General features: G+C 46.3%; 1 protein-coding gene across 3 annotated transcripts; it reads left to right on the forward strand.

The window, feature by feature from the left end:
• The first annotated feature begins 723 nt into the window (after window positions 1-723).
• Window positions 724-48,526, forward strand: WDR37 (WD repeat domain 37). Of its 3 annotated transcripts, none has more exons than XM_060184473.1 (15): window positions 724-997; window positions 7,643-7,775; window positions 9,216-9,393; window positions 14,735-14,831; window positions 16,247-16,342; window positions 16,669-16,733; window positions 21,183-21,318; window positions 25,171-25,242; window positions 26,282-26,326; window positions 27,578-27,654; window positions 31,307-31,544; window positions 32,757-32,898; window positions 43,474-43,608; window positions 43,804-43,918; window positions 46,246-48,526. In XM_060184473.1, exons 3-15 carry the CDS (start codon window positions 9,256-9,258, stop codon window positions 46,375-46,377), a joined length of 1,488 nt encoding a protein of 495 aa, XP_060040456.1. In that variant the 5' UTR covers window positions 724-997; window positions 7,643-7,775; window positions 9,216-9,255; the 3' UTR covers window positions 46,378-48,526. The 3 variants fall into 3 exon arrangements, with proteins under 3 accessions (XP_060040456.1, XP_060040455.1, XP_016044987.2); XM_060184472.1 differs by having other exon boundaries at window positions 727-997; window positions 31,304-31,544; XM_016189501.2 differs by lacking the exon at window positions 7,643-7,775 and having other exon boundaries at window positions 727-997; window positions 31,304-31,544.
• Window positions 48,527-71,017: the final 22,491 nt, after the last annotated feature.

Raw genomic sequence — 71,017 nt, forward strand, 5'->3', positions numbered from 1 at the left:
CACTCGTGAAGCTTCCCCTCTGGGGGCCAGGTGGTGGCACACCTGGTTAAGCACACATGTTACAGTGTGCAAGGACCCAGGTTCAAGCCCCGGCAGGGGAGAAAGCTTCATAAGTTGTGAAACAGGGCTGCATCTGTTTCTTTTTCCTCTCTGTCTTCTCCCACCACCTCAATTTCTCTTCGTCTCTTTCCAGTAATAATTAAAAACAAAACAAAACAAAAAACTTCCCTCTGCAGATGGAGACCAGGAAACCTGGGTCCCTCTGTGCATGGTACTGTGTGCTTTCAGCTGGGTGTACCACTACCTAGCCCCCTCTATACTTTTTTTTTTTAAGAAGCTTAATATATTTTACCCTAAGATCCAGCCAGTGCCACTCCTGCACCCTCATTGCAAGGCAAAGGAAATGTTTGCTTACCCAAAAACCTTTGTATTTTTCACAGCAGTTTTGTAGCAGTGGAAAGCTGAGGAGAGACAGATCTCTCACTGTAGGTGAGCAGAGTCTAATGAACTAGTTCTGTGGAAGTTACTCGGTATGTGGACCATCTTGGATAAATCTCCAGCAGTAGGCTCAGCATCTCAGGATGACACACACTCTACCCTTGCATTTACGTAGTCTCCTCCAGAGGACAGACATGAGAGCCGGTGACCAGTGGTCGTGAGGCCCTGGGTTAACTGGCAGCAGGACTGGATGTTAGAGAGGCACCTTCGGTATCTTCATCCTGATGGTGTTGATGGGAATTCATTTCTTCAGTAAAGCCACAGCTGCACACATAGTGTGCCCGTGTCAGTCGCTGGCTTGCTGGGGTACTGGAGCTGTGTAAGATGCGAGCCTCGAGGCAAACAACTTCATAGGAATGTACTGCTGCTTCAAAACAAAATGCTACAAAGAAAAGATGGTCCTGTGCATCTGTGGTGAAGTACTTCCTCCCTTCCAGCCCTGCTTGGCCTTGGCTTGTGGTGATGTGGGGGAATGAGCCTGGAAATTTTGGATCCCCAGGTATGAGAGTCTCTGCTTCACAATGATGCAGATCTCCCCTGCCCGACCTTAAATGGACTTTCTCCTCTCCTCTCCTCTCCTCTCCTCTCCTCTCCTCTCCTCTCCTCTCCTCTCCTCTCCTCTCCTCTCCTCTTTTCTCTTCTTTTCTTTTCTTTCCTTTTTTAAAAAATTTATTTATTTATTACAGGATAGGACAGAGAAATTGAGAGGGGTGGGGGAGATAGAGGAGAGAGACAGAGACACCTGCAGCCCTGCTTCACCACTCATGAAGCTTTCCTCCTACAAGTGGGGACCAGGGGCTTGAACCTGGGTCCTTGTGCACTGTAATGTGTGCACTCAAACAGGTGCGCCACCACCCGATCCCTTAAATGGACTTTCTAACTAAAGTTAGACTGTTGGTTAAAAGTAATGATGGGGAGCTTCATGAGGAAGTTAAAGCTTACTCAAAACCTTTTATTGTCCTTATCACCAGGGCATCACTGCTCTGGGCTTTTTTTTTTTTTTTTTCCCCAGATTGGGTGGAGAGGGGGAAAGATAGCACAGAACTGAAGCTTCTTGGAGTGTGGTGGGGCCTGTTCTTGAACCCGTGTCATGCCCATGGCAAAGCAGGCACACTCTCCAGGTAAATTATCCTACTGGTCCTTTTCAAAGCTGTCTTAACAGCAGTAACCAGGCATTTTTCACATGTGGTATTTTGGGATCCAGCTTGCCTTATTTGTTTATTAATACGAGGGTGGTGGGGAGAAAGAGCCAGACCCTTTCTCTGGCACAGGGAGTGCTGGGGGATGGAACGCAAGACTCCATGAAGAGAGTCCAGTACCTCAAGCCTTCCTGTCCCCTTCTGGGCTGCTCAACTTGGCTTTTAAAAGTTTTGTGTGCAGCCCCAGAGGCTGCACAGCGGATAACATATTGGCTTCTCCAATCTGGTGCTCTAGTGTTCTCTCTCAGGTCACCAGTCTTTTTAGAAAAACGTTTATTTATTTATTTTGGATAAAGAGAAAGAAATTGAGAGGTAAGGGGGAGAAGAGAGGGAGAGGGTGGGAGAGGAAGGTGTAACACTGTCACTGTGTGAGGAACTTGCCCCTTGCAGGTGGGGACCAGGGGCTTGAACCTTGGGCTTTTTTGTTTGTTGTTATCTTTATTGATTTGATAGAGACAGCCAGAAATAGAGAGGAGGAGAGAGACAGACAGACAGACCCTGCCACTCTGCTTCACCACTCATGAAGCTTCCCCCAGTAGGTGGGGGCTGGGGGCTCAAACCCTGGTCCCTGTGTGTTGTAACACGTGCACTCAACCAGGTGTGCCACCACCCAGCCCCTTATTTATTTATTTATTTATTTATTATTTATTTATTACTTATTTCCAGAGTGCTGCTCAGTTCTGGCTTATAGTGGTGTGGGTGATTGAACCTGGGACTTGGAGCCTCAGGCATGAGAATCTTTTTGCATAACCATTATGCTATCTATGCCCAGCTGGAACCTGGTCTTTACACATTTAATGTGGGTGTTCAACCAGGTGCATCACCAGTTGGCCCCTAGAGAGAGAATGAATTGAGCTTTATAAGTAATTGACAAATATTTTACCATTCAAACAACTTTTCAGCCTCAGTATTTAGGACTATAATTAGAATGCTTAATAAAATGAATATGAAGGAGTCTTACCTTACTAAAGTAAGAAAACTTTATGGAAGACATTTTAATTTAAAAAATTGTGTGTGTGTGTGTGTGTGTGAATACATTCGCATTTGGGCATTTTAAAAAATATTCCCTTTTGGGAGTCAGGCGGTAGCGCAGCGGGTTAAGCGCAGGTGGCGCAAAGCACAAGGACCGGAGGAAGGATCCCGGTTTGAGCCCCTGGCTCCCCACCTGCAGGGAAGTTTCTTCACAGGCAGTGAAGCAGGTCTGCAGGTGTCTATCTTTCTCTTCCCCTCTCTGTCTTCCCCTCCTCTCTCCATTTCTCTCTGTCCTATCCAACAACGACAACAACAATAATAACTACAACAATGAAACAACAAGGACAACAAAAGGGAATAAATAAATATAAAAAAAATTAAAAAAAAATTCCCTTTTGTTGCCCTTGTTTTATTGTTGTTATTGATGTCACTGTTGTTGGATAGGACAGCGAGAAATTGTGAGAGGAGGGGAGACAGAGAGGGGGAGAGAAAAGACAGACACCTGCAGACCTGCTTCACCGCCTGTGAAGTGACTCCCCTGCAGGTGGGGAGCTGGGGGCTTGAACCGGGATCGTTGCGCCGGTCCTTGCGCTTTGCGCCACCTGCACTTAACCTGCTGCGCTACCGCCAGACACCCAATTTGGACATTTTTTTCCCCCTCCAATACAGTCTACTTGACAAGACAAGGAAAGCTGGGTTTCTTTTTTTTTATTTTATTTTTATTTAAGAAAGGATTAATTAACAAAACCATAAGGTAGGAGGGTACAACTCCACACAATTCCCACCACCCAATCTCCATAACCCACCCCCTCCCCTGATAGCTTTCCCCTTCTATATCCCTCTGGGAGCATGGACCCAGGGTCATTGAGGGTTGCAGAAGGTAGAAGGTCTGGCTTCTGTAATTGCTTCCCCGCTGAACATGGGCGTTGACTGGTCGGTCCATACTCCCAGTCTGCCTCTCTCTTTCCCTAGTAGGGTGTGTCTCTGGGGAAGCTGAGCTCCAGGACACATTGGTGGGGTCTTCAATCCAGGGAAGCCTGGGAAAGCTGGGTTTCTTAATATGCCATGCTTGGTAAATTCTGTAATGAAGCTTGGCTATGTTGTGATTATAAAATAGATGAGAGCCATCCTTGTGTCAGTGTCTGGCGATGTCTGAGTAGTTAGTGAGGAAGAGGGTTGACCAGAGGAAATAAACATCTTGCCTTCGGAAGCAGACCCATCAGCCATACACCTAACGGTTAATTGCCTTCTTGGAATTTGGATGTGCAGAGTCCTTGTGATTTTATAAAGATCAGCACACTTCCCACCTCGTTGACATATTTAATGGAACCACCTCTCTTATGGTGGGATTTTGCCTTTTTCCTTTTTAAAATTTATTTACAAAATGGAAATACTGACAAGATCATAGGACAAGAGGGTACAGTTCCACCAGATTCCTACTGCCAAAGCTCTATCTCCTGTCCCCTCCCTTGAAAGCTTCCTTATTCTTTATCCAAACTCTGGGAGTATGGACCCAGGGTCATTATGGGAAGGTGGAAGGTCTGGCTTCTATAATTGCTTCTCCTCTGAACATGGGCTTTTTTTTTAGATGTATTTCATTCCTATGATCAGAGTCGCACAGAGAGAGAGGAAGAGAAGCACATGCACTGCTCCAGTACACGCAGCCCAGGGTCGAACCCGGAGTTGCAGGCCTGCAAATCTGTGCTCTGCTCTGGAGCCATTTCCCCAGCTGCAACCTTTTCCTTTTTTAAAGCGAGGTAACAAACACCTGGGGAAATAACTGCTGGTAGACCATTAGATTCTCATGCCTGTGGTTCCTAGTTTGATCCCTGGCACTGCATGTACCAGAGGGCTGCTCTGGCTATGTCTGTCTGTCTGTCTCTCTCTGTCCCTCTCTCACTCATTCTCTCTCCCCTCTTCTCCCTGCTTCTTTTTTTTTTAAAAAATATTTATTTTATTTATTTCCTTTTCTTGCCCTTGTTGTTTTATTGTTGTAGTTATTATTGTTGTTGTCATTGTTGGATAGGACAGAGAGAAATGGAGAGAGGAGGGGAAGACAGAGGAGGAGAGAAAGATAGACACCTGCAGACCTGCTTCACCGCCTGTGAAGCGACTCCCCTGCAGGTGGGGAGCCTGGGTTCGAACCGGGATCCTTATGCCGTTCCTTGTGCTTTGCACCACCTGCGCTTAGCCCGCTGCACTACAGCCCGACTCCCTTCTCCCTGCTTCTTATGGAACTGTCTCTCATATGTAATAAATAAAATAAAATCTTATTTTGTTTAAAAAGCAGGGTGAGGGAGTCAGGCGGTAGCGCAGCAAGTTAAGTTCATGTGGCGTGAAGCACAAGGACTGGCCTAAGAATCCTGGTTCGAGCCCCCGGCTTCCCACCTGCAGGGATGTCACTTCATAAGCGGTGAAGCAGGTCTGTAGGTGTCTCTCTTTCTCTCCCTCTCTGTCTTCCCTTCCTCTCTCCATTTCTCTCTGTCCTATCTAACAACGACGACATCAATAATAACTACAACAATTATAAAAATCAAGGTTAACAAAAGGGAAAATAAATATTAAAAAAAGCAGGGTGAACTAGAGGTTAGAGGTCTCTTGCATTATTAAAAAAAATTTTTTTATATTTGTTTTCCCTTTTGTTGCCCTTTTTAAAAATTACTATTGTTGTAGCTATTATTTTTGTAATTGATGTCCTGCTTCACCGCTTGTGAAGCTGCTCCCCTGCAGGTGGGGAGCCAGGGGCTTGAACTGGGATCCTTACGCCGGTCCTTGTGCTTTGTACCATCTGCGCTTAATCCGCGCTACCGCCCAACTCCCTGCATTATTATATTTTAAGTATATGTATTTATTTTAGATAGAGTTAGAGAAATTGAGAGGGAAGGGGATAGGGAGGAAGAGAGACACCAGCAGCATCACTTCACTGTGTGTGAACTTGGGTCCTTGTGCATTGTCACATTTTGCATTACACAGACAGGGGGCAAAGGTGTTCTGTTGTAGTAAAACTCAGTGCCCCCTGGAACAAGTAAATGGAGAGAGCGGTTCATCGTCACATCTGAAATAGAGGCTTTGAGGAACAGAGAAGTTGTGACTGTGAAGTACAGCTCTGCATTCCTGCCCATGTCACCTGGGAAACAGTCCCTTTAGGGTGCGTAGAATGGCAGCTGTCACTTCAGAATGAGGTGAAGCACTTGGTTCCTCTGGCTCCTGCCCTAGGAGCTTCAGTGAACTTGTCACTGACACTTTCAGGGTCAGGGCTGCCCTGGCTCCTGCCGCTGTCTACTGTGATAACAGAAATATAGACACAGCGTCTTGGTTTGAAAGAAGCTCCTGGAGACAGTCGCCTGAACTGCATGTGGATGCTGGGAGCTTTCCTTCTTTTTTTTTTTTTTTTTGTCCTCCAGGGTTATCGCTGGGGCTCAGTGCCTGCACTACCAATCCACTGTTCCTGGAGGCTATGTTTTTCCCGTTTGTTGCCCTTGTTGTTATCAATGCTGTTGTTGTAGTTATTATTGTTACTGATGTCGCTGTTGTTGGACAGGACAGAGAGAAATGGAGGGAGGAGGGGAAGACAGAGGGGGAGAGAAAGAGAGATACCTGTAGATCTGCTTCACCACTTGTGAAGCTACTCCCCTGCAGGTGGGGAGCCGGGGGCTCAAACCAGGATCTTTATGCTGGTCCTTGTGCTTCATGTCATGTGTTCTTAACCCGCTGCGCCACCTCCCGGCCCCCGGAGCTTTCCTTGTTTTGCAAACAAGAATCACTGTAAAATGTTCCCAAACAGAGAAGTACAAAATAAATTTTAATTTTACTACTAGCCTACCCATATTTGGTATGCACATTTCCAAATTCTGCGTGTTCACATACATATGTGTTGTCTGTATTTAAAAACAGGAATCCTTGCTTAAATCCTGTGCTTTTCATTTTCCCGGTGAGCAGGGTAGTATGAATGCCCTTGTTCCTGGTGGTTGCCTCCTGTCTGTGATAATACTGCAGTACACTTAGTACTTAATTGTTCTGCTTTTCTTTTGTTTAGAATCTTCTCAGATCCTTGATATTGTAGACAGTGGGTGATACCTTTTGCCCTGATAGTACATGAGGGATATGTTATTAAGAATCACGTACCCACTCCTCATCTCCCACATTTCACTCAGTTCAGGTCCTTGTTTTGTCCATCCGACTGCCACAGCCACACGGTGAGCTCAACAGAGTCTTCAGTCAGGCTGCTCTGCTGTGGGCATCAGCTCTCCAGACCAAGACCAGGCCACTGCTGCCTCTGTGCCATTCCTAGTTGCTGTCCCACCTTGTCGGCATTTACAGAGAGTGATCACAGGTTCCATGTTCTTCTGCTGACAGTTTCCCTTCTGCCATTTCTTTTTTGCTGTCCATGACTTGGTCTCTAGCTTCCCCTTGGGCTTCTGCTGGGGCACCTCTGGATGCCCACATATGGGCTCACCTCGCTGTCAGTTGCATGTCCTCACCCATCTCCACAGGGATATTGGTTATGCTCCACCACTTAGTATTTTTCACTTGCAGTACCAGGATGATACACACACACACACACACACACACACACACACTATGGATAACAAAAGGTGGGAGATGAATGACTGTGGAGAGAGATCAAGAAAAGGTGGGACACGAAAGCCTTTCTTGGAAAGTCAGGCATGGGTAGAAAGGATCAGGAGACTAGTAGTGTCGGAGGCAAGATGTGTTGATAATCCAGAGCAGAAATGGATAGGCACTGTCTAAAACACCAGTCTTGAGCTGAAGAAGAGAATGTCTTGTGTAAGTATACCACTTGGACTAATGGACAATGATGTAAGTGCATTGGGAGGAAAATTGATAATAGCAGGAAATAGTTGGTAACGTTCAACATAGGTAAATCAGAATCTTTGTTAAGAGATTCACTTCACTTCTAGATTTGTTTGTTTGTTTATTTATTTATTTATTTATTTATTTATTTTTACCAGAGCACTGCTTCACTCTGGCTTATGGCCGTGTGGGGGATTGAATCTAGGACTTTGGAGCCTCAGGCACGAAAGTTTCTTTGCATAACCATTATGCTATTTACCCCTACCCCTTCTAGATTTGTTTAGATCGCAGGTAAGCACTTAGAGTGTGGCTACTTCTGATTGAGATGTGCTATGAAAATAAATGTACTCCAAAGTCTGGAGATGTAAGCCTATAACTGAAATATCCTGTTAGTGCTTTTTAATGTTGACATTTAGATGTTGGGTCAGAGAAATCATTTGACCCATTTCCTGTTTGCACTGAAAATACTTGCTGTCAGCATTTGCAGCTCATTTACCCCAGAATCACTTGTGAATTTCAGTCCTAAGTTTACACCCAAAGTTTGCTGTGAAATATTTTGCTTTTGTTATTGCACATAATTGAAAACTGATCATCATATACATTTCTGTTACATCAGGATTGGAGACATCCTGTTTAGAAATAAGTTCGAGAATAATTTTTATATATTTATAGCCATAACCCTGAACGCAGGGAAAAAAAGAGAAAATATTTATTTATTTATAATTATTTATTGCTGCCAGGGTTATCCTTGGGGTCTTGGTGGGTGGGGGAGAGAGAGGGAGGGAGACAGAGACCAGAGCACTGCTCAGCTATGTCTAATGGTAATGCTGGGAATTGAACTTGGGACTTTGGAGCTGTAGGCATCAGAGCCCTTTGCATAACCATTACACTATCTCCCCATCTGGGTTTTACAGTTATTAATAGTAATATTAATATTTATTTGTTAGAAACAAGTTGAGAGAGAAGGGAGGATATGGAGAGGGAGAGATACCTACAACACTGCTTCACCACTCATGAAACTCCCTCTGCAAGTGGGGGTGAGGGACTTGAAGTGGTCTTTACACACTGTAACATGTGTGTTCATATGTTATCAGTGCTGGCTCCCACTCTTTTTTTTTTTTTTTTCCCTGAATGGGGATAAGTAATTTCATTTGCTTTTTGAAAATCATGTGGCTGCTAGAACATTTACAGTTTTTTTTTTTCCCAAGCCAGATTTCAATTTGGATTAATGGTGGTTTACTAGCTTGTAGGATTACAGGGCCTAGTTCCACACCACACCACACCACACCACACCACACCACACCACACCACACCACACCACACCACACCACACCACACCACACCACTACCAAATAGAACATTTCCAGTTGAATGTACTGCTTGCATTGTGCTTCAGCTTTGCTCTTGCATCTAGTCTAGAACATTCAGTTTAGGATGAGTTCCCTCTGGGGAGTGGGCTGAGCCTGTCAGACATTGGGATAAGGAAGAAGTGTGTGTGATTTCAGGCCTCCCTTTGCTATTTGATTTTTAAAATATTAGTGAAACTTGGAAAAAATGTCTTTGGTAAAGCCTGTCTTTTAAAAATCTTGTCACGTTCTGAATTGTATAATCAGTGTTAAGTATAGGAAAGAAGTTTGGAATGAAATGTAATACCTGTATTGTTCCCTGGTTTTTCTTCATTTTAATTTGCTACATCAGAAACAAAGCATTTTTTCCCCTTGTCTCTTGTAGCTTCTTGCAGGAGTGATCAGGGCATCGCATTCTAGAAGTAATGCCCACAGAAAGCGGGAGCTGTTCTACTGCTCGCCAAGCAAAACAGAAGCGCAAGTCTCATAGCCTTTCCATACGAAGAACAAACAGCTCGGAACAGGAGCGGACGGGGCTGCCAAGAGAAATGTTAGAAGGACAAGTGAGTCTTACTGTATGCTAATGTCCTCCAGATAACTAAATACACTCATGGTTTCAGGTAGGAAGAACAAGTGGGGTTTAGCAGAGCAATAGGTGAATGAAGGATCTGAGAGTACTGAGTAAGAAAGCAAGCAGTTGTGTGCGCCCTAGGGAGGGGGGCATAGCAGATAAAGCACTGGGCTCTCAAGCGTGATGTCCAGAGTTTGATCCCCAGCAGCAGAGGGGATGCTGTCATTCCCTTTCTCCCCTCTTAAAGAAACGAACAAGTATGATCGTTTGGATCAGTGTTTATTCTTTGTACAGGCTAGTTGATGGTGCAGTTTCAAATTTTCTGCCTTAGGAAAGGAGACTGAGATATACTTTTAATGATCTCTTTCTGTTGAGTGGTTCATGAAATCTGTTCTACTAACTTTGCTGTAGTGTGTCACCTGCAGCTTATTACATTCTATTTCTGATTAATTGCGTTTGTTCCCTCTGGTGAAATGAACTAATACTGATAGAGATAAGGTTTGCTTGTACATTTCCTAGTTCATTTATGATGAGTTGTTAGAAGTTTAAAGAATAGTATGAAGCCAAATAAAAATGCTTATTTGGAGTCGGGCAGTAGCGCAGCGGGTTAAACGTACGTGGTGCAAAGCACAAGGACTGGAGTAAGGATCCCTGTTCGAGCCCCCGGCCTCCCACCTGCAGGGGAGTTGCTTCACAGGCGGTGAAGCAGGTCTACAGGTCTCTGTCTTTCTCTCCCCCCTCTGTCTTCCCCTCCTCTCTCCATTTCCAACAATGACATCAATAACAATGATATACAATGCCAACAATGTCCAACAATGACATCAATAACAACAACAGTAATTACAACAACAATAAAAAAAAACAAACAAGGGCAACAAAAGGGAAAAGAAATAAATATAAAATTTTTTTTAAGTGCTTATAGTAAAACAGTTATATAATCTTATATAGAAGTATATATGTAATACATATAGAAACTTAAATGCATAAGAGTTATGGCTATCCCTTTCCATTTTTTACAGACATTATTTTCTCTGTCAATGCTTACAGGATTCTACCACTGTTTTCTGATGACCCCCCCCCCCTTATTTGTATAGAGAGTGAGAATAGAAATAGGGAGCAGAGAAGAGAGACAGAGAGAAGAAGCATCGATAACACTATTCCACTATTTGTGAAGCTTCTCTCCTTCCTGCAAGTGGGGACAGGGCTAGCTAACTCGCACTCTAGGTGGTGAGCCACCACTCGGCCCTCCCTTTACAGTCAACAAATTTGTCAGCTCTTCTTGACAGGAAAATGAGGGTTAACTTGGAGAAATGGGTTCATTTCAATGATGGTTCTTGTTAGAGCCATGCTGAGACTTTGCTTTTCTGGGCTTCAAGTTGTGTGACTTGTAGGGACTGCAGTGTGCTCTCAGGCCCCAGTCCAGCTGCAGGACACAGTCCCTATTCAGTTGGAAGCTTGCTGTTCTGTACTGAATGTGTGACTACGTGAACAAAAACTGGTTATGCTTTATAAGAAGTGATCATATTTTTCCTTCCTTCCTTCCCTCCCTCCCTCCTTCCCTCCCTCCCTCCTTCCTTCCTTCCTTCCTTCCTTCCTTCCTTCCTTCCTTCCTTCCTTCCTTCCTTCCTTTCTGGGGCTCGCTTCCTACACTATGAATCTATTGCTCCTGGAGGCCCCATTTTGTTGCCCTTGTTGTTATTGTTATGGTTGTTATTGCTGTTGTTGGATAGAACAGAGAAAAATGGAGAGAGGAGGGGAGACAGATAAGAGGAGAGAAAGACAGACACCGCAGACCTGCTTCACTGCCCGTCGAGCGACCCCCCTACAGATGGGGAGCGAGGGTCCGAACCAGAATCCTCACACTGGTCCTTGTGCTTCATGCTTAGTATACTTAACTCACTTCACTACTGTCTTACCCCCTGATCATATTTTCAGTTAATACTGGAAATCAAACTATAGGTTTTAGGGAAGATCTGTGTGTGGGCAGAGCTGCTTTACCCAGAGGTCTCTCTCCTGGGAGTGTCGATGACTGTGTTCTCCCTGGTTCTCATGTCATCATCCTTCTGTGTTTATCTGTCTCAATCTCTTGTAAAGACATCAGTTATTTGGGGTTAGGGCCTAGTCACCTCAGTTAACCATCATTACTTCTTTAGAGACTCTGTCAGTAAATACAGTGTGTTCTGAGTTCTGGGGCTAGAACCCCAACATAGGAGTTTCCAGGGTGTGGTTCAGAATTCAGGCCCTAACAGTTAGGTAAGGAAATGTTTGAATCAAGGCTGAGCAGTGGAACTTCTTGATGATGAGATGGTTGACATCTGTACTGTAAGATCGAGAAATTTTAAGAGTCTTAATTTGCATTTGAACACTCTCCCATATTGTACAGTTTAGGTGAACAGTCTTAGATACACTTAAATTTTTTTGTATTATTTTTCTTTTTTATTATTATGACAGAGTGGAGGGGGCCAGGTGGTGGTGCACTTGGCTGAGCACACATGTTAGAATGCACAAGGATGTGGGTTTGAGCCCCTGGTCTCCACCTGCAGGGGGAAAGCTTTGCAAGTAGGGAAGCAATGCTACATGTCTCTCTTTCTCCCTTTCTTCCTTTTTTTAAAAAAAATTTTTATTTATTTATTTCTTTTTCCTTTTGTTGCCCTTGTTGTTTAACATTATTGTGGTTATTGATGTCATCATTGTTGGACAGGACAGAGAGAAATGGAGAGAGGAGGGGAAGACAGAGGGGGGAGAGAAAGACAGACACCTGCAGACCTGCTTCACCGCCTGTGAAGCGACTCCCCTGCAGGTGGGGAGCCGGGGGCTCAAACCGGGATCCTTCCGCCAGTCCTTGCGCTTTGTGCCACGTGCGCTTAACCCACTGCGCTACCGCCCGACTCCTGTTCTCTCTTCCTATCTCTTTCTATTCTCAATTTCTGGCTGTCTCTACCCAATAAATAAAGATAATAAAAAATTTTATAAAAAGAGATAGAGAAACAGCGAGAGAAGGGAGAGAGAAATACCTGTAGTTCCAGTGTTTGAAGTTTTTCTCTGCAAATGGAGACTAGGGCCTTGAACCCAGGTACTTGAACACATGGTAACTTATGTGTTTTACTGGCTATGCCAACACCTGTTCCCTGTTTTTAATTTTTAAAAGAGTTATTTATGTGGTCCAGGAGGTGGCACAGTGGGTAAAGCACTGGACTCTTAAGCATGAGGTCTCAAGTTCAGTCCCCGGCAGCACATGCTCCTGAGTGATGTCTGGCTCTTTCTCTCTCCTCCTATCTTCCTCATTAATAAGTACATAAAATATTTAAAAAAAAGATTTATTTAAAGTGAGATGGTGCATAAGAGGTGTGAAAGGGCATGGCTCCGCTCTGGAAGCTAGTGCTGTAATAGGCGGAGCTATTTCCCTGGCCCAGGTGCTTCTCTCTGGGGAAGTTTACTTACTACTTTGGGGCTGTGGAAAGCCCACGGCCGCTTTGCTAGCATCTTCTAGCATTGATTCCCAGTGAGGCGAATGTGTTTTTTTGACCCTCTGTGCTCCATTGTGATATGGAACAGGCAAGCCATTGCATCTCAGCAACTATTTAGGAAGGAACCTCAGAATCCTCCAGACGGAGCTGGGATAGTGGGGGTGTGGGGGTGTACCCCCTGCTTTCTCTAGGTGAGAGTGCTGGTGTTTGGTGCAAGCAGTGGGCATGGTAGGTGAGAGTGGTGGTATCTCAGAGGACAGAGTGTCTGGTGCTTTCTAGACGGTCACTTTCTAGACCAGGTCACAGTCATGAGTCTTTTCAAGTGAGTTCTTTTCAACCAAAGTTCAGGGTCTGAAACTGAGCAGTATCAGAAATAGCTGGGGAGAGGCAGCAGGGAGGCTCTCCAGCTGGGCTCCTCCTGCCCTCTGGTGGACACATTCTCCCACTTCTTGAGGGACTGTTAACACTGTCTCAGCTGCCATTGCAGTCACATGTAGCACTGAGAGGCGTGTGTCTACGACCATGCAACATACTAGTTGCTGAGTGATCGGGAGAGTGGGAATGGCTTCATGAGGAGAGTTGGCCTGTGTAGAGTGAAAGGCTGACTCAGTGAGTACACTTGCAGGAGGAAGTGGCCGAGAGGGAAGAGACTATGTGGTTACCCCAGGGCTGGCAAGGCAGTGTGTCAGGTCTAACTGAGATGGCTTCTTTGGACCCCCCTGTTGCTCAGTTATCTTTTTTTCATGTCTTCTGTTGGCATTTTAGAAGGGTGTTCAAAACGGGCTCTGCTTAGGCTAACCTCTTGAGCAAGAAGCTTCACATATATGCTTAAATAGTTTGTAAAATTTACACAAGATTTATGTGATTATTTCAAAACAGATTGCTAAAATGCCTTTACTATTAGAGGTTATTTTCCCTAATATTTGTCTTTCTAAGAATTTAATCTGAAAGGCAGTGTCATAAACATTGTTTATTTGCAACTTGTTAAACATTAGTTCGTACTACAAAGACTATATTACACATGGATTTGTCAAGTCTTTGAGAAAATGATACTGAAAGCAGTTAAGGATTGAAATATTGTTAAAAGTTTTCTTCTTTTTTTTTGGAAAAAAAACATACAAAGTAGTATGTAGTATAGGGGGATAGTGGTAGTAAGAGCAGAGTATAGACATACCAGACTCCTGTTATTGGCAGTGTCCAGGAAGGTGGGTCTTGTGAACACAGTTGATACCCAGCCACTGCTGACCTAGTCCAGTGCACTCAAATTGATCTGTTGCATCTGCCCTCTGCTCCCTGAGGTCTGGGCAGGGTGCAGGCGTGCAGAACAGGTGCAGAGCCAGGCAGGCACACTGAGCACTTCGTGTTTTTATGGAACTGGTACTCTTCCAGCTGAGATTCCCTGCTTTCCTTTTCACAGCTCGCTGCTAAGAATTAAGTCGATTTACAAGACCTGTCTGATCTGTTTGTTAGAAGTACAGTGGGCATGAAAACTGTTAAAGCACAGCTTCTGCTAGCATGTAACATACTAACTTATGATGCTGTTGGACTGAATTTAAAAACGTTATGATTTAACAGTCCACTTATGGAAGCTACTAGTCTCCTCTCCACATTTGGAAGATTTTGAGCAAGGAAGACTTTTCTTGTAAATAAAGTTACTTTGAAGTATTATTTGTACTTGAATTTCATATTATCCTGGATACCCACTTATATGATTTTAGTTTTCATCTGTAGAAATTTTATATTTTATGATTTTTAAGTAGTCTGTGAAAGAAACAAAAGTGTAAAGTTATTCTTCACTTAGAGGAAGTATGTCGGTACTTGGTATCAGAATTCCTCATTCATTTTATATAAAATCTTTTTCTGCAGGATTCTAAACTGCCTCCCTCGGTTCGCAATACACTTCTGGAATTGTTTGGCCAAATAGAAAGAGAATTTGAAAACCTTTATATTGAAAATTTAGAATGTGAGTACCTCCTGTCTTAATATACTTTTTTTTTGACTTTTCACTGATTAATAGAAATCTGTGAGGATCAAGTTTTGTGTGTTGACCTTCACTATTATGTCCACTCCCTTTCCTGCTGTTACAGATTTTGTGACTCAGAGTTAAATACATGGCTTCTCTCTCAGCTCTGACACCTGAAGCCTGGTCCTTGCCAGGCTGAAATGTCAGAGAGCTGTGCTCTTTCGGGCACATGAGGGGAGAATTATCTCCTACTTATTTGGATTTTGGCATATTTCAGTTCTTTGTAAGTTAGCTTAGTGGTTATGCAAAAAGACTTACATGCTTGAGGCTCCATCGTCCCAGGTTCAATCCCTAGCATAACCATAAGCCAGAGCTGAGCAGTGTCCTGGTGAAACAAACAAACTCCCTATGTTTTGCTGGCATCCATTGTGTTTGGAGCCTGTCATGTTGCTTGGGGTTATGTTTATAAATTCATACAGCTTACTCAAGAACAGCTACAAGATTTCAAATTACAAATGCCAGGGGATACTTGAGTTTACATTGTCAAGTGCTTTAGCAGTTCAGTGGCTTCCTGTTGCCTGCCAGATGTCAGTACTCAGACTAGGTCTGTTCAGAGCCTTTGTGCTCAGCCTTCTGGTCTGGCTGGTGCAGTTGCCTGGGCACTGTGTCCTGACCTGTCTTCACAAAGTAGCCTGGATGGTATTTCTTAAGGCTTTCTTCATTGTCTTCTCTACCACTCATCTTCTTCCTTGCTAACTCTTCCTCTCCCTATAATTCTTCCTTTCTTTTTAGTATTTTTATTGATAGAGACCAGGAGGAGTTGAGAGGGAGATAGGAAAGAGACAGAGTGACACCTGCAGTCCTGCTTCACCACTCGTGAAGCTATTCCCTTACAGATGGGGACCAGGGACTTGAACCTGAGTCCTCATGCACTGTAATGTATGTGCTTATCCAGGTGTGCCACTGCCTGGCCCCTAATTCTATGTTTCTTAATTGCTTCTCCTATCCTTGAATTTTGAGTCCTTGTTATAAGTGATCTCCACTCAGCACTGTGCCATGCTTTTGTTATACCCCCCATTTTTAGCTAGACTGAATTGTAGATATTGTCAGCATTTTTTTTTTTTTTTTTTTTACTATATAGAATAAAGTACAAAGGCGAGGCAATAACTTGAAATCCAGGAAACCTCCTTGAGAATCCTGACAGCATATCTTCTCCAGTGTAGGAAGAACCGCTGAGTTTTTAGTTTTAGAATGATACTTTGAGTGATGGCTAAGGCTTCAGAGAGTTCTTGTTTGTTAAGATATATACCATCTTCACTTAGATCATACAAATGTATCAGATTTTGTATGCTCAAGTTTTGGAAGTAGTTAATTTAAACATAATTTTTTTTTAAAATCTTTGTTTTCTTTCCTAGTGCGTAGAGAAAATGATACTCTTAATGAGCGCTTAGCTGCTGAAGGACAAGCGATTGATGGGGCAGAACTGAGTAAGGGCCAGCTCAAAACAAAAGGTAAGGCTGGGTACTCATGACAGGGTTGCCGTAAAGAACGTGTATGAAGGATGTTTGGGATGTGCTGAAGAAAGTGGATTCATTGGCTTTTTGAAGTCAACACTACATGGAAACATGAATTAGGTTAGGCATGGGGCAGATGGCAGGGAGATGCAGAGCTCGGAGGTCCAGGCTCAGCCCAGCTCTGCCCTGTCTACATGCCACCACATGGGCCTGTTGTCTTCCTGTGTGGCAGATTTGTTTCTCTAGTCTGTCCCAGCCTGTCTGCTCACACTGCATGGCTCTGGCTGTGTGAGTGCACTGATAGCCACTCTCTGTCTCTGCAGCCAGTCACAGCACCAGCCAGCTCTCCCAGAAACTGAAGACCACCTACAAGGCCTCCACCAGCAAGGTACGCACGGCACTGGCCCTCGGGCCGGTCTTGTGGTATTTACGGTGTGCAGACGTCTACTTTAAATTGCATATCTTCTAGTTAGAAATGTGTAACAGAAAAAGAGATGCCTCTGGTGTTAGGAAAATGCGATTTTTAGCCGGAATATCAGCATGTTCTGTAGACCACAGCATGTAGACACTGACACTGGCTTGCTCTGCTCCTGCTGAGGACAGCGTCCTGCATCAGTACATGGCGTGACTTTTCCCAGGGGGCTACACCTCATACTGCTGTTTGACTTAACGGAGACTTGGAATTTGGAGCAATTCATAAATGTGGATAGAGCAATGAAAGTTACATTCTGAGCTATAGCTAACATTTTATGTCAACACCTTCTTTTCTCTATTTTTCTAAAATGGTTTAAGAATGAAGGTCTGTCTCCAAGGCAGAGAGGAAAATTCACATGCTTTTCCTTAAGTTATCTTCTTTTGACCTTCAAGAAGTGTCAGGGATTCAGTCGATTGGAAATTAACTCTACCTGTGAAGTACTTCTTGGAGGTAATTTTGTGTGCTCCTGGACTTGAAGTAATTTTGTGTGCTCTTGGACTTTGAAGTGTTTTGAATATTCAGATGATAAATTGATGACCTGACTTTAATGAATATCTACCATTTGCTAAATCTGAGGGGAAGGTTGAAATCTGGTGAATCCTCTATAATGGTGTCAGTAGTTGTTTATTTAAAATTTATCTTTAAAAAATTAATATTTATTTTAGAGAGATACAGAGAGAAAGACCAGAGCACCACTCAGCTCTGGCTTACGGTGGTGCTGGGGGTTGAACCTGGGACTTCAGAGCCTCAGGCACAAGAGTCTTTTGTATCCTTTGTCAGTAGTTATTGTCGGCTCTCTCTTTCTCTGGTTTCTTCATGGAGTTTAGGTAATCGAGTGTGACTTCCACGGTGAGAATGACCGCAGTGGCTAGAGCACATTTCAGTTTCGCCTCTGTTTCTACTTGTTTGAGAGTCTTTGTTAATTGTTATTAAGACTCTATATTCCCAAGGTTTTCTGAGGCTTCCTTCCTCTGAATTGGAAGTTGCTAATTATACCTTACTATATTTTATCTAGCATACATTTAATAGTCTTGACGTTTTTAAATAAATTAACATTAAATTTTTCTTTAAAATGTTGTGTGAGATTATGTCCTTTCTCTTCTATTGCTTTGGACTATATGATTTATTCCAATGGTTATAGCTTCTGTGTGGTCTTAGAATTCCAAAACTTCCAGATCATTTTCTGACATGGAAGAAGAAAGGATTATATACAATCATCCTCTACTACAAAGAGGAAAATATATTTGGGAAAAGTCAAGATATATGCAATAAAACTGCACTTTAAAAAGATTTATTAGAGATACTTAATGTCCTTGATACCTTAGTTGGTAGAAATATATCTGAACTTAAAGGGATCACATCTTGAATGACCTCATAGCACTGTGCACTCTGTGTGGATCTACCTTAAAGAAAAATGATGAAGAAAGAAGACATCTGCAAATTGAAGAAATCATTTGATGCCAGAATGTGTTCTGATCTGTGTAACCGCTTATAGTTTGGGTGCTAGAGGTAGACATTTGAATGCCACCCAAGAAGCACTCCTAGCTTTCCTTGCGTCTGTCTGATAGCTGTGGAAGACAAGTAGTCAGCTGGGTGAGGAAGTGAGTATGCCGGAAGTTACTGAGGAAGCCCAGAAGGGCCTTCTTTCTGGGTAGACACTTGAGTTTCTGACTAGGAGGGAGGTAAAGGAGGAGCAGTCTAAACAGCAGCCACTTCAAAGAAGCAGATGAAAATGTTCAAATGTGTGTCTAAATATTTTACGTACTTATTTTGGATAAAAGCAGAAAAATTGAGAGGGGAGGAGAAGATAGAGAGGGAGAGACAGAGAGAAAGAGAGAGAGAAAGAGACAGACAGACACCTGTAACTTCACCACTGACAAAGCTTTCCCCCTGCAAGTAGGGACAGGAGGTTTAAATCCTAGTCCTTATACACTGTAATGAGTGCATTCAATCAGGTGCACAACTGCCAGACTCGATATATTTTTTTAAAAGGATGTTTCCTTTTAAAAATATTTATCTGTTTATCTTTATTTGATAGAACAAAAAGATATTGAGAGAGAAGGGGAGATGGAGAGGGAAAAAGAAAGACACCTGTAGCACCACTTCACTCAACAAGTTTCCGCCCTGCAGGGGAGACCAGGGGCTTGAACCCAGGTCCTTGAGCATGGTAACATGTGTGCTCAACTGGGTGTGCCACCTCCTGCCCTTTGTAGAGTGTGGTTGGCCTTCATAGTGAAAACAGCCCTTTCCAACATCATTAAAGTACATCAGATTGTATCTCCTTTAAGTCGTTCAATTAGGATGGCAGGTCTAGGCCTCAGTATCCTCTTTTGTTCTGTTGCTTTTCTGTCATGAATGTTCCTTTTGAGTAATCGTCTTATTTATCTTCTTTGTGTCTAAGTCAACATTTCAAAGAGGAGTTAAGGTCAGTAGTTGCTCCAAGTGTAATAAGCATTTGGGAGATTTGCTGTAACACTCATGCCTTGCATGTTCTCTTCCGTAATCCACCAGAAATGCTATTGCTTCAGTCTCTTGACAGTGACTTCCATTCTTACTCTAGGAATGAGGTCTTTGAGGAAAGCAAGTCCACTTGTTTATTTCCCATGACAAACTCTTAGAAATGGGTGGGAGACCTGGACAGTGAAATCCGCAGTGTCCTGTGGGGAGCTGTTCATGTTCTTTACCACCATTCTCTTCTCAGGGCCACATGATCACACAGCTGGATGGCATCTTTTGTCAGTAGATGCACTTCCCACATAGTGGGGGGACAGCTTGCTAGGTTGAGTAGGCTGTTAGCTTTCGGGGGGGGGAGATGGCAAACTTGAGGCTGAGCAGGGTCTTGGGTAATTCCTTTGAAGTTTACATGAAGTCATCTTGAGCCTGCTGTGTTTAAGTAAAGAGCTGATTTCCTCATCAAGCATTTTGTTTTAGTCTTGCACTGTATCAGGATAATTTCAAAGCTTGTGTCCAGACTGATGTATTAGATTGTTGTTGTAATGTTTATGCTAAGATTGAATTTAGAGACATTTTCATTACTAAATCAGTGTTTAAGAACGCTGTGTAATACCACCGATTTTTCTTTTTCCACTTGATTTTATGATTTCAGTATTCTGACTAATGTACATTATACTGATTTATTTAAAAGCTGAAAAGGCATTCTTGTATCTGAGAGCAATTGAAAATCTAAACCTTGAAGGATTCTCTGTGTTTATCAGTGTCTTCCTCATGCACTTGCTGTTTCCTGTGCGAGGCTGTGAGTGAGAGCTGTCTGCTGTGTATCCAAACTCCCTCGTGTGCTCCTGTGCGTTCTGGGGTCTGAACCATCCAACATGCCATTGTTGCTTTGCATCGTGTCTGCTCCCAGTGTAGTACTGCCCTGTGCACGCACACAATAAACAGTGTTGGACAAACCCACTTGTCTACTGGAAGTGTGTTCTTTTGATTCCTCCCTACCGCGGGCTGTTTCCATCCTGATAATGCGTGGTTGGTATAGATGGCCCCACACAGAAAATGGAAAGCTCCTCCGTGAGGGAAGTTACTTCCCACTCAGGGCTTGGGGCACCTTCTCGACATGCCTTCAGCTGCTTGATGGTTTGGACTTGTGGAAGCAGTTCCTCCTCTGTTGGTTGGGTGGGGTAAGGCCCCCCCTCCCCCCCCCCCAGGCCATAGAAGACCTGTGTCTGCCTTTGTAATATTCAGCTGCGTGGGCACCACTCTCAGTATCTTCACTACTCCGGTCTGTGATTTGTGCAGTTGTCAAGACATCTTTCTCTGTTTCACGTTTTTTGTTTTATTTATTTATTTAAAAATTTATTAACAAGAGCCAGAACATCAACCTGGTATATGCTGTGCTGGGATTGAATTCAGAGCCTCACACAAGGAAGTCCTATGCTCTGCTCATTGAGCTAGGCCTTCTGGGCCTCTGGTTTATGTTTTTCAAGTCAGAAACTTATTTTCTGTACTCTTAAAGATTTGGTCATTGGGGGCCAGGCGGTGGCGCACCTGGTCAAGCGCACACATTACAGTGCGCAAGGATCCAGGTTCAAGCCCCCTGGTCCCCACCTGCAGGGGGGAAAGCTTCACGAGTGGTGAAGCAGGTCTGCAGGTGTCTCTCCGTCTCTCTTCCATTCTGTTTCTCCTTTCCCTCACAATTTCTCTCTGTCTCTTCAAAATAAAAAAAAATAAAGATTTATTCATTGATAACACACGGGCGAGGGCGTGGAGAACTAAAGCATCACTCTGCCAATTGTGGTGCTGGGGGTTGAATCTGGGACCTCATGCTGCAGCCACTGCACCACAGCCCAGGCCCCTGACGTCAGAAAGTCTCACTCAATAAATTGTGCTTCCCCCTCACACTTTTAGATTGTCTCCAGCTTTAAGACCACCACGTCGAGAGCCGTGTGCCAGCTCGTGAAGGAGTACATTGGCCACAGAGATGGCATCTGGGATGTCAGTGTGGCCCGGACGCAGCCCGTGGTGCTAGGCACCGCATCTGCAGGTGAGTGTGGGCGTGCGAGCAGATGAGAACATAAAGGTTGCCATCGCTGCCGCGATGGCCTGGGTGCGGCTTCACTTGGAGGGAGTGAACACGCTCACTGTAGGGATGGTGTGGTGTGTGCTGTAACGCAGACAGCAGGCACGTTTCCATCAGCCTTGTTATTTGTGGTCAAGTATACATCTGCTTTGAGAATATGTTGAGTGTCCCGAGAGGTGGCACAATGGATGAAGTATTAGACCCCTGAGCATGAGGTCCTAGGTTCAGTCCCCAGCATCACATATGCCAGAGTGATGCTGTGGTTTCCTTTTCTTCTCTCTGTAATAATAGGTACATAAAACCTTTGGGGGGGGGGGCCTGGGCAGTAGCGCAGCGGGTTAAGCGCAGGTGGCTCAAAGTGCAAGGACCAGCACAAGGATCCTAGTTTGAGCCCCCGGCTCCCCACCTGCAGGAGGGTTGCCTGACAGGCGGTGAAGCAGGTCTGCAGGTGTCTCTCTCTCTCCCTGTCTTTCCCTCCTCTCTCGATTTCTCTCGGTCCTATCCAACAACAGCTATAACAACAATAACAACCACAACAAGGGCAACAAAAATGGGAAAAATGGCCTCCAGGAGCAGTGGATTCATAGTGCAGGAACCGAGCCCCAGAGATAACCCTGGAGACAAAATGAAAAACCTTTTTTTTTTTTTTTTTTAAGAATTTATTTATTTATTCATGAAAAAGATAGGAAGAGATAAAGCACCAGCCATCACTCTGGTACATGTGCTGCCAGGGATCGAACTCGGGACCTCATGCTTGAGAGTCTAGTGCTTTAGCCACTGCGCCACCTCCCAGGCCACAGAAAAACCTTTTTTAACAAGGAGAGTATGTTGAACTTTTCCCCACTCTCAGTACGGTGGAGAGGAGTACCGTCTGGCCCCTGAGAATGAATGCCGTCCCATGCTTTAGATTACAGGTCACAGGGTGGGTGTCAGGGAGCCTGTGTGTTACTAGAGAAAAGATGTTTCAGGAGAGCCATCTAAGGCATCTCTCTCTCTCTCCACACCCATCAGAGGAAGATTGTTAGTGTGAAGAAAGGCGGGGCTGGAGATTCTGTGCCTGGTAGGGCACACACTTCACCGTGTGCCAGGACCTGACTTGGAGCTCCTGGCACCACAGGGAAGTGCTGTGCAAAATGGTGGAGCAGTGCTGTGGTGTCGGGCCTTCTGTCCGGAAAAAGGGAAAAAACAAACAGTAAAAATGTCCATAAGGAGTAGTGGGACTCTGCAAGCACCTTGAAGCCCTGGTGGAAAAATAAAATAAAAGGACATGCCTGAGGCTCTACCGTCTGTGGTTCAGTTCCCAACACCACCGTAACCCAGATCTGAGCAGTGTTCTGGTTAAAAAGATGACAATAATAAAAAAAAACTACACACTTGATAAAAAAAATGAGGATAAAAGGTAGGAACATGTTAGGGGGTAGATGAGTGGGGGTTGAAGGGGGTGTCAGGGACCCAGTGCATGATGGAGAACTCAGACTTGAGTTGGTGGTGCGAGTGGTATTCTGACACATACTACAGAGAGCTAACTTGAACCCATGAAACAGCACCATTGGACAGTTGGATGGTAGCACAGCGGGTGAAGCGCACGTGGCACAAAGCGCAAGGCCCTGTGTAAAGATCCTGGTTCGAGCTGCCGGCACAGACAGTGAAGCAGGTCTGCAGGTGTCTTTCTCCCCCTCTGTCTTCCCCTCCTCTCTCCATTTCTCTCTGTCCTATCCAACAACGATGACATCAATAACAACAACTACAACAATAAAACCAGGGCAACAAAAGAAAATACATATTAAAAAAAAAGAAAAAGAAACAACACTGTCTTGTACATCACTATTTCCCTGATGGTTCTATATTGTTATTTTTAAATTTTTTAAATATTTATTTATTACTGGATAGAGACAGAAATTGAGAGAGGATGGGGAGATAGAGAGAGATAGACACCTGAAGATCTGCTTCGCTTGTGAAGCTTTCCCCCTGCAGGTGGGGACCAAGGGCTTGAACCCATGTCCTTGTACACTGTGATGTGAACACTTAACCCTAGGCGTACCACCACCCAGCCCATTATTTTTTTTATACCAGAGCACTATTCGTCTCTGGCTTATGGTGGTATATGGGGCTTGAACCTGGGACTCAGAACCTCAGGCATGAGACTATTTTTGTATAACTATTGTGCTATCTCTTTACCCTACCCAGTGAGAAACTGCGTCAGTCATTGCTCACTGAGTTTTCTGACTTTTACATATGTTTAGGAAATGTCTAGCTAGTTAGAACAATAACAAAATTTCTTGCAGCTCTGGGAGTGGACACAGTGAATATGGTGCTGGACTTTAAAACATGAGACCCCATGGAATCAGGTGGTAGTGCAGTGGGTTAAGCACACGTGGTGCAAAGTGCAATGACTAGTGCAATGACTGGTTCGAGCCCCCAGCTCCCCACCTGCAGGGGAGTCACTTCACAAGCGGTGAAGCAGGTCTGCAGGTGTCTCTCTTTCTCTACCCCTCTGTCTTCCCCTCCTCTCTCTATTTCTCTCTGTCCTATCCAACAACGACGACATCGATAACAACAACAATAATAATCACAACAATAAAAAAGGGCAACAAAAGGGAATAAATAAATATTTTTTAAAAAAACATGAGACTCCAAGATTAATCCCAGCATCACATATGCCAGAGTGATGCTCTGCTTCTTCCTCTCTATATTATGTTAATAAATAAATGCACCTTAAAATAATTACAGTTCCAGGGAACATTTAAAGAAGAAAGTTTTTCTGGTATGTTCAAAATGATAGTTAGATAAAATTGCTCCAGTTTGTTTTAGAAACTGAGATGGAAAAAAAAAGACTAAAAGGGCCCTTTATGGCTCTGAAGTATGACTCTAGTAACTTGCAGTTATGTTTTAGATTTTTGTTTTTTAAGTTATTTTAGATAATTAAAATTTTTAATTTTTTAAATGTGGATTTTGCCCACCTGTAAATTTTTTATTCCTTTATTATTATTTATTTATTCCCTTTTGTTGCTTTTGTTGTTTTATTGTTGTAGTTATTATTGTTGTCATCATTGTTGGATAGGACAGAGAAAAATGGAGAGAGGAGGGGAAGACAGAGGAAGAGAGAAAGACACCTGCAGACCTGCTTTACCACCTGTGAAGCGACTCCCCTGCAGGTGGGGAGCCGGGGGCTCAAACCGGGATCCTTATGTCGGTCCTTGTGCTTTGTGCCACCTGCGCTTAGCCTGCTGCGCTACCACCTGACTCCAAAATTTTTTAATTTTGAGGGAACTTTTTTAAAATGTAAGAAAAAGAGAGAATCAGTGTATCAACCTGGCATATGCAGTGCTGGGAGTTGAACTTGGGACACTTGTGCTTTTAAGTTCACACTGTAGTCACAGTGCCACCTCTTGGACCACTCAGATTTTCTCATTACCTACTTAAAAAAAAAATTGTATTATTATAGGCATCAGTGCAAAGTTCTAGAGGTATATTTATTAACTCAAATACTATAACTGTATTTGGGTGCTATTTACATTTGAATATTGCATGATTCTTTTTGAAAAGTTTGAACAGTTCCATGGAATAATGAACCTGTGCCTAAGTCTCAAGCATGTTGCAGTCGTGTAGCAGTGAACCAGGGGCTCGCATCTCTGGAGCTCCATGGCCTCAGATAAGTGCCCCACTTTCCAGGTCTGCTTTCTTTGATCAGCTGAATTACAGAGTAGCAAGAGGGGGCTATGGTAATGTGACTTCTTGTTTTTGGGATATTTGTCAGTCTTTACTTGAAAAGACTGAAGTTGATGGCTTGGTTACTCTCCTGTTTCTGTCTTACAGATCACACGGCTCTGCTGTGGAGCATTGAGACAGGCCGCTGCCTTGTTAAGTATGCAGGCCACGTGGGCTCAGGTGAGCACTTGTACAGCGTCAGGTCTAGCTCCTGACAGGAAGGTGTGCTGATGTGGCCATTAGCTCACATGGACCTTTGTTCTCTGCTGGATATTCTGTGTGTGAGCTTCTCTCCAAGTGTACACGCAGCCAACAGCCATGTGCCTTTTGCTTCATGTTGTATAAGAGGCCGCACACAGACACTTTGGTAACTAGAATGTGGGTAGCATGTGTCAGGGATGACACAGCCACTCTGGAGACTCCTACAGCGTGATGCCTTAGTCCTGATGAAGAAGGACGCGTCTGTTCTGGAGCCTCAGTCAGATTACTGCCTGCTCAGTGTTCCTACCAGATGCCACTCTTCTTTCTTTCTTTCTTTCTTTCTTTCTTTCTTTCTTTCTTTCTTTCTTTCTTTCTTTCTTTCAATAAAGCTCCTGAGGTTTTTTTTTTTTTAATATTTAGTTTATTTATTCCCTTTTGTGGCCCTTGTTTTATTGTTGTAATGATTATTGTTGTCATTGTTGTTGGATAGGACAGAGAGAAATGAAGGGGGGGGAAGACAGAGAGGGGGAGAGAAAGACAGACACCTGCAGACCTGCTTCACCACTTGTGAAGCGACTCCCCTGCAGGTGGGGAGCCAGGGGCTTGAACCCGAATCCTTACAACAGTCCTTGCGCTTTGCGCCACCTGCGCTTAACCCGCTGCGCTATAGCCCGACTCCCTACTCTTCTATTTCTTAATATGATTCTTTTTTTTTTTAAAGTTAATCTTTATTTATTAATTGGATAGAAACAGCCAGAAATCAAGAGGGAAGGGGGTGATATAGAGGGAGAGAGACAGAGAGACACCTGCAGCCCTGCTTCACCATTCCTGAAGCTTTCACCCTGCAGGTAGAGACTGGGGGCTCGAACCTGGGTCCTTGCACACTATAACGTGTGCTCAACCAGGTGCGCCACTTTTAATGTGATTCTGTAATAATTTTCTAGTTCTAACAATACTAATGGTGCTTTGTTTGTTTGTTTTTATAAACCTAATTTTAAAAAATCTTCTTATTTTGTAGTGAATTCTATAAAATTTCATCCATCAGAGCAGTTGGCTCTCACAGGTATGTTGCTTATTGTCATTATTAAACAGCACTGTCTGCCCACAATCATAAATCAACTGTAATCCTTTTTTCTTTCATCACTAGTGTCAGCCATATTTGTGTCTTTCACAAAAAGGTGGATTGTCATTAGTCAACATAAATTAAATGAGAACTTAATTCTCACTTAATCCTCATAAAGGCAAAATCTACAGAGCAGTACATTTAGATCTGTCTTGGATTGTCACTAAGATGAATTTGATTTTATCGTGAGATCAGTTCAAACCTGTTCTTCTCAAGATCTTTCTAGAAAACCCTTCTTTAATGCCTGCTCTCACTGCTCAGGCCAATTCCTGTCACTCAGTTCTCTGAAGCCCCTTCATTCCTGCTGAACTCATGGTCCTTAAATACAGAAATGAGGGGGAGAAGGGGAAACGGTGAGTGTGGTCTGCAGGATGCGTCTCAAATACAGTCAGTCACAACTGCTTGGATGTGTAAACATTTCCACAGTGGTGACTGTCGGGATCTTGCCCGAGCTGACCTGGGATAGAATCCCAATTTGGGCTCATTGGGTATTTTACATGTGAGTGGGGCAGGAGAATGAGGTTGGTTTCAGAGTTGTTTATTTTTAAAAAATATTTTCTTTACCTTATTAATAGAGGACACGAACCAGAGCTTCCAGGTATTGAGCACAGGACCTCAAGCTTCAGTGTTCAGCGCTTTATCCACTGTGCTACCCTACTGGGCCCCGGAGTCATATTTTTAGACCCCTATTGTCTAATAAGTGTCTAGGGAAGGAGAAGTGAGTTATTTACACCATGTGAAGTCAAGAGGGTGTGGTTGGAGAGGGCAGATGTTGGGAGGTGGTAATGAGGTTGAGAAAGGTGGGCAGGAGAGGCTAGAAAGGAGCTTATAGCAGTGAAGACAGGGCTGCAGAGCGAGGCGCCCCAGGCTGGGGCTTGGCACTGAGAAGGTATTGTAGTCATAGGTGCGTGTAGTTCAGCTCAGTGCACTCAGATTACATAGTTTGAGAATGAGATGTTTGTTCTACCCTGAAATGTGTGTGTGTGTGTGTTTCTGTCTGTCTGTCCTTTGATCAGTACTCATCTTACTTTTACACGTTTATGCTCAGTAGCACCAAGACCTCAGAATTCATCTCACTGAATGGTCACCAGGTTACACAAGTCTGGTTGCCATTTCTTAGCCAGTATGTAGCAGAAAGCCCATGTTAGATTGCTTTGCACTTTGGATAATTTTTCTGGTTTCTCTCTTCAGCTTCTGGAGATCAGACTACTCACATCTGGAGGTACGCGGTCCAGCTGCCCACGCCTCAGCCCGTCACTGACACCAGTGTAAGCACTTTGACTTTCCTGAGACCCACCTGGGTATGGTGGCAGGGTTCTGGATGTTTGCAGACCTTGAGATAAGTGTGTAGCCCTGCTCTGGACTGAAGGTGCCCACTCCCTGCTCCTCCCTGGAAGCCTCACCTTGGTGGGACAGTTTGGAGAGAGGGACCTTGAACGGGCTTGAGCCAGTGGGATCTCTGCCCTTGTGAGAGACCCCAGAGAGCACTCTTGTGGCTCTCTCCCTACACCAGCAGGGAAGGCTGTATGAGGGGCCTGCCTGCACTCTGTCCTCACCCCTTGGTTGTGGCTCCTGGCCGGCTGAGTGCAGAGGGCCCGAGAGACACTGCCTTGATGCGGCATGTATGTTCTCCCCTTCCTCCTCCACGGGTGCCACGCAGAATGAGCTCTTCTCGCATGTATGTTCTCCCCTTCCTCCTCCACGGGTACCACGCAGAATGAGCTCTTCTCGCCAGTGCGATTCTTTAATATTTTTTGTATTTGATTTTAGACAGTGTGCCTTTCATATAAGGCCAGTCATTCCGTGAGTCACATGTGACATTTTTACATGTTAAAGTCCTGGGTAAACACGAGGTTGCACGCTGAGAAGAATTGACAGACAGAGACAGCATTCAGTTACTGTTGTCTTGTACTGTTGCCTTAGCTCTGCCACTGTGCCCAGCGCCCTTTGTCACAGTCACCAGATAGTTTAATTCTCCTTTGAGAGAAATGACCTTTCTGGTCTCCGTTCCGGGCAGCTTTATTTATGTGGCACCAGGAAGTGGACTAAGGGCCTCCTGAATGTGCAGAACCTTTAGTGGCCCAAGTTTTAAATTCTTTATATTTAGAAGGAGATTGGAGGGAGCCAGGTAGGGGCACACCTGGTTAAACACACACATTATAGTGTATAAGGACTTGGGTTCAAGACCCTGCAGGGGGAAAGTTTCATAAGTGGTGAAACAGGGCTGCAGATGTCTTTCTGTCTCTTTCCTTCTCTATTTCCCCCCTCACCTCTCAATTTTTTTTTTTAGTTTATTATTATTATTTATTTATTTATTTTTACCAGAGCACTGTTCAGTTCTGGCTTATTGTGGTGCAGGGGATTAAACCTGGGACTTCGGAGCCTCAGGCACGAGAGCCTCTTTGCATAACCATTATGCTGTCTACCTCTGCATTCATCCCTCAGTTTCTGTCTCTATCCAATAATAAAAATAAATAAATAATGGATTTTTAAATTTATTATTATTTTTAAATTTTTATTTATTTATTCCCTTTTGTTGCCCTTGTTGTTTTATTGTTGTAGTTATTATTGATGTCGTTGTTGTTGGATAGCACAGAGAGAAATGGAGAGAGGAGGGGAAGACAGAGAGGGGGAGAGAAAGACAGATACCTGCAGACCTGCTTCACCGCCTGTGAAGGGACCTGCCTGCAGGTGGGGAGCCGGGGGCTCAAACCGGGATCCTGACACCGGTCCTTGAGCTTAGCGCCACCTGCGCTTAACCCGCTGCGCTACAGCCTGACTCCCGGATTTTTAAATATTAAAAAGAAAAGATTGGGAGAGGTTACTGTGGCACATGTGATTCTGGGAATTAAACTCAAGACCTTATGGTTGAGAGTCCAATGCTTTACTTCCTGGGCCAGCGGAGCAGGCTATTATAGAAAAGATTCAATTATTTGTTTGGGTGGGGGGTGGTGGTGGTGGTGGAGAGAATGAACACGCACAAACGCACGCATGCGCGCGCACCAGCAGGTGGTGTTCGCTTAAGGTGGTGGGGATTGAACCTGCGACCTCTGTGACCTCAGGCCTGCAAGTTAGTGCCCTAGCAGACCAAAGCCTTTCTCCCACCCCCAGGGCAGTTTTCTGTTGCAGAGTCATCCACAGTCTTCTCCCTGTGTACTCACATGGTGCTTGAGCCTGATCCCTTCTGCATGGCCACCAGTCAGGTGAGGGCAGGACCCACCCACAGGACTACAGTTCACTACAGTTCACCCCTTTACTGACCTTGTCTCTAAATACAGCCATATTGTGCACACCTGGGGGTGGGAGGGGCATTGAAGACTCAGAGGAAAATGTAGGGGGCAGGGCACCTCAGCCCATGACAACTTTCCATTTTTTTCTATGGTATGTGCATGGAGCTCCCTAGTCCTCCAGAGATATAATTCAGACTATCTTGTTTCTTTTAAAAAGTATTTTATTTATATATTGGATAGATACAGAAAGAACTTGAGAGAGAAAGGGAAGATAGAAAGAGAAGCTTCCCTCCCACAGTTAGGGACTGGGGGGCTTGAACCCAGGCCCTTGCACATTGTAATGTGTGTGCCCAACCAGGTATGCCACTACCTGCCCCCCAGAATATCTTATTTATTCCTCAGAGCTGTCTGCTGATTTTCCATTACACAGACAAACCCAAAGTCCTCGACATGTCTGTCAGGTTTTCCACGAGCCACTCTGGCTGACAGTTCTGAATTGTCCCTGACTATCTCCAGCTCATAACCTCCCTGTTCGTGTAGGTCTGGGGCCTTGCCCTGGCATGCCCTCTGTGGCTGTGCTGGCCTGACACATGTGCTCTCTTCCCTTGTTGGCGTCATGTTCTGAGGCGAGTGTTCTTCGAGTCCTGCCTTGACAGTTATTAAGAAGGAGCAGCCTGTGTGACTCACTCCCACATCTGCTTAGTTTTCTCTCAGAGCTCATTTCTTTTTTTAAAAAAAAATATTTATTTTTTAAATTTATTCCCTTTGGTTGCCCTTGTTTTATTGTTGTAGTTCAGAGCTCATTTCTGTCTCTCTGCATCTAACACATAACCTCACCCGTAGTGTGCTCAGGGACATGTGCCAGGCTCCCTCCTGGATGGTGTATATACTCTGGTGGGCCATGCTGCCAGCTGACCTTCACGTGGTCCCACACATGCGTGTCCAGCAGGCCCTCTGCCCCTTCCCTACTGCCTGGGATCTGGCTCTGTGCACCTGACACACTTGTGGAATGAGCAGGTGAACATTTTCTTTCTTTTTCTCTTTCGTCCTCCTCTTCCTCCTCCTCCCTCCTCCTCCTCCTGCTCCTTCCTCTTAAGATTTTATTTATTTATTAATGAGAAAGATAGGCGAGAGAACCAGACATCATTCTGGGACATGTGCTGCCTGAACTCAGGACCTCATGCTTGAGAGTTCAGTGCCTTATCCACTGCACCACCTCCTGGACCACCAGAAGAGTGTTTTCTTAGAGCTGCCACTTTGGTTGTCTGTGTTCTGCTTTTACTTTGTACTTGGCTTCTGACAGATATCACTGGCACCATGGGAAAGCAAAGCCAACTCGTATGCCTAGTGTGGTAACTGTAGAACTCCCAGTGTATCTGGAGAGGCCTAGGAGAATTCCAGTTACTGACTGACTTCTAGCTGAATTTGTTCTGACTATGAAGTCTATGGGCAAATGGTGAAATCACTTTGCCTTCTCGTTGGCTAATAGAAATGCACTTCATCTTGATTGACTTGCATTTTTTCCTTATATTTGGTCCTGGGTTCAAGCCAAGCAGAGAACCATAAAGTCGGCCAGCAACTGTTGAGCCTCCGCGCTGATTAAGTCCAGGCAGGTGGCCAGTCAGGTCGTGTGGCTTCAGACCAGACTCCAGGTTCTCAGAGAGTTTCCTGTCTGCTCTCACCGCAGCAGCAGATCTGCGGTGACGACGAAATTGAGTGCTCGGACAAAGATGAGCCAGATGTTGATGGGGATGTGTCCAGCGACTGTCCCACCATCCGGGTGCCGCTGACCTCTCTGAAGAGCCACCAGGGCGTAGTCATTGCCGCCGACTGGCTGGTCGGGGGCAAGCAGGCAGTGACGGCATCGTGGGACAGAACTGCCAATCTGTACGACGTGGAGACTTCGGAGCTCGTCCACTGTTTGACAGGTGCGGGGTGCGGGCCTGCTCACTGTCTGCCAGGTGCGGGGCATGTCCTGTCTACTGACAGGGTCAGAGAGTAGGCCAGGATGTGTTATGACAGGTGCTGGAGGTGTGTCCTGTACACTCTGACAGACGCAGGAGGGGCCGTGACCCATTCACACCTGATAGGTGCAGGTGTGGCCCTGTTTACTGCCTGATTGGTGTGGGGAACGCCTGCCTTGTCCCCTCCTGGGGCACGCGAAGCTTTCTCACAGTGACTTCTCACCCTTTATGGCTGTGCATCCTCTTGACTCTTCACCCTGGTGTATAATTGCCAGAGACCTTTCCTAAAAAACAGAAACAGCTGGCAGTGGGTTTCTTTCTTCTTTTTTTCCTCCCCCTTCTGGGAAATGATATCTGAATATTTGAAGCGGGGTTAGTGAGCTCATTTTCTCTTGCTTTGTGGAACTCATTTCCACAAACATGGTGTCTTAATAGCCACAGGCTTCACAGTCCTCAGTTTTCTTGAAAGGGAGTTCCTGGCACCAGCTGCTGATTCTGCTCAGGGTCAGGATTGAAACCAGGTGTGGTGAGCCTCTGGCATCACCTGAATTGAACGTAGGTCCATGCGCTGTTGGTCCATGACAGAAGCCCCATGTCCTTGCTCACTGTCATCTGGGTACCAGTGCTGGCCTCTGGACCTGCCCTTTTCCCACCCAGGACAGCTTTCGCCTGACTAGGTCAGGCACCATAAGCACACTTGCAGGCTGAACTTTTCCTTGTGCTGTTCTGTGATGACTGAAGCACCCCATCACCTCTGTGGTTTCTGCCCAGACTTGAGGGAAGGTTGCATACAGGGAGGTGTGCACAGGACAGGGGGCTGGTTACCTCAGCATTTTGCAACTCTGTCAGTAGGTGATTCCCCACTGAGTGCTAAGGTTGTGTGTTACAAACTAGGGGCTATTCTGGAAGAATTAGAACCAGCCTGTCCACACAGTCTGTTAGAGAGATTTGTCTGACCTTCAAATTTAAAGCCAGAGAGTGGGCTATACCTCCTGCTGCTGCCTCTGAATGCACCAGTGGTGGGACTCCAAAGCCCCTGGGGGAGCCGCCCCTGTGGACCTCCATCTGTGTGGTCCAGAGAGTTGTGTTTGCTCCTCAGTGCACATGATGGGGCACAGAGCACCCCACTACTGTCTGTTGTGGGTGACCTTGTGTCTTTGTTGTCTTTGGTTGTAGGGCATGACCAGGAGCTCACACACTGCTGCACGCACCCCACCCAGCGGCTTGTGGTGACTTCCTCCAGAGACACGACTTTCCGCCTGTGGGATTTCAGGGACCCTTCCATCCACTCTGTGAATGTCTTCCAGGGCCACACGGAGTGAGTTGCACTGGTTTAAAGATTGCTCCAACTGCTCATGATTCCAACTGTCTAGTGTTGTGGTTTGAATTCATAACTTCGTCCTTACTGTTATTTTTATCATTGAGTTCTTCTGTCTTTCAAAAGAACTATCTAGCTCCATCGGGTGATCAAGACTGAATGGGACAGCACGGGGCAGCCAGGAGAGGGATGGCTGTGAAGAATTGCGAAACACTCCAGGGGTGGGGCACAGGTCCTGTCAGAGGTTTTACAGGCTGTCCCTAGGCCCAGAAGCTGCCCAGGGAATGTCTGTTGCAGTTTGTTCCCAGGGAGACCAGGACAGTGAGGCAGACGCGTGTCCCAGGAGCCCCATACTCCCTTGTCCCCATCCTCTGCTGGGCCTCTGTCCTGTTTGTGCTTGTTCTTGTCACCTGTGGAATGTGGACGTGGAGGGAGAAGCTTCTGGACCCTGTGAGAAGATGACGGTTACTCGGGCTCTGGTTGCCTCTGTCCTCAGGCTGAAGCCAGACCCCCTTGGAGTGTATGAGGTGCTAGCTGTGGTCCCTTGGGACTGAGGCCCCAGGGGTATGGGCAGCAGGACTCCCAAACCTTCTCCCTGAGCCTTCACGCCTGCTGTTTGCTTAAATTTTAAGCTTCTGTAAAGATCAGAATAGTGTGGTGAAACATCTGTGAATAGTGTGGTGAGACATCTGTGACCTTTCAAGGTTCATCAAGGTTTTACTCCCCACATTTTTGTGTCTGTGCATCTACGCTTCTGTCCAGTCTGCGGAGTGCATGCCTGGGCCCTTCAAGGGGGCTGCTCTTCCCATGTCCAGTGGCCCCCAGAGAGCTCAGCATGTGTTTTGTGAGCAGCTCTGCATTGCTGTCCACCTAAGAGGTGGACGTTAAGATGCTTCGGTGTCTGATGCCAGGCCCTGTCAGAGTCACTCCCGTTGTCTCCAAATGTCATTGCTTGCTTAGGATTTCATAAGGATTCGCTCAGATGTGGTGCTGCTTGTCTCCACCTGCCCTGCTGTGACTTTTATGATACGGTTTGCTGAGAGGAGCCCAAGTCTGTCCTGGGGGCTGTCTTCCTGTAAGGCAGAGCTTCCTCACAGTCTCCTCTGTGCTTAGTTTTTCATGACCTCGCCCTGTGCCCCTTGCATCCTGCTGTTGGGATGCTGGTCTGCCCAGCGCTGGTGTCCTCTGCCCTCCCTGTGACAGCAGACAGGTGAGGCCTCTTCCTTGGTGGCCATGCTCTCCAGGGGCTGACATGGGTGGTATGGCCTGGTGATGGGGACGGATGTGGGGGACGGGTGGTTTCTGCGTGCCCCGCGTGGCTGCACACTGCTCACTGCAGCAGTAGCGTTAGTGTCAGTGTGGGCATTCCCACTTTGCTCCGATGGCTACGGACGATCCGTCTGTTTCTGTCCCTGGCCATGGCCTGTGCTTGGGAGACGGCCACCCGACTCCACACTGGAAGTGCCTGCTGACTAGGCCTTGCTCCCCCAGGCTGAAAGCACAGTTTTGTGGGAGGTGTGGGGCTGGGTGAGGTGGCTGTCTGTGCCTGCAGGGCAGGGTATATGCACACGCCCCCCACCCCTAGGACAGACCTGAGACTGCCAGCTGGCAGAGGGTTACCAGTGTGGGCACGGATGGGAGGACTTGCTGCTGGAGTCCTGGTGTGTGAAATTGACATCCGGTGACACGCTCCCTATACTGGGAGGTAAACTGAGTCAGGGAGATGCGCTTATTTCCCGAAGACTGCCTCGTCCTAGGTGGGCTTACTTGTGCTTCCAGAGTGGCCTCTCTTGGTGCCACTTAAATAAGCTTTTAGTTGCATTCTGTGAGATGGATAGGCGTGTGTGTGTGTGTGTGTGTGTGTGTGTGTGTGTGTGTGTGTGTGTGTGTGTGTGTGTGTGTATGCGTGTGCAGAGAGACCCAAGAATGTGTCTACCTACTGGGAGTAATGAGAGGTTATGTTGCAGCGTATACACCAGGTTCTGGAGTCATTCTCTGGATCTGCGTAGAAGGAGTCTCAGAGAGATCTCTTTGGATACGGGTTTATTCCAGTGTGGTTGAAGAAGGGGACTTTAGCTTGTCTTATCCTTTGGGAACTGGCTTGTTGGTGCGTGTGGAAGTGAGTCCCACAGCCAGTTGGGGCTTTGGGCTGCTTCCTTCTGTTCACCATCGTGAGCTTCGGGATTGCTTGAGGAAGCCTCTTCTGCATCAGTGGCTGTTGAATTCTGTCACAGAGAGGGCCCACAGGACAGACCTTCGGCGTGCATTTCCTGCAGTGTACACCCTGAGTGTGTATGAATTTGTGCTAGCTCTTTCATTAGCCTACACTTGAGCCCCGTTCCTGACTGGGAATAGAGGAGTGGCTCATCTGAGGCCTTGCTGCTCCCAGTGTGGCTGTGATGTGTCCCCCAAACCTGTCCTTTGTCATCGGCTCCAGAGACTGTCCTGCAGCTATCCCAGCCACAGCGGCTGTCCCATTCCAGTGCGGCACCTGCAGTATGTGTCCCGTGGACAGGAGACAGGGATGTCCCCTCCGAGACTTGCTCTTCTGCTGGCTTCCCACAGTCTCCGACATGCACAGCAAAACTCAGTTGTGCAGCAAGGGGTCTGGCTGAGTTTTGCTGGTGGATGTCACCTCTTGTGTGAGACCTCGTGTCTAGTCAGCACACAGAGCGCCTTGGGAAGCTTCATTGGGGGTGTGCTCTCCTGGATGGAACCTGGCAGTCTGGAAAGTGTACTGTTAATAGAATCCTGTGTTCATCACTCCACCGTCTGCCCAGTACCTCTGAATCTCTGTCCTTGGGTCTCCTGGAAGGCAAGGTGCAGCTAAGTAGGTTCAAGCTGTGGCCTTGTTCTGTTAGAACTAGGAATAGAGTTGCAGTGTGTCCTTTCCTGGAACAATAGGAAGGTGTCATTGGAGAATTGTAGAATGGCACCAGAATGCCCACCCTCGGTAGCGAATTTCTCAAGCATTTCTGTCCTCATCGGCAAGGGTGACAGTAAATCCAGGGAATTCTGCTTCTCAGACAAGCTGTTTCTTTATTCATGTCTTCTTCCACCTGATGGTTTAATTCCACAGGCCCAGTGGACTCAGCAGCTGTGCCCCCGCCTCTGATGGCGTCCCTTTGGTCGGTCCCTGGACTCGTGTGCGGGCGATTCCAGCTGGCCTCGTGCCCCTGGGCTGACATGCCTGTGCTGCAGGGGCTCTCACTGAACAAGCACATTTTCAGGTTGAATCCACTGCCTTTGAGAGGACTGTGAGCGCTGCCCCTTTAGAGTGTTCTCTAACAGAAGGGCAGGATGCCCCCTACCCGCGCCTGCCTCCCCACGGAGCAACTCCCACGCCTTTTGCTTTGTTTCAGTTGCTGCAAAGAGGGGCTGACAGTTGAGTCAGTCACTGGTCATTAAGCTCCCCTGTGGGTGGCCGATGACTGCAGCGTGAAGCTGACAGTGCTTACTCGAGAGAGAACACACTCTGGCACTAACACAATTAGCTCACACGGGCAGAATGTGGCAGAGTGAGAGGCCTCTCTGGATTTAAATCTTCAGTAGGAGTGTAACTTTCTCACAACCCAGACTGAACTGAAGCATTTTCATGTGGACAACAAACCAGCACGTTAAAAACAGAAAAACCAGCTGAAGAATTGCGGTTGTCGTGGGGCTGGGTGGTGGCGCACCTGGTTGAGCACGTTACAATATGCATGGACCCAGGTTTGAGCCCCCAACCCCCATTGCAGGGGGAAAGTTTTGCAAGCCATGAAGCAGTGCTGCAGGTGTCTCTTTGCCTCTTTTCCTCTCTAAGTACCCTTCTCCAATTTCTGACTGTCTATCCAATAAATAAGTAAAGATAAAAAAATTGCGATTGTCCTTACTGCCAACTGGGGCGGGGGAGGTGGATATTTAGTATTAAACCTAAGGTTGTATAAGGGTGAAAATAGCTTTGGATTTTGTGTCTATGAAATTAACAGCTTTTTCTTTTTTTTTTTTTAATATTTTATTTATTTATTCCCTTTTGTTGCCCTTGTTGTTTTATTGTTGTAGTTATTATTGTTGTTGTCGTTGTTGGATAGGACAGAGAGAAATGGAGAGAGGAGGGGAAGACAGAGAGGAGGAGAGAAAGATAGATACCTGCAGACCTGCTTCACTGCCTGTGAAGTGACTCCCCTGCAGGTGGGGAGCCAGGGCTCGAACCGGGATCCTTATGCCGGTGCTTGTGCTTTGCGCCACCTGCGCTTAACCCGCTGTGCTACAGCCCGACTCCCTTTCTTTTCTTCTTTCCTTCCTTTTTTTTTTTTTTCTTTCCAAGTTTGATTTCTGTATTGAGAGAGAACCAGAACATCACTTTGGCACAGGTGGTGCTGGGAAATCAAACTTGGGACCTTATGCTTAAGAATCCAACACTTTAGGGGGCTGGGAGGTGGCGCAGTGAGTTAAGTTCACATAGCGCAAAGTGCAAGGACTGGCCTAAGGATCCTGGTTGAGCCCCCAGCTCCCCACCTGCAGGGGTTTGCTTTGCAGGCGGTCTAGCAGGTCTGCAGGTGTCTGTCTTTCTCTCTCCCTCTCTGTCTTCCCTTCCTTTCTCCATTTCTCTCTGTCCTATCCAACAACGACATCAATAACAACTACAACAAAATGGGAAAAATGGCCTCCAGGAGCAGTGGATTTGTAGTGTAGGCACCGAGCCCCAGCGATAACCCTGGAGGCAAAAAACAAAACGAAACAAAACAAAACACACTTTATATATTGTGTACCTCCTGTTCTTGATGTTAACAGTTTCTAAGGTTCTCTTTTTAGAAAAGAGAAGTTGTGCTTTGACAGTACAACATTCTTCAGCCGTGATGGCTTAATTTAACTTGATTCTGTGCTTGGTCAGCACCTCAGCTTCTGCGGCGCATTGCTGTCTGTCGACTAGCTGCCTTTAGGGTAGACGGTGCTTGATTTGTGAATCTGCTCCCTGTTCATTGTCTGTGTGGGAGACACAGACATTCTCCTGTGGTGTTCTCCTAAGGACCGGAGATGCCGGGGTAGATGCTGCAGTTGGAGGAGAAAGGATCTGTGGGTCACATTGGCCTCCAAACTCTCTTATACTGAAGCCTTTGAGTCTCAGATTCCCCGCAAGTTCATATACTCTTCCCATAGGTCTGCAAATCTGGTCCTGTCTGCTTAAGTTTTTTTTTTTTTTTAAAGATTTATTATCTTTAATCTTTTTTTAAAATAAAGAATCTTTTAAAATTGTTTTCATTATCTTTATTTATTCGATAGAGATAGCCAGAAATCTAGAGGGAAGGGGGTGATAGAGAGGGAGAGACTGAGAGACCTGCAGTACTGCTTCACCACTTGGAAAGCTTTCCCCTTGCAGGTGGGGCCTGGGGGCTTAAACCCGGGTCCTTGTGCATAATGGTATGTATACCCAACCAGGTGCGCCACCAACCAGCCCTGTCTCAAATTTTTTATCTTAATGAGAAACAGATGTTTGTGTGTGAGCCCTGCTCAGCTCTGGCTTGAGGTGGTACAGGGGGTTGAACCTAGGACCTTAGAGCATCAGGCATATGTCTTTTGCATAATGCCTTTAAATCTGATGAGTGGAGAATGCTTGAGAGAGTTCAGTGACTTGCCTGAGTGCCACTGCTCACTGACTGGTACCATAATGCCCAGTCCCCCAGACTGACACCCTGGCCTGTTCCATAGACTCACCAAGAAAGTAGTCGGCAGAAATACAGCCTGCTGCCTAGGTCAAGTTAGTGCATTTCTGGACGTTTCCATCTTCTGGAAATGAATGGTTGAACTTGGCAAATGCAGTGCGCAGCACGAGACGCTGGGTGCATGTGTCTGTTCGCAGGTCCTCGTGTGCTGTCGTTCGCTGCCCTGGGGGCCCTGGTTTCCTCGCACCTCCTCCCCTCAGCCCGCCGTAGCCGGAGCAGAGACCTCCCCTCTGCCCGACCAGCCTCCTGTGGATGATTTTATAGTGCCCTCTGATTCAGCATTCTCCTAAAAGTGAGAGGGCTGTCTAAGGCATTTCAGGAATTCAAAAATTCTTCACTGCAGAAGAACTTCTTAGGTGGCTTAGGAGGTGGTACAAGGGGTAGTGTTGGACTCTCAAGCCTGAGGTCCTGAGTTTGACCCCAGGATCTTACGTGCTGTTCTCTCCCTTCCCTGCACATCTGTATGCACATATACATACATGCGTGCACACATACTAGCTATAAGAAGGATGTCTCAGTCGGCTTAAGAAAAGGGCTTTGTGAGCTGGCAGTGGAGCAGTGAATAAAGCTTCAGACTCAAGTGTGAAGTCTCTGGCATTGCAAGTGCCAGAGTGAATTCTGCTGTCGCCTCCTCCTATTCCTCTTTCTCCTCTCCCTCTCTTTCTTTTTTTCGTTCTTCTTTCCTTCCTTCCTTCCTTATTTCTTTTGTTCTTTCTTTCTTTTTTTTTTCCTTTTTTTTCCTGCAGGGTTATTGCCAGGGCTTGGTGCCTGCACCACGAATCCACTGCTCCTGGAAGTCATTTTTTTTCCCTTTTGTTACCCTGGTTGTTTTACCATTGTTGTGGTGGTTATTATTATCATTGTTATTGATGTCATTGTTGTTGGATAGGACAGAGAGAAATGGAGAGAGGAGGGGAAGACAGAGGGGGAGAGAAAGACAGACACCTGCAGACCAGCTACACCGCCTGTGAAGCGACTTCCCTGCAGGTGGGGAGCTGGGGGCTTGAACTGGGATCCTTCTGCTGGTCCCCTTGAGCTTTGTGCCACGTGTGCTTATCCCACTGTGCTACTGCCTGACCCCCTTGTTCTTTCTTTTTTTAAGATTTTATTTATTTATGAGAAAGATAGGAGGCGAGAGAGAGAGAGAGAAAGAACCAGACATCACTCTGGTACATGTGCTGCCGGGGATCGAACTCAGGACCTCATGCTTGTGAGTCCAATGCTTTATCCACTGTGCCACCTCCCGGACCACCCCTTTTTTTTTTTTTTTAATTAATAAACCCTTTTTTTAAAAAAAAATTTTATTTTATTTTATTTATATATTCCCTTTTGTTGCCCTTGTTGTTTTATTGTTGTAGTCATTGTTGTATAGGACAGAGAGAAATGGAGAGAGGGAGGGGATGACAGAGAGGAGGAGAGAAAGATAGACACCTGCAGACCTGCTTCACCGCCTGTGAAGTGACTCCCCTGCAGGTGGGGAGCTGGGGTTCGAACCGGGATCCTTATGCCAGACCTTGTGCTTTGTGCCACCTGCACTTAGCCCGCTGCGCTATAGCCCGACTCCTTAATAAACCCTTTTAAGAAGTTGGTAGACCCAAAAAAAGATCATTCAGCTACAACAACGACAACAAACGGACTTCAAGGAGGAATAGTGCTTCAAGTTCTGTACTCACTGCCTCCTTGTCAGGGCTTCTCTGTTTTGGAGGTGACCTTGCAGACAGTGACCAGGCCCACGGCCAGACCAGAGCTGCTGAGCTCAGACTCAGGGCTGCAGACTCACCAGCCGACTGTGCAGCAGGTTCTGGACTGACTGGCCCAGACCCTCCAGGCGGTGCTGACCAGGTGGTGGGGTGCCTGACCCTTTGACAGCACGAGCGGCCGCCTCCCCTGGCTGGCACCGACAGCCACGGGGCAGGCGAGCCGTTCGCTCTGGGCTTTACCACGGTCCTCAGGACCACAGCTTCAAGTCTCTGAACTTGCCCGAGCATCATGGGTGCCGTGAGAAGCGCCTGTGCTCTGCCCGGTGCCTCGCAGGTCTGCTTTGTGGGAACCACCTCACAGATGTGGGGGGCAGGGGGAGCACCCTGCTGCGCACTTTCCACATGGCGTGCTTCTCCTCGGCGTGAGGTGCCGGCAGATTGCTATGCAAAACAGATCTGCGTCTCTGTGCTGGAGACAGCTGTTCTCCTAATGAGCAGTGCGCGCCAGTCTCGCCGTGATTGAGGCCCACAGAGGGAGCGGAATATTCCGGCGAAGGCAGCGGTGTGCGGCGAGGAGTGGGCGCCGTCAGCTGGAAGCACATGCTCGGCTGCTCTCTGCGACAAGATAAATGAGTTGGTGGAGTTTGCAGAGTCAGAGCTTTTCCAGTGAGTGGCTGTGCCAGGCTCCCTGCAGGACCGGGGCCAAGAGCGCCGTCCACACTCCCCTCCTTGCTCACCATACCCGTCAGCACTGTGATTTATGAAGACCAGTGTCGGCAGCCTCCCAGCAACTCGGGCTAGTGGTCTTTTGTGGAGGCGTTCCCCATTAAGTTTGAATGCTAAGTGAGATTTAACTTGGGGGACCCTCTGGAGGACTCCCTTGCTCACGAGGTATCCCCACTGTCAGGATCAGCAGCCCCGTGCCCTCTTCCTGTGCCATCCTGTGTGGGGTCTGGCTTTGAGTCGGGAGTTGAGACGGCTGAAGGGGTCACGCCCTTCCTGTGTCACCCGCCTCTTGCAGGGCTCCCTCTGTCCCTCCGTGTGGCACAGGCCATGCCCGGCTGTGGCGTCTGTGGGCCATGCAGGGGCTGCACGTGCCACTCGGGATGGGGCTTCGGTCAGCACCAGTGTGTCCTCATCAAGCTGGAGCTCCCAGATCCTAGACCCAATTGGATGTGGGTGTTCTGGACCAGAAGAACTTTTTTGTTTCCGGCTCGAAGTGAAGTGACATTTATTTGAAATTAACGTGAAGAGTGCCATCATCTGCATAGTTTTGAGCAGCCTGCTCAAGCTGCAGTTGATTTTTGTGGCTCTCTGGAGTTGTGGGAAGCTGTTATTAAGGGTCCAACCTGTCTGAGGAACAGGGGTGGCCTTTACTTTCATTTATGATACAGTAATTTTATGAAGACACTGGCATACCACTCCACTCTGACATGTGGTACCTGGGGGTAGAAGCTGGGCCCTCATATATGCAAGTCCTGCATTCTATCCCTGAGCTGTCTTGCCAGCAGCCTTTCCTTTCCTTTCCTTTCCTTTCTTAAAATAGTGGTTTATAAGGCTATAAGTTAATAGGAGTGTATATTAACACCGTTCCCACCACCAAAAGTCTGTCCCCACCCCCCTGTAGTAAAGTTAAAAATCTACCTTCTCCCTCCACCCAGAGTTTTTTACTTTGGTGAAATACTCCAAACTCAGTCAAATTCTACTTTGTTTTACCCTTTATGTTCTTCTTCTATTTCTGTGTATGAGTTTTTTTAAATGTTTATCTTATTTATTATTGGATAGAGACAGAAAAATTGGTGGGGGGGGTAGAGAGGGAGAGCGACAGAGAGACACCTGCCGCCTTGCTTCCCCACTCGTGAAGCCTTCCCCCTGCAGGTAGGAACCAGGGACTTGAACCTGGGTCCTTGTGCACTTTAATGTGTGCACTAAACCAGGTGCGCCACCACCTGGCCCCAGCCTTTTGTTTATAAATGTTATTTTCTTGCTCTGTGGATGCTTCTTCTACAAGTGCGAATTGAACATCTCTGCTGAGCACTGATGACTTGACATCTAAGCATTGTGCACCGGTCCAGCTGGTTCCCGCCTGACATGGGGTTGCTAAGTGCGGAACATCTCAGGTTCCCCTCCATGCACATTTCAGACGCACATGCGCGTGCTCACTGCTGCCCGTGCTGGACATCACCTCCCCAGGACTGAAGCAGTGCCCGTCCATAGCCACGGCAACCACCCTGGTCTCCACTGTGTGACGAGACTCTTGGGGCTCAAGTCAGCAAGGGGCTCTGGCTGTTCTGCCCAGCACAGTTGCCAGCAGGGCTCCCTGTGTTGTTGTAACTGAGGACAGCACTCCACTGCCCATACCCACCCCTGTGGGCTGCTTTCTCAATAGAGAGACGGAGAGGAGGAAGACAAGCCCGGTACTGAAGCTTCCTCAGTGTGCCGGGGACTGGTCTCCAGCCTGGGCTGCGCCCATGGCAAAGGTGGTTAGTACCCCACTGAGTGATTTCCCTGTTCTGTCTTAGTTTTTTCTACATGCCTGTTGACAAAGTATTGAAAATCATTTACATTGCAAAATGAATTCTCACATATCCTTTTGTTCTGTTTACGGCAGGTGTGGGGAGAGAGCCTGAATTGCTGGGATCTGCCTCAGGGTCCTGCTGCATATTCTTCACTGGGCTGCCTCACTTTTTAAAGATTTATTTATTTATGATAGATTGGCGCGAGGCACAACTATGTGTCACTGGTTCACGCAGTGCCGGGTCTTGAACTTGTGATCTCATGCCTTCAAGCCCAATGCCTTAGCCTCTGCGCCATCTCCCGGGTTGCTGACTCTCTTTGTCTTAGAGTAATTTACTAGGGATTGTACATTGGTTTGCAGAATTGTAAGATTTCAAGGGCAAGGTCTCACTATTTGCAGCTCACCACCTTCACCATCACAGGCCCCCTCCCATGGTCTGGTAACCAATGGTGTTCTCACAGAGCCTGGGAGACAGCGCACAGAAAGTGTCTTTGTCCATACATCTGTCCACACTAGTTGACTGCTGGGACGCAGCAGGGACAGGTCGAGGACGGGGCAGGGGGTGCCGGGCGTATGCTTACTGCTGCGTGCTCAGGAGTCTGTCTGTCCCGGCGTGATGAGCGCTGTGGCCCTGACCCTGTGTCCTCTCTTACAGCACCGTGACCTCTGCCGTGTTCACCGTGGGGGACAATGTGGTCTCGGGCAGTGATGACCGCACCGTGAAGGTCTGGGATCTCAAGAACATGCGGTCCCCCATCGCCACCATCCGCACCGACTCCGCCATCAATAGGTGAGGGAGGCCACCTCGTGGGCCAACGCGGCCAGGGGGTGGGGGCAGATGGGGCCTTGGGAAGCTCAGTGTGAGGTCAGGATGGAGTGAGCATCGAGGGAGTCGTTTGGGGCAGCCGTCTGTAGCTGCACACTACACAGTACACGTGGGACTCTCGGCTGCTGCGGGCCGTGTGCTCACACTGTCCCTCCGCAGGATCAATGTTTGCGTTGGCCAGAAAATCATCGCCCTCCCCCATGACAATCGACAAGTGAGACTGTTTGACATGTCTGGTGTGCGACTGGCCAGGCTTCCACGCAGCAGTCGGCAGGTAAGCACACTGTATAGACAGAGCATGCTGTGTGTGTGTGTACTTGCTCTGTACAGAGAGATGGGGTGCAGATTTGCAGAAAGGGCCCCCCTGTACCCTTCACTTCAGAACCCCTCCCCCTGCTGGTCAGCAGGATAGGAGGGGACTTTTCTGACTGCATCTTCCTTGGGTTGGTCATGGTGCCCTGGAGGATTGGGCACTCAGAGTCAGGGCATCTAGGGGCACCTGGTGACCTGCATTTGGACCAGACTTGCATCTGTGAGCTGGGGTCCCCTCTACCTGGGATGAGTACCAGGGCTGCATGTCTAGGTGGCCTCTTGGGACTCTGGTGCCCCTGTGAACCCCACACATGGCCATCCACCTCCATTTCACTGACCTTCTCTGTGTGTCCTTTGATGTCTCTGTGTGGAGATAAACCGAGGTCCGCCCAGGCAGATTGCTCTTCCTAGGTAGCAGCCACAGGGCAGGCCAGAGGTGGGTTGTTGGTGTGGTGTTTGCCCATGTGGGTGTCCCCAGAGCTCCGAGCTGAGACAGGCCTGCACTCACTTTCTGTGTCAGCTTGTACTCAAGCTCTTCCATGGTGTGTTTGTGCCAGGAAAGTGTCTCTGGAAGCTTGAGTCACTTAAAAGAGCCTAGCAGTGCAGGCTGGCTCACACCAGGGTAAGTCCTGCAGTTGGGGATGTACTGAGTAGCTTCAATGACAGAGAAACTAGCACAAGCCTGCCAGTGTGTTTCAAGCAAAGCCACTCTGATATGAGGCTTTGCAGGGAGAGAAGGTTCTGTGTGTGCTGCAGACTTTGAGTCTCATTTCTGACCAGTTCTCCCCTCAAGGTTTGTTTTTCTTCAGCATATGGCTGTTTTAGAGAAGTGACATGTGCTTGTGTAGTTGGCTTCCTATGTGACTGGCTGCTTTTCTCAGATCTGTACATAACACCATTGACATGGGGATCTTTTTTATGAGATTGATTTATCAGTAAGAGAGAGGAAGAGAGAACCAGAACATCAGCTCTCACCCATGTGGTGCAATGGATTGAACTCAGGGCCTCATGCTTGTAAGTCCAATACTTTATTCACTGTACCGCCTCCTGGGCCTCAGCCTGTCATTCTTCTGAGAATTCTGTTTGCTTGCTGACTTTTGTCCTTTCTGAGTCCTACTTCTGGTACTCTGTTCTAAATTATCACAAAAACGGTATGTTAGAGCTCTCATGCTAGTTTAGAATGTATACACACATGTTCATTGCTTGCATTCTATACATAAACCCCGAAATGTCATCTGTAAACTTTGCAGTCATGTAAAAATATTTATTAATTTTAAAAATGGGGGCCGGGTGGTAGCGCAGCAGGTTAGGCGCAGGTGGCGCAAAGTGAAAGGACTGGTGTAAGGATCCCGTTTTGAGCCCCTGGATCCCCACCTACAGGGGAGTCGCTTCACAGGTGGTGAAGCAGGTCTGCAGGTGTCTGTCTTTCTCTCCCCCTTTGTGTCTTCCCCTCCTCTCTCCATTTCTCTCTGTCCTATCCAACAACAACAACAACAATAATATTAACAACAATGGCTGTAGACAACAAGGGCAACAAAGGGGAATAAATGGCCTTCAGGAGCAGTGGACTCATAGTGCGGGCACCGAGCCCCGCAATAACCCTGGAGGCAAAAAAAAAAATGTGTTACAAATACACATACACAGAAAGAGAGAGAGAGAGACAGACAGAGACAGAGACCCCAGAGCCCTGCTCAGCTCAGGCTTATGGTGGTGCCAAGGATTGAACCTGGGACCACAGAGCCTCCGGCATGAGTCTTTGGCATCACCATTATGCTGTCTCCCAGCCCTGCAATCAGTTCTTTCCTACATTCTGATAATTAACTGGCACTCCTACAGATGGCAGGAATCTAAATGCAAGACCATTTATTCTATTCTTGTTTATTTGACATCAAGTGCATTTTCTACTTTATTACTTGAACCGTTTGAGGCATTTGAGCAAATTTTATTTAATTTGTTCTCAAATGTCACCTAGCCTCATCTATTTATTGATTTGCCATTTCCAGTTGGTCATTTCTTTTTCTTTGACTTTGATCTTACCCATTTCCCTAAAGGACCATGAAGGGCTTTGGTGTGAGTCTCGCTGAGCTCAGCTGTGTCCTGAGTCACTTCACTGGCCTTCTCCCCAGCACATCACTGAAGCCTGTTGCCAACACACTCACTGTCTCGGACTTGCTTAGATAAATTCTCTGGGTTAATTTACGAGTCTGGTGGCATTGGGTGGCTGTTGGGTGTGGCTGAGACTTTGTAGCTGCCTTTGGGCTCACACTGATTCTGTCTGACTGGCAACAGGGCCACAGGAGGATGGTGTGCTGCTCGGCGTGGAGCGAGGACCACCCTGTATGCAACCTGTTCACCTGCGGGTTTGACAGGCAAGCCATCGGCTGGAACATCAACATCCCGGCCTTGCTCCAGGAGAAGTGAGGCTCGGCGCGTTCCTGCCTTGCCGTGGACCTGGGCCTTCGCAGGCCGCTCTCACATCCATCAGTACTTGTGGGCGGTGGACCCCGAGAAGGGTGATTTGTATATGTTCTCTCCACGTTATACCCGGCTTGCATGAAATGAACAGGGAAATGCGTGGTCGTATTTTCATTCTGTGTGTGTGCTGCACCCTCTGGCCAGTAGCAGTGAAGCCTCTGCCTCTCCCAGAGCACCTGGCCGTAAGCTCCTGCATTGGGCAGGCGGCAGGGGCGTCCATGTGTGAGTCCAGTATGAACCCGTGTACCTAGTCTGCTGCATTTCTGGAACCATCACTCCCCGGAGCTGCATTTGCAGGGCAGGAAGTGGGGCATGCAGGTGTGTGCTCACGTTCGAAGGAAGCTCAGTGGGTGCTGGCCTGTGACCAGCCTCGACTCTGTCTTCTTTTCAGTTCTGAAGTTAACTGGGTTTTAGAAATTAAAAAAAAAAAAAGTGTAGAATGTTGAATTCACAACATTCAGAGAGTCTCTTTTTTTTTTTTTTAAATAGGAAAATCATTTCACTCTTGAGGTCTCACATAAATTCTAAAATGAGATTATAATCACTGATTTCAGCTGTCAGACAAAATTTAAAGCACTTTAGTTTATAGCTGTGGTTATAAACAGTTTGTAGAAGTTTCAAATGGCATATCCATTGAATGTGACTGACCTTTTTGAGAAGACCCTGCTACCTGAAAACTAAACCTTATTTATTTTCCACACCTCTGGTCTGCATTTCCAAATGGATTCACTTCCTCGGTGGTATTTGAGAGCCAACAATGCAAATAAATGAGTACTACCTCAAAAATAAACATATTTGGCAAACTTAGGAGTCTTACTGTTGCCTAGCTAAAGCACTTTGGACCAGTAGCTGGAATCTTGAACTCAGTTCAGAAGGCACAGGGGACACCGAGAGCAGGTGCGTTCTAAGGGTGGCAGGCCTCTGACAGGGCCGGCGGGGCAGTGGCGTGTGGTTGGCAGGTCACAAGATGCTTTGTCCCCGAGCTGGGACACCTCTCAGTGCCAGCCCCCACTGCACAGTGAGCCCTCGCCGTTGCCTTCTTGTGTTTCTGTCAGCCGGTGTTTGTTCATGTTTGCTGTTGAGCTTCAGTTTTGATAAAGAGACATCTCAGTCTACTGCCCCTCATGTTTCCAGTCCTTCCACTGTGTCTACTTAGGCTGGCCGCCTGGAGAGTGCGGCCCTGGGTCCCCCACCCTGTTTCCCGTTGGTGCTGTGGGAAGCACAGTGCCTGTGAGCAGGGCGCAGGCCGCCTTGCGGGGCAGCTTCCCAGAGTGGACATTGCCTCATAGTGGCCCCTGTGCGGCCACCAGTGTGAAGAGCTCCTCACTCGGCTGATTCTGAACGGACACCGGCGGGGACGTGAGGGGACCAGGAGGCGAGCACACAGTGTGGCCACCTGAACCCTCAGCAGCTGGAGTTTTAAGCTCAAGAGCTGTCCTCGTGCCCCGGTGACCTGCGTGGGGTCTGCCCCCGCTCACGGCACCCACCCATCCCAGCACACCGTGACCCTCCACCCCTCCTTGTGCTCTCACTGGAGCGTCCGGGTGTCCTGGAATTTCTGTTGGGAACGGTGACAAATACTTAAGAGACAGTCAGTCCTAGGACCAGATTTCTGCCAGGTCAGCCGGCCAGAAGCTTTCCATGTGAGTCTGCCATGGCTGCCGGCATCCGCAGACGGACATCCCGAAGGCAGATGGGACCTCGAGCGGGTGAGTGCCCACGTGAGTGGTGTCTGAACCTGCTTGGAACAGGGAGCCTGTCTACGTGCTGACGGGTCCAGCATTTCACTGACTAACAAGGAAAGCGTGGCCACCGAGAGGTGTGTGTCACGGAGGAGTCGTAAGAGGCATCGGGGGGCCCAGCAGCCCTCACAGCCACCGAGTGTCCGATTCTGTGGCGTCAGCATTCTGTACATAGTGTGGAATTTGAAGAATCCTGTGTAAACCATTCATTGCTTAAATCTGTGAAAACGAGTTTCTTTGAGGGGGAAAGTAATGCATTTACGACTATTCTGTGGAAGCAAGTGTTTTTATTGTGTTGTAAGTGTTCCGTGTCCTCATCACAGTATGAAACGCATTAAAGTCCATGTTCCATACTTACTGCCTTTGATGTTCTGTCACCAGGAGTCTTTTCTATGACCTGTTGTTCATGTTTCGTTTTGGTGAATCATAGTTAATAACTATTACAATGTCAAAAGTTTGGTGACACTGAGCAAACCAGTGACCCTTTTGGCCACCTGAGAACCATCAGTGTCAGACTGACGCTCAAGTTGCGTCTTCTGCCCATCTCCCCTTCACGCCCTGCCCAGTCAGGGCCGCTCTGTCTAGGCAGCAGGGCATCACTGTTCCTGTGTCCCAGGAGGCGGTGCGGTCGGTGAGGCCCCGAGTTCTCTGTCATAAACACGGCTCTACAGATAAATGAATATGAGGATGCCGCCACTTCATAAGGCCCCGGGCCAGAGATGGTAGGGCCGGGATGGCGGGTGCTGCTCTTACCGGGAGAGGTGGGCTTTGTGGCTGTGGGGAGCCGCACCCCACACCAGCCATGCCTGCCCTCCAGGTCCCCCACCCATGGGACCCGAAGCCCTGAAGGGCAGGCATTCTCCACAGACTGCTCACCGTTTTACTCCGTAGTATGGAGTGCCTGGACTCCCAGTAGAGCTGACAGCTGCACCTCCAGTCACACTGAAACATGCACACGTTAGTATCGAGGCAAGCACAGCTATGATTTCATTGAAATGCTGACAAGACACTGTCCTGTTTCCCTCAATAATTTAAATAATTCACAAGTCAAAAATACCATTCCAAAACTTGGAAAGCTTTTTTAAAATTCTATTTCCATCTTTCTTCCTCTCCCTTTCCCTTCCTCTTCCTCCTCCTCCCCCTCCCCTTCCCCTCCCTCCCCCAATTCTTCCCTAACTTCTTGAGGAGAAGGCAGGCAGAAAGCCCCCATGAAAACCTTGGTAGAAAAAGGAAGGGAGGGAGCCAGGTGGTAGCGCAGTGGGTTAAGCGCAGGTGGCACAAAGCACAAGGACCGGTGTAAGGATCCCGGTTCAAGCCCCTGGCTCCCCACCTGCAGGGGGGCCGCTTCATAAGTGGTGAAGTAGGTCTGCAGGTGTCTGTCTCTCCCCCTGTCTTCCCCTTCTCTCTCTATTTCTGTCTTGTCCTATCCAACGACATCAATAACAATAATAACTACAACAACAACAAGGACACCAAGAAGGAAATATATATATGGTGATTCAGGAGGTGGCACAGTGGATAAAGCATTGGATTCTCAAGCATGAGGTCCTTCATTCAGTAATCCCTGGTGGCAAATGTACCCGGGTGATGTCTGGTTCTTTCTTCTCCTTCTGTCTTCATGCATAAATAAATAAAATCTTTTTTTTTTTTTTAAATATCTTTACCACTACCCCAAGATACATTAACTGTACTAGAAAAGATAGATGCATGGGGAGTCAGGTGGTAGCGCCGCAGGCTAAGCACACGTGGCGCAAATCACAAGGACCGGTGTAAGGATCTTGGTTCAAGCCCCCGGCTCCCCACCTACAGGGGAGTCGCTTCACAGGCGGTGAAGCAGGTCTGCAGGTGTCTGTCTTTCTCACCCCTCTCTGTCTTCCCTTCCTCTCTCCATTTCTCTCTGTCCTATCTTAACAACGATGACAACAATAATGATGATAAACAAGGGCAACAAAAGGGAATAAATATTTTTTTAAAAAAGAAGGAAAAGAAAAGATATATGCCTGCAGCCGTTCTGAGCTGCAAAGCTCTGCCTTGATCAGCTACAGATTGAGCTGCCTCCAGAATCCAGGGAATGAGTATCCAGGACAGACAGCAAGAGCACTGTCCCGGTCTGGAGGAGCTGTGGAGACTGGGGGCAGACAGGAGCTTGAGTCGCCAGTCTGATGGACATGAGCAAAATGGAGATCAGGTGACAAACCCAGCTTCTCAACAATCACAGACTGCCGGGACAGTTAGGATGTTCAGGGACGCCCCCAACGCTATGCTTGCCTTGTAGCCTGGCTGAGTGCATGTCCCCGACCGTGTGTGTGTGTGTGTGTGTGTGTGTGTGTGTGTGTGTGTGTGTGTGTGTGTGTGTGTCTGAGTGCATGCCCCCGGCCACTGGTGTGTGTGTGTGTGTGTGTGTGTGTGTCTGTCTGAGTGCATGCCCCCGGCCACTGGTGTGTGTGTGTGTGTGCGTGCGCGCACGAGCGCGTGCATGTGCCCCTGGCCTGACAGCCACTGTGTGTGTGTGTCTGAGTGCATGCCCCCAGCCTGGCAGCCACTGGTGTGTGTGTGTGTGTGTGTGTGTGTGGTGTGTCAGGACACAGGATCCTAAAGCGTGATATCCAGACACTTGAAAGTGGAGATCCAGGGAGTCGGGCGGTAGCACAGCAGGTTAAGCACAGGTGGCGCAAAGCGCAAGGACCAGCTTAAGGATCCTGGTTCAAGCCCCCAGATCCCCACCTGCCGGGAGTCACCTCACAGGCAGTGAAGCAGGTCTGCAATTGTCTTTCTCTCCCCCTCTGTGTCTTCCCCTCCTCCATTTCTCTCTGTCCTATCCAATAACAACGACAACAATAATAACTACAACAATAAAACAACAAGGGCAACAAAAGGGAATAAATAAAATAAAGATCCTTGGCTCCACTCCCAGAGCTCCTGGCTCAGAATCTTGGGGATAGAGGCGAGGACCCTCCTTGATTCTGCCATGCTGAAGGACGCCTGCAGTACAGATGTAGAAACAGCCCATCTCTGAGTAGTCCCCGCCATGAGACAGCACTAGCTGTAGAACTAGTGAGCCGTACAGGCCCGCGTGTGGGCTTGTGGGAATTGATGGTGCTAAGGGACAGCACACTGACACTGTCCAGGACTTCCAGCCTGGCCCCTCAGACATCACTGCTGTCATATATTTGGGGACAACGAGTGAAGCTGGCGGCTTGGGTCGAGTCAGCAGTGCCCAGGTCCTAGAGTGGACTGTGGACCTAAAGGTTGGCGTTCCAGTCACCGTTCATCACAACACACTGTCCTTAGCAGGGCTTGCCTGTCTAAGAATTGTAATTAGGAATGATCTCTACTCATACATACTTCTTTTCGGATACTAGTTCTTTCTGTCTCTCTCTCTCCCTCTCTTCCCATAATGCCCTATTTTTCATTCGGGGTGTCAGCCCAAGGGAGAACCCGCAAAGCCAATTTTGCTTTGAGATAATCTTGAAAAAAGTAGTCACTATGGAAATTGTAAAAAGACCATGTGTTACCTTGTTAAAACTGGGTTATTTTCAAATACACTTTGGAAGTCCTAGCTTTAAAGAAGGAAATGCAATAAGGGCTTCATTCACCAGGTGTGCTCACAAAACAATCAAATAGGTTGGTTTCTCATGTTGTTTATAAACTAGGACGGCAAGTCATTTCAGATCCAGGAGACAGTTCAAGAATGATGTGCAGGGGTTGCCTTAATTTTTTTTTTTTTTTGCCTCCAGGGTTATTGCTGGGGCTTGGTGCCTGCACTACAAATCCACTGCTCCTGGAGGCTATTTTTTCCCTTTTGTTGCCCTTGTTGTTTATCGCTGTTGTTGTTGTTATTGGATAGGACAGAGAGAAATTGGGGGGGGACAGAGAAGGGGAGAGAGAGAGACACCTGCTGACCTGCTTCACCGCCTGTGAAGTGACTCCCCTGCAGGTGGGGATCCGGGGTTCGAACCGGGATCCTTATGCCGGTCCTTGTGCTTTGCGCCATGTGTGCTTAACCTGGTACACTACCAAACTGGCCCCCAGAATAAGAATGTTTTACTCCTGGTCTTTGTTTGGCTGCGGATAGGGGGACCCTTGCTTGACTAGTTGGATAAATCCTGCTATGTTTGCTAGAAATATTTTCTGCGACATGTATGTTTTGTGTGTGTTACAAAGGTCTCTAGTTTGGAGTTGGTGCTTCGGGAGTAGTATAAAAATGTTCTACTGGCGGTCTTTCTTTTCTTTTTAAAAATTATCTTGATTTATTTATTGCATAGACAGCCAGAAATCAAGAAGGATGGGGGTGATAGGGAGAGAGATAGACACCTGCAACACCGCCTGTGAAGCAACTCCCCTGCAGTTGGGGAGCCAGGGACTTGAATTGAGATCTTTACGCTGGTCCATGCACTTGGCGCCATGTGCACTTAACCCGCTGCGCTACTGTCCCACTCGCTATTTTTTTTTGTTTATAAAAAAGAAACATTGGGGAGTCAGGCTGTAGCGCAGCGGGTTAAGCGCAGGTGGCGCAAAGCACAAGGTCGGCATAAGGATCCCGGTTTGAGCCCCCGGCTCCCCACCTGCAGGGGAGTCGCTTCACCGGCGGTGAAGCAGGTCTGCAGGTGTCTGTCTTTCTCTCCCCCTCTCTGTCTTCCCCTCCTCTCTCCATTTCTCTCTGTCCTATCCAACAACAATGACAGCAATAACAACAACAACGATAAACAACAAGGGCAACAAAAGGGAAAATAAATAAATAAATGTAAAAAAAAAATTAAAAAAAAAAAAAGAAACATTGACAAAACCGTAGGTAAAGAGGGGTACAACTCCACACAATTCCCACCACTAGAACTCCATATCCCATCCTCTCCCCTGATAGCCTTCCCATTCTCTATCCCTCTGGGAGTATGGACCTGAGGTCGTTGTGGGTTGCAGAAGGTGGAAGGTCTGGCTTCTGTAATTGCTTCCCCGCTGAACATGGGTGTTGACAGGTGGATCCATACTCCCAGCCTGCCTCTCTCTTTCCCCAGTGGGGAAGGGCTCTGGGGAAGCAGAGCTCCAGGACACATTGGTGGGGTTGTCTGTCCAGGGAAGTCTGGTCGGCATCATGCTAGCATCTGGAACCTGGTGGCTGAAAAGAGAGTTAACATACAAAGCCAAACAAATTGTTGACCAATCATGGACCTAAAGTGCAGATGAAGAGTTGGGAGGGGGTCCTCCATTTTGTAGATAGCTAGCAGGCATATTTCAGTTATTTCCAAAGGGCCTGTGGCTATACTAGTTTTTTTTTCTTTTTTTTCCCCCTGAACATGAAATCTGATATGCAGTTGGATCCAAGTTATTGTCTGGGGAGATGATGTCATGGCTGGAAAAAGGACCAGAAAGCTGGATCAGGGAAGAGAGCCTGACTCCCCACATTTTCATATTTTTAACAAATGAGTTGAAGTTTACTAAAATTGTTCACTTGGAAGATTAAAAAAAGTTTTTTTTTTGAGTTTTCATTTATTTATTTTTGCCTTAAGGGTTATCGGTGGGGCTCAGTGCCTGCACTATGAATTCACCGCTCCTGGAGGTTATTTTTCCTTTTTTTTTTTTTTTAATTTTTTTTATTTAAGAAAGGATTAATTAACAAAACCATAGGGTAGGAGGGGTACAACTCCACACAATTCCCACCACCCAATCTCCATATCCCACCCCCTCCCCTGATAGCTTTTCCCTTCTCTATCCCTCTGGGAGCATGGACCCAGGGTCATTGAGGGTTGCAGAAGGTAGAAGGTCTGGCTTCGAGATTCGACTTCCGGAGGCGGAGCTACGAGCAGCAGATCGCTTTCTCTCCTCTCCTCTCCCGGATCAACTAGGAATACCAGAGGAGACCACCCGGACCGAAACAAGACAGGACTAGAATGACCACAGAAACCCAGTAAATCACCCGTGAGTACAAACACGCGTGGCTGGTGACAGAGACGAGAGAGGGGCATAAGGAGAGATTAAGTGACTGCTAACAGTTCAACAGTTTGTCAGTGGAGACACCACCTCCAGTCTGCTCCACCAACAAGGGGACAGCTGAAGGGAGGAAAGGACTCCCCAGAGACTCACCAAGTGCAACTCTGAGTCTCCATTGCTACTACCCTCAGAATCTGGAGCAGCAACAGGGAGGGACACCAGGGTACAGAGAAACTCAGGAGAAGACCTATACCTCGGTGGCATAGCTGAGGGGCTGTGAAAGTCTCTTTGCATAACCACTGGATTATCTCTGCCACACCCTGCTTTATCTCTTGGTCAGGAGTCAGTGATTAAGCTAAGAAGCCTATTGATAGTTTAAAAGCCCTCAGGCTCCCATAGCCTACAGGGGAAAAAAAAAGGCTTTTACACCACTGAACTCCAACTCAGGGATTGAAAAAACTGTTAACTTATATAAAATGGTTAAAACAACAAGAAAAAATATTGGAGACTCGAACCAGGACAAGAGTCCAGCTAAAAGTCCTCCAGAGGGTGAAGCACAAAACAACGAGTTCAACATCCAAACATTAGCCAAGGAAATAATAACAGGAGTGAGTAAAGAATTTGAAAAAATTGTAATCAGAAATGCAGGAACAACAAATGAGAATATGGAAGAAAATTCTAATTATCTCATGGTTATTAGAGAGCTGAAAGCTGAAATCGCTGAGCTAGGAAGGCAACTAGCTGAACAAGCTAAAACAGTATCAGAGCAGGGCAACAAAATAGATGAACTCCAGAAAGCAGTAGAGGGCAGAGAGAATAGAATCAATGAGGCTGAAGACAGAATTAGCAAGATAGAGGATGAATTAGCGACAACTAAAAAAGAAGTAAGAGATCTCAAAAAGAGATTAAGAGATGCTGAAAACAACAACAGAGTCCTATGGGATGACTTCAAAAGAAACAATATACGCATTATTGGCTTACCAGAGGAAGAAAGAGAAGGGGAGGAAGAAAGCGTTCTCCAGGCTATAATAGCTGAAAATTTCTCTAGTCTAGACAACGCCAAAGACATAAAGATTCAAGAAGCCCAGAAGGTCCCAAACAGAATTAACCCAGACCTAAAGACACCAAGACATGTCATACTTAGATTGGAAAGGAATAAGGATAAAGAAAGGATCCTCAAGGCTGAAAGAGAAAAACAAAGAGTCACCTACAAAGGAAAACCCATAAGATTAGCAGCAGACTTCTCCATACAAACACTACAGGCCAGAAGAGAATGGCAAGATATCTATCGAGTGCTCAATGAGAAAGGCTTTCAGCCAAGAATACTATATCCTGCTAGATTGTCATTCAGACTAGATGGAAGCATCAAAACCTTCTCAGACAAGCAACAGTTGAAGGAAGCAACCATCACCAAGCCTGCCCTGAAAGAAGTTCTGAAAGGTCTCCTATAAACAACCAGACCACCACAAATAGGACATATATCAAAACACTCTAAAACTCTACAAGAATGGCGTTAAAATATCTTCAATCTTTGATACCAATAAATGTCAATGGCCTGAATTCACCTATTAAAAGACACAGAGTAGGAAGATGGATCAGAAAACACAACCCAACAATATGCTGTCTACAGGAAACCCACCTAACTCAACAAGACAAACACAGACTTAAAGTGAAAGGATGGAAAACTATCATTCAAGCCAATGGCCCACAAAAAAGGGCAGGAACAGCTATTCTCATATCTGACATGATAGACTTTAAAATAGATAAGATAAAAAAAGATAGGAATGGACACTACTTAATGCTCAGAGGATCAGTCAATCAAGAGGACTTAACAATTATTAATATCGATGCACCCAATGAGAAGCCATCTAAATACATCAAACTTCTACTGAAAGAGCTACAGCAATATATTAACAGTAACACAATCATAGTAGGGGACTTCAACACCCCATTATCTCAACTTGACAGATCATCCAGGCAGAAAATCAGTAAAGACATAAGGGAGCTAAATGAAGAGATAGATAAACTAGAACTATTGGACATTTTCAGAGTCATTCATCCCAAGAAACTGGAATACACATTTTACTCAAATCCACATGGATCATTCTCAAGGATAGACCATATGTTAGGCCACAAAGACAGCATCAGCCTATTCAAGAGCACTGAAATCATCCCAAGCATCTTCTCAGACCACAGTGGAATTAAACTAACACTTAACAATCAACAAAAGAGTAGTAACAGTCCCAAAATGTGGAAGCTCAACAGTACACTTCTTAACAACTTCTGGGTCAAAGAGGAAATCAAGGAAGAAATCAAAATGTTTCGAGAGTTCAATGAAAATGAAGACACAAGCTATCAAAATATTTGGGACACAGCTAAAGCAGTCCTAAGAGGGAAGTTCATAGCTATACAAGCACACATTAGGAAACAAGAAAAGGCACAAATAAACAGCCTGATTGCACATCTTAAAGACCTAGAAGAAGAACAACAAAGGAATCCTAAAGCAACCAGAAGGACGGAAATCACTAAAGTTAGGGCAGAAATAAATAACATTGAGAATAGGAAAACCATACAAAAGATCAATGAAAGTAAATGTTGGTTCTTCGAAAGAGTAAACAAAATCGACAAACCTTTAGCCAGACTCACAAAACAAAAAAGGGAGAAGACCCAAATAAATCGGATAGTAAATGAAAGAGGAGAAATCACAACAGACACTGCAGAAATTCAACATATCATGCGAGGCTTCTATGAACAACTATGTGCCACCAAGCTAGAGAACCTGGAAGAAATGAATGATTTCCTAGATACCTACCAACTTCCAAAACTAAGTAAAGAGGAAGTGGATAACATGAACAGGCCCATCACAGCTAATGAAATTGAAACAGTTATCAAAAATCTTCCCAAAAATAAAAGTCCTGGACCAGATGGTTTTACAAATGAATTCTACAAAACTTTCAAAGAAGAACTAATACCTCTACTTTTAAAAGTCTTCCAGAAGATTGAAGACACTGGAATACTCCCTACCAGCTTCTATGAAGCCAACATCACCCTGATACCAAAAGCAGACAGGGACACAACCAAAAAAGAAAACTACAGACCAATATCTCTGATGAACATAGATGCGAAAATATTGAACAAAATTCTAGCCAACCGGATACAGCAGTATATCAAAAAAATTGTTCATCATGACCAAGTGGGGTTTATCCCAGGCATGCAAGGTTGGTTTAATATACGTAAATCAATCAATGTGATCCACCACATCAACAAAAGCAAGACCAAAAACCACATGGTCATATCAATAGATGCAGAGAAAGCCTTTGACAAAATACAACATCCCTTTATGATCAAAACACTACAAAAAATAGGAATAGATGGAAAATTCCTGAAGATACTGGAGTCTATATATAGCAAACCTACAGCCAACATCATACTCAATGGTGAAAAACTGGAAGCATTTCCCCTCAGATCAGGTACTAGACAGGGCTGCCCACTATCACCATTACTATTCAACATAGTGTTGGAAGTTCTTGCCATAGCAATCAGGCAGGAGCAAGGAATTAAAGGCATACAGATTGGAAGAGAAGAAGTCAAACTCTCCTTATTTGCAGATGACATGATAGTATACATGGGAAAACCTAAGGAATCCAGCAAGAAGCTTTTGGAAATCATCAGGCAATACAGTAATGTGTCAGGCTATAAAATTAACATTCAAAAGTCAGTGGCATTCCTCTATGCAAACACTAAGTTAGAAGAAATTGAAATCCAGAAATCAGTTCCTTTTTCTATAGCAACAAAAACAATAAAATATCTAGGAATAAACCTAACCATAGAAGTGAAAGACTTGTATACTGAAAATTATGAGTCACTACTCAAAGAAATTGAAAAAGACACAAAGAAGTGGAAAGATATTCCATGTTCATGGGTTGGAAGAATTAACATCATCAAAATGAATATATTACCCAGAGCCATCTACAAATTTAATGCTATCCCCATCAAGATCCCAAGCACATTTTTTAGGAGAATAGAAAAAATGCTACAAATGTTTATCTGGAACCAGAAAAGACCTAGAATTGCCAAAACAATCTTGAGAAAAAAGAACAGAACCGGAGGCATCACACTGCCAGATCTCAAACTGTATTATAGGGCCATTGTCATCAAAACTGCTTGGTACTGGAACATGAACAGACACACTGACCAGTGGAATAGAATTGAGAGCCCAGAAATGAGGCCCCACACGTATGGACATCTAATCTTTGACACAGGGGCCCAGACTATTACATGGGGGAAGCGGAGTCTCTTCAACAAATGGTGTTGGAAACAATGGGTTGAAACATGCAGAAGAATGAAACTGAATCACTGTATTTCACCAAATACAAAAGTAAATTCCAAGTGGATCAAGGACTTGGATGTTAGACCAGAAACTATCAGATACTTAGAGGAAAATATTGGAAGAACTTTTTTCCGCATAAATTTTAAAGACATTTTCAATGAAACAAATCCAATTACAAGGAAGACTAAGGCAAGTATAAACCTATGGGACTACATCAAATTAAAAAGCTTCTTCACAGCAAAAGAAACCACTACCCAAACCAAGAGACCCCTCACAGAATGGGAGAAGATCTTTACATGCCATACATCAGATAAGAGTTTAATAACCAACATATATAAAGAGCTTGCCAGACTCAACAACAAGACAACAAATAACCCCATCCAAAAATGGGGGGAGGACTTGGACAGAATATTCACCACAGAAGAGATCCAAAAGGCCGAGAAACACATGAAAAAATGCTCCAAGTCTCTGATTGTCAGAGAAATGCAAATCAAGACAACAATGAGATATCACTTCACTCCTGTGAGAATGTCATACATCAGAAAAGGTAACAGCAGCAAATGCTGGAGAGGGTGTGGGGTCAAAGGAACCCTCCTGCACTGCTGGTGGGAATGTCAATTGGTCCAACCTCTGTGGAGAACAGTCTGGAGAACTCTCAGAAGGCTAGAAATGGACCTACCCTATGACCCTGCAATTCCCCTCCTGGGGATATATCCTAAGGAACCCAACACATCCATCCAAAAAGATCTGTGTACACATATGTTCTTGGCAGCACAATTTGTAATAGCCAAAACCTGGAAGCAACCCAGGTGTCCAACAACAGATGAGTGGCTGAGCAAGTTGTGGTATATATACACAATGGAATACTACTCAGCTGTAAAAAATGGTGACTTCACCGTTTTCAGCCGATCTTGGATGGACCTTGAAAAAATCATGGGGAATGTTATGCATGTAAAAAAAAAAAAAAAAAGTAGAAACGCAAAGCAGAAATTGACTGAGTTTGGAGTATGGCACCAAAGTAAGAAAGCAGAAGTACAATAGAGTTTGCAGTGAGTACCTCCCTAATACTTCCTCTCCAGTTTTCCAAGCTTTGGGTCCATGATTGCTCAACAATTTGTTTGGCTTTGTATGTTAACTCTCTTTTCAGTCACCAGGTTCCAGGTGTCATCAGGATGCCGGCCAGACTTCCCTGGATTGAAGACCCCACCAATATGTCCTGGAGCTCAGCTTCCCCAGAGACCCACCCTACTAGGGAAAGAGAGAGGCAGACTGGGAGTATGGACCGACCAGTCAACGCCCATGTTCAGTGAGGAAGCAATTACAGAAGCCAGACCTTCTACCTTCTGCAACCCACAATGACCCTGGGTCCATGCTCCCAGAGGGATAGAGAATGGGAAAGCTATCGTGGGAGGGGGTGGGATATGGAGATTGGGCGGTGGGAATTGTGTGGAGTTGTACCCCTCCTACCCTATGGTTTTGTTAATTAATCCTTTCTTAAATAAAAAAATTTAAAAAAAAAAAAAAGAAGGTCTGGCTTCTGTAATTGCTTTCCCGCTGAACATGGGCGTTGACTGGTCGGTCCATACTCCCAGTCTGCCTCTCTCTTTCCCTAGTAGGGTGGGTCTCTGGGGAAGCTGAGCTCCAGGACACATTGGTGGGGTCTTCAATCCAGGGAAGCCTGGCCGGCATCCTGATGACACCTGGAACCTGGTGACTGAAAAGAGAGTTAACATACAAAGCCAAACAAATTGTTGAGCAATCATGGACCCAATTTTTTCCCCTTTTGTTGCCCTCGTTTTTTTTTTGTTTTTTTTTAAGATTTTATTTATTTATTCATGAGAAATGATAGGAGAGAGAGAAAGAACCAGGCATCACTCTGGTACATGTGCTGCCAGGGATTGAACTTGGGACCTCATGCTTGAGAATCCAATGCCCTATCCAGTGTGCCACCTCCCGGACCACTGTTGTCTTTATTTATCACTGTTGTTGTCATTATTGTTGTCATTGCTGTTGGATAGGATAGAGAGAACTGGAGAGAGGAGAGGAAGACAGAGGGGGAGAGAGAGACACCTGCAGATCTTCACATCTGCCTGTGAAGCGACTCCCCCTGCAGGTGGGGAGCTGGGGGCTCGAACTGGGATCCTTACACTGATCCTTGCACTTTGTGCCATGTGCGCTTACCCAGTGTGCTACCGCCCAGCCCCCACGCTTTTATTTTTTATTGTCACCAAGATTATTGTTGGGGCTTGATGACTGCACAACAAAGCCGTTTTCCCCCTTTTTCTCCTCCCCCCTCTCATTTATTTATTTATTTATTTGTTCTGTAGATTCAATAATAAATTGATGACGGGAAAAATAGCTTGCTTGGATAGTGTGCTGCCTTGCTATGTGTGTGATGCAGGTTCGAGCCTGGCCTCGAACTGAAAGAAGCTTTAGCGCTGTCTGTCTTTCTGTCTCCCTCCATATATATAATTATTCTCTCCATGTATAGCGACAGAGACTGAGAGGGAAGGGGAAATAGAGACACTTGCAGTACTTCTTCACCACTTGTCAAGCCCCCGTCTCCCCTGAAGGTGGGGACCAGGAGCTTGGAGCTGGGTCCATGCACATAGTAAGATGTTCACCACAGTCCATCCCTGGATAGTTTATAAAAGGTTGAAAAGTTGTGTTTCCATGGTCGTCCTTTGTGTAGCTATGAGGACTGTTTTGACTGACTAGGGCTTCACTGCTCCAAGGTGACTTTTTTCAGAAAGAAACAGACAGGCAGAGAAAGAGACTACAGCACCAAAGCTTCGCTCAGTGTGGGAGGGCCTTGGCTCGACCGGGGCTCTGCCCACGACGAAGCAAGCACACAACTGGAGCACTGCACAACTCTCGGCATAGACGTCCTTTGCAGAACCACAGGGCAAGAGCCTCAGCTGAGGAAAGCTTAGAGGGGGTGGTGCGTGTGTGTGTGTGTGTGTGCGCGTGCGTGCGTGCGTGTGTGTGTGTGTATGCGCGTGAGTGTGTGTGTGTGTATGCGTGCGAGTGTGTGTGCATGCGTGTGTGTGTATGCGCGTGAGTGTGTGTGTATGCGCGCGAGTGTGTGTGTGTGCGTGTGTGTGTATGCGCGTGAGTGAGTGTGTGTGTGTGTATGCGCGTGAGTGTGTGTGTGTGTGTGCGTGTGTGTGTATGCGCGCGAGTGTGTGTGTGTGTGAGTGTGTGTGTGTGTGTGTGTGTGTGTGTGTGTGCGTGTGTGTGTGTGTGTGCGCCAAGACTTCTCTGGGGCTTCATGCTGACAAAATTCCTTTGTTTTTGGTGGACTCTTTATTTACAGAGAGAGAGAGAGAGAGGAGAGAGGAAGGAGGAGAAGCAGGAGGAGGAGGAGGCCACAGCACCAGTCTGCTGTCTGTGAAGCTTCCCCAGGGCAGGTGCCCACACATGGCAGGAACTTGAAGCTGGGTCCCTGCTTGTGGTGAAGGTTGCACTCTGCCAGGTGAGCTATCTCCCCTTTTGTTGTTCAAGCATTTTACTTGGGCAGGCAGAGTCATGAAAGTAAAGACCATCTTTGCCAAAGCAAAACCCCATTTCAGCAGCCCTCAGGGGACACCATCGCCCTACATTGCGTTTTTTTTCTCTCCTGTCCTAAAGGATAGAATGGGTATTTTTCAAGTGTGAAATTCATTAAATGTCTTCTTTATTTTAATAAGAAAGCAAGCAAGAGAGAGACAGAGACTTCAGAACACTGCTCAGCTCTAGCTAGTGATGGTGCTGGGGACTGAACCTGGGACCTTGGAGCCTCAGGCATGAAAGTCTTGTTGTATCACCATTATGCTATCCCCCTCTCATCCTCAAAGGTGAAATTGAAAACCGACAGTAAGTGTTGGAAGTGGGAGTAGTTGCTGCCTTTGGATGGCACATCCGGTGGCTCAGTCTTGGCAGTTCAGCCTGTGTGCTGCTGGGGACCCCACCCCACCGTGTGCCCGGCTCTTCCTGGCCCATGGAGGGGAGAGACCCGCCCATGCTGGACCCTCGCATCCCTACACCTGGCCGGGGCTCAGACGGCAAGTCTGTGGGGCTCTTCCCGCCTGCAGGTGTCTGTCCTGGGTTGCCCTGTGTCTGTCTCCAGTATTGGAGCCATTCTACAAGGCTTCCCTTGTCCCTCCTGGAGACAAGACCTGGCAGGGTGAGCGTGTATGCTGCCAGGTCCTGGTGAGTCCCAGCTTGTGCTGTCACTGCTGGCTGCTTCCCTGGAGGGGGGCTGTACTGGGCTGGCCTGCAGTCCCCTGGAACTCCATTCAGCTCATTTGCTAGTCAGTGCCTCAGAGGATTCCAATGTGCCTGATGAAGAAATGGGAGATTCTACCCTCTTTTTTTAAAAAAAATTTATTTTCCTTTTTGTTGCCCTTGTTTTTAATTGTTGTAGTTATTATTGTTGTTGTTATTGATGTCGCCATTGTTAGGACAGAGAGAAATGGAGAGAGGGGGGGAGATGAAAGATAGACACCTGCAGACCTGCTTTACCGCCTGTGAAGCGACTCCCCTGCAGGTGGGGAGCCGGGGGCTCGAACCAGGATCCCTAAGTCGGTCCTTGCACTTCATGCCATGAGCACTTAACCTGCTGTGCTACTGCCCGACTCCCGAAATTCCATCCTCTTAACTGCCCGCCATTCTAGCTTCTAGAAGCTTCCATAGTGGGGGTTTTTGGGCTGGACTGCCTGTTGGGGTAGGGGTGGGGGCTCTTCCCAAACCAGAGGCGAGGTGCCCAGACCTCAGAGTCTGCTCCCAGCGGCACCCACAGTCACCTTCTGTTGCCCTTTGATACCAACACTGGCAGTCCCTGGCAGGTTTGAAATTCTGGCGTTTTGCTTTTCTGAGTGTCAGGCTCCCGGGCTCCAAGCCCCTGGAGGGCTAGGTGTGCACGCGCTGCAGCCAGGCCAGGTACCCCCCTTCCACGGGTGCTGGGGCGTCAGCAGCCCCTCGAATCCACCCCGTGCCCCCCTGAGCTTTCGCACACACACTCATGCCCTCAACCCCGGAGGCTCCTGCAGATGCTGCTCTCTGTCCAGCGCTCACACCTAAGGGGGCACAGGTACGCTCAGGACGCAGGTGAGCGGCCTGGTTGGCGCCCAGCCCCCGCCTGCCCTCCCACTCCTCCCCACTGGTCTCCAGTTCGGACGCAGCGCCCAGGCCTGGGGTGAGTGGTGCCCGTTTAGGGGCTGTTGTCCGGCCAGCCTGCTGGCATGGGTGTTGGGGGTGCTCTGAAAGCCCTTCTTAGGGCCTCATGGAGCCAGGTGGACCTCAGCACAGCCCTCAGGGCGGCCCGGGGTTCAGGCTGCTGCCCGGTGATGGCACCAGACCCCAAGAATGTGGGTGGGCTGCTGGGGTGGGGATGGGCCTGACCCCACACTGGCCACCCAAGGGAGAGCCCCTAGCATGGCCCCTGTGGGCCACCTGGGCATTTCCTTTTTCTCCTGGCAGGGCTGGGGCCCTGAGGTGGGGAGCTGGTCCAGCTGGGGTGTTTTCTCCCCCGCCCATCCCCGGACAGGGCTGGGGCCCTGAGGTGCATGAGAGCGGCCCTGGCTGTTACTTGGCAATGAGGAATTGGCCTTCATGGTTTTAGGTGTGGGAAGCCGGGTGCCGGGGTGCCGACGGGCCGGCTGGGCCCGTCCACCAGGGGGCGCTGTGCTGTTACCGGAGCACCGGGTCTGTCGGTGGGATTTCACAGCCCGGCTGGAGGCCGCTGCACAGAGCCATGGGGTCTGGGGTCTGCATAAACCCGGCTGGTGGCTGCAGGCTTCTCAGGGCCTCAGGAACCCTTTCCTGTCCCGAGCATCCCTCCCACAAGGGGCCTCCCTGCTGCTGTCCTCCAGTGGAGAGGCGTGGAGCCCTCCTGCTCAGCCACCTCCTGACAGGTTACTGCTTTGTTTTTTTCCTTTGCCCCAGAGCACACTGCTCAACTGTGGTTTATGGTGGTTCTGGGGATTGAACTTGGGACCTCAGAGCTTCAGGCATGAAAGTCTGTTGTGCTACCCCTGATGCTATTTCCCCTATCCTAATAATGTATTGTGCAATGGTATTTAGATTAGGATGATGCTGATTATTCATTCACTTATTATTATTATTATTATTTATTATTTTTTTATTATTTTATTTATTTTCCCTTTTGTTGCCCTTGTCTTTTTATTGTTCTTGTAGTTATTATTGTTGTTATTGATGCCGTTGTTGTTGGATAAGACAGAAATGGAGAGAGGAGGGGAAGACAGAGAGGGGGAGAGAAAGACACCTGCAGACCTGCTTCACCGCCTGTGAAACGACTCTCCTGCAGATGGGGAGCCAGGGGCTCGAACCGGGATCCTTATGCCGGTTCTTGTGCTTTGCGCCACATGTGCTTAACTTGCTGCGCTACTGCCCGACTCCCTATTATTATTTTTTTTAGCCAGAGCACTTGCTTAGCTCTGGCTTATGTTGGTACTGGGTCGTTTATTTTTATTTTTTTAAAAAATATTTCTTTCTTTTTTTTTTCTTTTTTTTCTTTTATTTAAGAAAGGATTAATTAACAAAACCATAGGGTAGGAGGGGTACAACTCCACACAATTCCCACCGCCCAATCTCCATATCCCTCCCCCTCCCACGATAGCTTTCCCATTCTCTATCCCTCTGGGAGCATGGACCCAGGGTCATTGTGGGTTGCAGAAGGTAGAAGGTCTGGCTTCTGTAATTGCTTCCTCACTGAACATGGGCGTTGACTGGTCGGTCCATACTCCCAGTCTGCCTCTCTCTTTCCCTAGTAGGGTGGGTCTCTGGGGAAGCTGAGCTCCAGGACATATTGGTGGGGTCTTCAATCCAGGGAAGTCTGGCCGGCATCCTGATGACACCTGGAACCTGGTGACTGAAAAGAGAGTTAACATACAAAGCCAAACAAATTGTTGAGCAATCATGGACCCAAAGCTTGGAAAACTGGAGAGGAAGTATTAGGGAGGTACTCACTGCAAACTCTATTGTACTTCTGCTTTCTTACTTTGGTGCCATACTCCAAACTCAGTCAATTTCTGCTTTGCGTTTCTACTTTTTTTTTTTTTTTTTACATGCATAACATTCCCCATGATTTTTTCAAGGTCCATCCAAGATCGGCTGAAAACGGTGAAGTCACCATTTTTTACAGCTGAGTAGTATTCCATTGTGTATATATACCACAACTTGCTCAGCCACTCATCTGTTGTTGGACACCTGGGTTGCTTCCAGGTTTTGGCTATTACAAATTGTGCTGCCAAGAACATATGTGTACACAGATCTTTTTGGATGGATGTGTTGGGTTCCTTAGGATATATCCCCAGGAGGGGAATTGCAGGGTCATAGGGTAGGTCCATTTCTAGCCTTCTGAGAGTTCTCCAGACTGTTCTCCACAGAGGTTGGACCAATTGACATTCCCACCAGCAGTGCAGGAGGGTTCCTTTGACCCCACACCCTCTCCAGCATTTGCTGCTGTTACCTTTTCTGATGTATGACATTCTCACAGGAGTGAAGTGATATCTCATTGTTGTCTTGATTTGCATTTCTCTGACAATCAGAGACTTGGAGCATTTTTTCATGTGTTTCTCGGCCTTTTGGATCTCTTCTGTGGTGAATATTCTGTCCAAGTCCTCCCCCCATTTTTGGATGGGGTTATTTGTTGTCTTGTTGTTGAGTCTGGCAAGCTCTTTATATATGTTGGTTATTAAACTCTTATCTGATGTATGGCATGTAAAGATCTTCTCCCATTCTGTGAGGGGTCTCTTGGTTTGGGTAGTGGTTTCTTTTGCTGTGAAGAAGCTTTTTAATTTGATGTAGTCCCATAGGTTTATACTTGCCTTAGTCTTCCTTGTAATTGGATTTGTTTCATTGAAAATGTCTTTAAAATTTATGCGGAAAAAAGTTCTTCCAATATTTTCCTCTAAGTATCTGATAGTTTCTGGTCTAACATCCAAGTCCTTGATCCACTTGGAATTTACTTTTGTATTTGGTGAAATACAGTGATTCAGTTTCATTCTTCTGCATGTTTCAACCCATTGTTTCCAGCACCATTTGTTGAAGAGACTCTGCTTCCCCCATATAATAGTCTGGGCCCCTGTGTCAAAGATTAGATGTCCATACGTGTGGGGCCTCATTTCTGGGCTCTCAATTCTATTCCACTGGTCAGTGTGTCTGTTCATGTTCCAGTACCAAGCAGTTTTGATGACAATGGCCCTATAATACAGTTTGAGATCTGGCAGTGTGATGCCTCCGGTTCTGTTCTTTTTTCTCAAGATTGTTTTGGCAATTCTAGGTCTTTTCTGGTTCCAGATAAACATTTGTAGCATTTTTTCTATTCTCCTAAAAAATGTGCTTGGGATCTTGATGGGGATAGCATTAAATTTGTAGATGGCTCTGGGTAATATATTCATTTTGATGATGTTAATTCTTCCAACCCATGAACATGGAATATCTTTCCACTTCTTTGTGTCTTTTTCAATTTCTCTGAGTAGTGACTCATAATTTTCAGTATACAAGTCTTTCACTTCTATGGTTAGGTTTATTCCTAGATATTTTATTGTTTTTGTTGCTATAGAAAAAGGAACTGATTTCTGGATTTCAATTTCTTCTAACTTAGTGTTTGCATAGAGGAATGCCACTGACTTTTGAATGTTAATTTTATAGCCTGACACATTACTGTATTGCCTGATGATTTCCAAAAGCTTCTTGCTGGATTCCTTAGGTTTTCCCATGTATACTATCATGTCATCTGCAAATAAGGAGAGTTTGACTTCTTCTCTTCCAATCTGTATGCCTTTAATTCCTTGCTCCTGCCTGATTGCTATGGCAAGAACTTCCAACACTATGTTGAATAGTAATGGTGATAGTGGGCAGCCCTGTCTAGTACCTGATCTGAGGGGAAATGCTTCCAGTTTTTCACCATTGAGTATGATGTTGGCTGTAGGTTTGCTATATATAGACTCCAGTATCTTCAGGAATTTTCCATCTATTCCTATTTTTTGTAGTGTTTTGATCATAAAGGGATGTTGTATTTTGTCAAAGGCTTTCTCTGCATCTATTGATATGACCATGTGGTTTTTGGTCTTGCTTTTGTTGATGTGGTGGATCACATTGATTGATTTACGTATATTAAACCAACCTTGCATGCCTGGGATAAACCCCACTTGGTCATGATGAACAATTTTTTTGATATACTGCTGTATCCGGTTGGCTAGAATTTTGTTCAATATTTTCGCATCTATGTTCATCAGAGATATTGGTCTGTAGTTTTCTTTTTTGGTTGTGTCCCTGTCTGCTTTTGGTATCAGGGTGATGTTGGCTTCATAGAAGCTGGTAGGGAGTATTCCAGTGTCTTCAATCTTCTGGAAGACTTTTAAAAGTAGAGGTATTAGTTCTTCTTTGAAAGTTTTGTAGAATTCATTTGTAAAACCATCTGGTCCAGGACTTTTATTTTTGGGAAGATTTTTGATAACTGTTTCAATTTCATTAGCTGTGATGGGCCTGTTCATGTTATCCACTTCCTCTTTACTTAGTTTTGGAAGTTGGTAGGTATCTAGGAAATCATTCATTTCTTCCAGGTTCTCTAGCTTGGTGGCACATAGTTGTTCATAGAAGCCTCGCATGATATGTTGAATTTCTGCAGTGTCTGTTGTGATTTCTCCTCTTTCATTTACTATCCGATTTATTTGGGTCTTCTCCCTTTTTTGTTTTGTGAGTCTGGCTAAAGGTTTGTCGATTTTGTTTACTCTTTCGAAGAACCAACATTTACTTTCATTGATCTTTTGTATGGTTTTCCTATTCTCAATGTTATTTATTTCTGCCCTAACTTTAGTGATTTCCGTCCTTCTGGTTGCTTTAGGATTCCTTTGTTGTTCTTCTTCTAGGTCTTTAAGATGTGCAATCAGGCTGTTTATTTGTGCCTTTTCTTGTTTCCTAATGTGTGCTTGTATAGCTATGAACTTCCCTCTTAGGACTGCTTTAGCTGTGTCCCAAATATTTTGATAGCTTGTGTCTTCATTTTCATTGAACTCTCGAAACATTTTGATTTCTTCCTTGATTTCCTCTTTGACCCAGAAGTTGTTAAGAAGTGTACTGTTGAGCTTCCACATTTTGGGACTGTTACTACTCTTTTGTTGATTGTTAAGTGTTAGTTTAATTCCACTGTGGTCTGAGAAGATGCTTGGGATGATTTCAGTGCTCTTGAATAGGCTGATGCTGTCTTTGTGGCCTAACATATGGTCTATCCTTGAGAATGATCCATGTGGATTTGAGTAAAATGTGTATTCCAGTTTCTTGGGATGAATGACTCTGAAAATGTCCAATAGTTCTAGTTTATCTATCTCTTCATTTAGCTCCCTTATGTCTTTACTGATTTTCTGCCTGGATGATCTGTCAAGTTGAGATAATGGGGTGTTGAAGTCCCCTACTATGATTGTGTTACTGTTAATATATTGCTGTAGCTCTTTCAGTAGAAGTTTGATGTATTTAGATGGCTTCTCATTGGGTGCATCGATATTAATAATTGTTAAGTCCTCTTGATTGACTGATCCTCTGAGCATTAAGTAGTGTCCATTCCTATCTTTTTTTATCTTATCTATTTTAAAGTCTATCATGTCAGATATGAGAATAGCTGTTCCTGCCCTTTTTTGTGGGCCATTGGCTTGAATGATAGTTTTCCATCCTTTCACTTTAAGTCTGTGTTTGTCTTGTTGAGTTAGGTGGGTTTCCTGTAGACAGCATATTGTTGGGTTGTGTTTTCTGATCCATCTTCCTACTCTGTGTCTTTTAATAGGTGAATTCAGGCCATTGACATTTATTGGTATCAAAGATTGAAGATATTTTAACGCCATTCTTGTAGAGTTTTAGAGTGTTTTGATATATGTCCTATTTGTGGTGGTCTGGTTGTTTATAGGAGACCTTTCAGAACTTCTTTCAGGGCAGGCTTGGTGATGGTTGCTTCCTTCAACTGTTGCTTGTCTGAGAAGGTTTTGATGCTTCCATCTAGTCTGAATGACAATCTAGCAGGATATAGTATTCTTGGCTGAAAGCCTTTCTCATTGAGCACTCGATAGATATCTTGCCATTCTCTTCTGGCCTGTAGTGTTTGTATGGAGAAGTCTGCTGCTAATCTTATGGGTTTTCCTTTGTAGGTGACTCTTTGTTTTTCTCTTTCAGCCTTGAGGATCCTTTCTTTATCCTTATTCCTTTCCAATCTAAGTATGACATGTCTTGGTGTCTTTAGGTCTGGGTTAATTCTGTTTGGGACCTTCTGGGCTTCTTGAATCTTTATGTCTTTGGCGTTGTCTAGACTAGAGAAATTTTCAGCTATTATAGCCTGGAGAACGCTTTCTTCCTCCCCTTCTCTTTCTTCCTCTGGTAAGCCAATAATGCGTATATTGTTTCTTTTGAAGTCATCCCATAGGACTCTGTTGTTGTTTTCAGCATCTCTTAATCTCTTTTTGAGATCTCTTACTTCTTTTTTAGTTGTCGCTAATTCATCCTCTATCTTGCTAATTCTGTCTTCAGCCTCATTGATTCTATTCTCTCTGCCCTCTACTGCTTTCTGGAGTTCATCTATTTTGTTGCCCTGCTCTGATACTGTTTTAGCTTGTTCAGCTAGTTGCCTTCCTAGCTCAGCGATTTCAGCTTTCAGCTCTCTAATAACCATGAGATAATTAGAATTTTCTTCCATATTCTCATTTGTTGTTCCTGCATTTCTGATTACAATTTTTTCAAATTCTTTACTCACTCCTGTTATTATTTCCTTGGCTAATGTTTGGATGTTGAACTCGTTGTTTTGTGCTTCACCCTCTGGAGGACTTTTAGCTGGACTCTTGTCCTGGTTCGAGTCTCCAATATTTTTTCTTGTTGTTTTAACCATTTTATATAAGTTAACAGTTTTTTCAATCCCTGAGTTGGAGTTCAGTGGTGTAAAAGCCTTTTTTTTTTTTCCCCTGTAGGCTATGGGAGCCTGAGGGCTTTTAAACTATCAATAGGCTTCTTAGCTTAATCACTGACTCCTGACCAAGAGATAAAGCAGGGTGTGGCAGAGATAATCCAGTGGTTATGCAAAGAGACTTTCACAGCCCTTCAGCTATGCCACCGAGGTATAGGTCTTCTCCTGAGTTTTCCCGGTTAGATCTCTGTACCCTGGTGTCCCTCCCTGTTGCTGCTCCAGATTCTGAGGGTAGTAGCAGTGGACACTCAGAGTTGCACTTGGTGAGTCTCTGGGGAGTCCTTTCCTCCCTTCAGCTGTCCCCTTGTTGGTGGAGCAGACTGGAGGTGGTGTCTCCACTGACAAACTGTTGAACTGTTAGCAGTCACTTAATCTCTCCTTAGGCCCCTCTCTCGTCTCTGTCACCAGCCACGCGTGTTTGTACTCACGGGTGATTTACTGGGTTTCTGTGGTCATTCTAGTCCTGTCTTATTTCTGTCCGGGTGGTCTCCTTTGGTATTCCTAGTTGATCCGGGAGAGGAGAGGAGAGAAAGTGATCTGCTGCTCGTAGCTCCGCCTCTGGAAGTCGAATCAAAAAATATTTATTTCTGTGGTCTGGGAAGTGGCGCAATGGATAAAGCATTAGGTTCTCGGGCATGAGGT

This window comes from Erinaceus europaeus, unplaced genomic scaffold (assembly GCF_950295315.1).
Source record: "Erinaceus europaeus unplaced genomic scaffold, mEriEur2.1 scaffold_419, whole genome shotgun sequence".
NCBI classification, from domain to species: Eukaryota; Metazoa; Chordata; class Mammalia; order Eulipotyphla; family Erinaceidae; genus Erinaceus; species Erinaceus europaeus.

What these genes read in the sequence shown, in the direction of transcription:
- WDR37 (XM_060184472.1), top strand. Translation starts at nt 9,256, where the DNA reads ATGCCCACAGAAAGCGGGAGCTGTTCTACTGCTCGCCAAGCAAAACAG. An exon ending in GGGCCAGCTCAAAACAAAAG is followed by an intron (nt 16,343 to 16,668) that starts GTAAGGCTGGGT and finishes CTGTCTCTGCAG; the next exon opens with CCAGTCACAGCACCAGCCAG. An exon ending in GCTCGTCCACTGTTTGACAG is followed by an intron (nt 31,545 to 32,756) that starts GTGCGGGGTGCG and finishes CTTTGGTTGTAG; the next exon opens with GGCATGACCAGGAGCTCACA.